We start from the raw sequence: 72089 nt of genomic DNA on the forward strand, positions 1-72089 counted from the left end.
GAATACGGCATAAACCTGTGCGATGTTGTTTACAGCGCTATGGATCTCAAGGAGAAACAGAGTGAGCCGAGTTTCACAATCTCGGTTTGCGGAATCCATGTTGATTTTTATACAGGAAATATTATTTCTCGAAAAATTTCATAATTGTTGAGCATAAAACATATTCCGTAAGCAGATTGGCGTCAACGATATACGGCTATAATTATGTGCATTTGTCCAACGACCCTTCCTGAAAACGGGAATGACCTGCGCTTTTTTTCAGTCACGAGGTACCATTCGTTGCCATAGTGATGTACGATAAACTGCTGCTGGAAGGGGAACAAGTTTTTTCTCATTATCTTTGTAGAATCTTATAGGTATCTCATTTGGTCTTGGTGCCTGTCCACCACTAAGCGGTTGTAGTTACTTTTCTGTTTCCCTATCGGCTATCTCAATATCTGTTATTTCAATTTTCGGACAATGATTGAAAGGAGGGACCGTGTTACCATCTTACACGGCAAAACAAATTCGTAAGACCGCATTCAGTATTTCGGACGTCTCTCTTTTATCTTCCGTTTCGGTGCCAGTATGGTTACTCAGTGAATGAATAGAATATTTCGAACCGCCTGCTGATTTTACGAAAGACCAAAATCTCTTTAAGGTTTTTCCTCAGTTCGGATGAAAATATGCTACTTCCAAAGTCATTGAACGCTTCTCTCCTCTATTCTCGTTGTCCTATGATAGACATTTGTAGACACTACAGACTCAACTCCTGGATAGCTCCCTCTATTTCATGGACAAAATCCAGTTTAAAAACTTAAAAAATAGTTATTATCCACTGTAGTTGCTTGAGTAGCAATAAAAAACATGTTCCTTAATGTTAACTCCTTAATGCCGAGTGTCGCGAATTCACATCATACCAGGGCTGTGCTAATAACTGGAAAGTTAACTGTTTTTGAATACCAGGGCCGGCAAATGCTAATTCTAAATTAAGCTACCAACGCTTCTGGCAAGTGCTGCATTCTCTTGATTGTTTCGGCTACCTCTAACGCATTACGATTTTTTATTTTTATCTAGGAATTCATTCAGGCATTAAGGGATTAATATATCCTGTAAACTGTAACTCGTTTCCCATCATTTCGATAAGAGTTGTTCAAATGATCTGTGGAACATGTAACTAAGTAAAGCGAGAAATGTAACGGCTTAAAAGATGAACGAGGAAGCGGTGTTGAAGGGCATTCTCGACCAGCCTATCCCTCATTAAATATTTTGTATTTGGTACTGCGTAGGGTACGTCGAAAATGAAGTGGTGGTTATTTTTGCATAAACGACATCCGTTGTCTTTCTCTAGGGTAACATTTTCCAATAACGCGGATAGTTTGTCGTACATCCTTACATATTATAAAAATGTATGTACGTATGTATGTATGTCTGTTCCACATATTTTCCCGACTCACTCGACCGATTTCAACTAAACTTGCTAAACGTATCACTTATTGTGTAGAAACAAACGCTATTGGTTTAAGAACCTATCAAATGTTTTGAAGTGAGGGTGAAAAAGAAGTGCACATATCCAGAATTTAACATTCGATATTTGAGAATGAGAGCCCTTAGTGATTTGCAACAAAGTTTACAAATAATTTCAAGCCTCTATGAAACTTTTTCTTGCAGACAACCCTCACAAAAGGATGGAAGGATAAAGTTTATCGCGCACTTCATTTTTGGTCTTCACACAGTAAAACTACTGCATGGAGCATGACGATTTAATTTATTATTTCTTTCGCGACACATTTTGCAGATAGTATTGACATACCACCGAATGTAACAGCCAAATTGTATAATTTTCGTGCCGCGCGGGATTAGCCGAGTGGTCTTGGGCGCTACAGTCATGGACTGTGCGGTTGGTCCCGGCGGAGTTTAGAGTCCTCCCTCGGGCATGGGTGTATGTGTTTGTCCTTAGGATAGTTTAGATTAAGTAGTGTGTAGTTTAGGGACTGATGACCTTAGCAGTTAAGGCCCATAAGATTTCACACACACACAATTTTCGTGCATATAGTTCAGGAGGTATGTTGTAACAGTTGTGATGCATGAACAACTGCTCCGTCGTGCGAGACGTTTAAATTAATTACTTCGTTTGTTGCTAATTCTATTCAAAACACTTCTTGAGACATTATCCACATATGCCGCTGAATGTACCTACAAAATTATATCACTATACGACACGTAATTCAGGAGCCGTGACGACAATTACTGTGATGCGTGAAAAACTGCCGCATTATGTATGACTTAATTTATTATTTCTTTACTACTAACTCTATTCACAACACATTTTGCAGACAGTAGCTGCTTGTACCAATGGCACTACTTGAAAAATTATGTCATTCTGAAGCCATAGTTCAGGAGATACTACGTCATAAACATTGAGCTGCTTGAAAATGAAATTAGAGGCAATATTTGCTAGGGATAGTGCTCGATTATCTGTACAAATGTATGTGAAATATATTCAGTACACCTGAAATATTTTTGACATGTGCGTACGACGGAACAGCTCCGGTAAAAAGTTCATCGTAGCTCAATGGGACGATTTCAGACAAATTTGGTACACATATTGGATACGAACTGGAAATGAATACTGTGGCAGTAAGAATCACCAGACTCCTATCGTCGTGGGCGTGACAATTTGGAGGGAGAAAAGGAAGTTGGACAGAGAAAGGGTAGAGGAGGAGATGGACGGAGAAGGATGAGGAGAGGGACTAAGAAGGGCAAAAGGGGATAGAGAATGACAAAGAAATGGAAGAGATGGACAAAGATATGGGGAAGAGGAGGTGAAATTAGAGGTCAGGACGAGATGGAGAGAGGGGAAAGCAGAGATGGTCAGTGGAAGACCAAATGGCCAGACAGGGTACGAGCAGATCGACGGAGAGAGGGGTAGGAGGAGATGAAAAGAAAGAGGCAGCAGAAGATGGGTAGTGTGTGGGAGGAGATAGACTAATAGCAGATTGGAACATATATATATCCAGGCAAGTCTGGGTGCAGTGAATGTAAACTTTTTTGGCATATACTGTTCATGGAAAGCTCTTGGGTTTCCAGCCGGATGGTACTATTATAAAACAGTAATGTTTCGACAAGAGACATACTCATCGTCTTCTAGCGCCCTTTAAGTCCGTTACCCACGCATTAACATCCAAGCGAACTGATGCGTCACTTGTACAGATGTAGACGTTGTTTCAGTAACGAAAGAAAACTTAATCTTTGCTCTATTTTTAGCACTAAAAAATCTAAGGAAAATATAACATGTTTCACTGTGTTTCAACTTAAGACCGTTTCCCTGAAACAAACGAAAGGTAAAATGCTTAGTAAAACCAATGAAATGAGAAAGAGAGAAGTGATTCCTTGTTAAGAAAAATAATGTTTCTACTCACTATGGTTTAGCACTCTGCAACAGACATAGTATTGATGAGCCAAACATTACGACCATCGACCACCGCTAGACGGCCGGCCGCGGTGGTCTAGCGGTTCTAGGCGCGCAGTCCGGAACCGCGCGACTGCTACGGTCGCAGGTTCGAATCCTGCCTCGGGCATGGATGTGTGTGATGTCCTTAGGTTAGTTAGGTTTAAGTAGTTCTAAGTTCTAGGGGACTGATGACCACAGTAGTTAAGTCCCATAGTGCTCAGAGCCATTTTTGAACCGCTACACGGATTGCCGCCTGGTAGCACTGTGTGCACACGAAGCGATTAGAAGCGATTAGAAAATTACACCCGATGCAAAAGTATGACACCCTGCGACATCACATTCGGGCTCGACGATCCTTCAAATAGCGAGACGTCGACACATGCCAAAAAAAAGGCCACAGCTCAGATTTCCATGTGACGTGTAAAGTGGGTTAATGATGTCACAATGGCGCCAAACTTCACCACAATTCAGCCAAAAGCCACCGTAGACGTGTCACACGATGAGATCGTCACAGCCCCTGTTACCCATATTTTACCCCATCTTTTCACACATCTGCGATGGATGTTAGGACCGCGAAGTGCAGCGCTGAAATCACAGGTTTTCTTTTCAGCGGCGGAGGGAAACATTCCAGTGTCATCGCCACTGAGAATAGGACCGGAAAGACCTCAGGGTGTGGCGTCTAGGGCGTCAATGAAACCACTCCTTTCCGCGGGGCTCTCATTCCCAAACATTTCGCGGTCGAAAACGACAGTTCGCAGCGCGATGAGCAACAGGAAGACATTCTTGACAAATTTTGACACGGCTGACATTCCCGAACATTCTCGCTTTTTCGTAGACCCTGTGAGGCTGCAATCCCCTTTAGACGTGGACTGCCCCTTTAGACTTAAGTACAATAGCAATTTTTGCACTCGTGTACAGGCTGGAACCACTAAGGACCGTTCAAAAGCATTCGACGATATTTGTACGTGCCCCGTGGCAGGAAAGGGTACTTATCCCTCCTATCTCAGCGCTCCTGCGGCGAGATTGTGGGTGGAGAGGGCGGCGCGACATTCACACATGCACGAATAAAACGGCAAAGAGACCTCGTAGTTCGGCAAAACCCTTGACGGCACACGCCCACATTCATTGGGACAGCGGGAGTTTCAAAAATGAACTTGTACACAAGAAGCAACCTGTAATGTAGTAGGAGGCGCTTGCAAGCAGCCAACTGGATTTGTAAGGGTGTTCGGGATTTACCTGCCTGTAGGCCCCGCGGACTGCTTTACAGATAGTTTCTGTATAAGATCATTTTTAAACTCACACAAGATGTTGCAAGTGGAGTTAACAATAAAGTGGTAATAAATTAAAACATCATGTCATATGCTGAGTTTTAATGCACGAACAGCGCAAGTGTAGTAAGCGACATATTTTTTTCTTTTCATCATTTTGTGGGCGCTGTAAGGCAGAAAAACTTTCCAAATAGTTCGAAATTCTGCCCAAAATTTATTGGAAGTCGCTAAATACTGACGAATATAGTATGGGTAATTTATGTGGCTCAAGACATACAAGAACATGCTGAAAAGTAACGCATCCAACTGCATATCAAGTACAGGGTGATTAAAAAGTCAGTATAAATTTGAAAACTTAATAAACCACGGAATTATGTAGATAGAGAGGTAAAAATTGACACACATACTTGGAATGAAATGAGGTTTATTAGAACAAAAAAAAAAAAAAGTTCATAAAATGTCCGACAGATGGCGCTGGACAGCAAAACGTCAGTGACTGCGCATGACAATCGTGTATAAAAGGAGCTGTAATGAGAGAGAGAATCAGATACGCCAGCAGTCGCAGCATGTTTACGTTGCCTGAAAAGGCGCTTTTAGTGGTTCAAAAATGGCTCTGAGCACTATGGGACTTAACATCTGAGGTCAACAGTCCCCTAGAACTTGGAACTACTTAAACCTAACTAACGTAAGGACAGCACACACATCCATGCCCGAGGCAGAATTCGAACCTGCGACCGTAGCGGTCGCGCGGTTCCAGACTGAAGCGCCTCGAACCTTCGGCCACACCGGCCGGCCGCTTTCAGTGAAGCTGTATTATCAGAATGGGAAATGTGCTAGTTCAGCGTTACGATCCTATCGCCATAGGAAGGGAATTCGGAGGGGTAAAGTTCCGTTGACAAATGCAGCTGTGGCGAGAATGATTTCGAAGTTCAAAGCCATGGGTTGTTTCGACGATAGACACCGTAGTGGCCGACCGAGCACAAGGCGTAATGCTGCTGAGACTCTTAAGGAAGAAATGGAGACTGTAGCGGGTTCGTCTTGAAAGGGTACAGTACCGCCCGACATTGAAAATAGGTACAACATACTTCATTATTTTTGTCAGAACAACACATCTTTTTTGTAAAATAACTCAATTTCAATTAATACAGCGAAGCCGGATACCAATGTGGGAAAGAATGACAATTTATTTATTTAATTGATCACATGTGCACTCCCACAAAGTAAATCCCTACATCCAGTTTCGTGAGATCTGTGAAATGAATGAATGTATGGTCGTCTGCTAACCGCAGATAGTGAATGTGAATATATGATCATCTTTGAGTCGATCCTTTGGCCACCTTTGGTGGGACCAAAGAGATGAAATTTACCAGAGCTTTGAGCGCCTGAAATGTGGCTGACCAATACGATAGCAAGGTGCTTCCCCCACCTCGACAGAGATGGGAGAGGACCTCGAGAACGGCCATGTTTCAGCACTCTGCCGCTGGATCTTGTGCTGTTAAGACCTGTTTTAGTTGTGCTTCGTAATGATGAAAGAGTGGAGACATGGTATGCATGTGGAATATTTAAGAGTAGTTTGAAATAATAATTTCTCTATTTCAGGAACTTTTGTGGGGAGAATTAAATGTCAGGCAGGTAATATTAAAGGGATAGTAGAAATCTTCGGAAGTGACCAACGGTCACAATGAAACCACGTGTAGCAATAAGTTGAAATATTTCAGAAATAGCGTGTGTACAATAAGTTGAAATATTTAAGAAATAGCGTGTGTACCATAAGTTGAAATATTTAAGAAATGGCGTGTGCAGGACTTGAAATTAGAGACGAGTACTTCCACGTGGTGAGTACTGTGTGAGTCTCAATCTGTGTATGAGACAAAGGATAAAGAGAAGTACTCGTCCATGGTATCACTTGAGGACTCGCGTGTGTGATGTTCTTAATATTACCTTGCGTAATATAATTCCGTGTGACGCTAGATTCAAACTCTGAGTCGGCCGTCTATCCAGCAACGCCACATGGCATGCATTGCACAGGAAGACGGGCATATATCTCCAGAGTTCATAGTAGGGAAGTAGAATTACGAAGTGGGGCAGTGTCGTGTGAAACTGGGATAAATATTAATTGAAGTGGGAAAGCTGAAAGTGATAATATTGTGACTACTCTCTGTGTAGTATTTCATGTTGTAGTGTGGTGTATGTCATGTAATTTGGGTATGTGTGGTTTGCATGGGAGAGTAGCGAGGTAGTTTCAAAAGATTAGTGGGTTATGCTTGTTCCTTCAGTACAGCTCGGTCTGGAGGAAAGTTTAGTGATGATGATTGTGAGAGTCGAAGTGTGAGGCATAATAAAAGAGCCACCATCCTATCCAGAAAGTGCACTGTAGCGTTAAAAATAATTACGAGACCATAATATAGAGATTCACCATTGTAAAGCCATGCCCACTGGGCGGAATTTCTCATGTGTTATTGTTGTAGGTTATAGAATTTGTGTGTTTAGGTTAGAGAATTTGTCGGAATAAATAAGATAGTGAAAAGAAAAAGATTGGCGGACTTTTCCTTCGAATTGTATGTTGTCATAATGTCCCGAATTTATAATGTGTGCGCCATTCATATTCAGTGCGTAGTGTACAGTCAGAGTTCTGTAAATTACTGGTAGTCAGATGCGTGTTTCCGTTGCGTATTAATCATATAGGAGGATAACTTGTAACTTAAGTGTGAGTACTAGAGTTCATGTTACGCGATAAATAAGAATGAATCCACTCGCTTGGCAGACCACTCATCTTGCAGGCCTGACTGCTTGATGCCACAGTATGAGTAAGGCATGTGGGTGCCTCTCAGTCTATGCACGGGAAAGTCAGCGCTCGTGCAGTCGGACGTCGCAACGGCATTCCATACACTACTGTTTGGTTGGCACTTACGCGTACCCTCCGATGCTATTCGTACAAAATCCATCGGCATCATGAACTGTTACCTGGCGATTTAGTGAAGCGGAGGGCATTTGCGGTGTGGGCGTTTCAAAAGATGGCGGAAGATGACGATTGGTTGAGTAACGTGTTGTGGACCGACGAAGCTCATTTCACGTTCCGACGGTCTGTCAACGCCCACAACTGCAGAATTTGGGCTACCGAAAATCCTAGAACTGTCGTAGAAACTCTATTGCACGACGAGAAAGTCACAGTATGGGTTGAATTTACCACATCTACCGTTTTCTTCGAGAAAATGCGTGATTCTGGTTTTGTAACTGCTACCGTGACGGGTGAGAGGTACGCCGATATGTTACAGAATCGCATCATCCCCAGCCTGGCTGATAAACACCTGCTGGAACGTACGATGTTTATGCAGGATGGCGCTCCACCCCATATTGCTAGACGTGTGAAAGATCTCTTGCGCGCGTCGTTTGGTGATGATCGTGTGCTCAGCCGCCACTTTCGCCATGCTTGGCCTCCCAGGTCCCCAGAACTCAGTCCGTGCGATTATTGGCTTTGGGGTTACCTGAAGTCACGAGTGTATCGTGATCGACCGACATCTCTAGGGATGCTGAAAGACAACATCCGACGCCAATGCCTCACCATAACTCCGGACATGCTTTACAGAGCTGTTCACAACATTCCTCGACTACAGCTATTATTGAGGAATGATTGTGGACATATTGAGCATTTACTGTAAAGTACATCATCTTTGCTTTGTCTTACTTTGTTATGCTAATTATTGCTATTCTGATCAGATGAAGCGCCATCTGTTGGACATACTTTTGTGTTTTTTTGGTTCTAATGAAACCCCATGTCATTCCAAGTATGTGTGTCAATTTGTACCTCTCTGTCTGCATTATTCCGTTATTTATTCAGTTTTCAAATTTATATTGACTTTTTGATCACCTGGTACATTACGCGGTCGACTTTTCCAGTATCGATGATGCAGGTTGCAAGCCTCTGTCGTTAAAGAGCTCCGAAATTTAGCGTGAAAAATGTGTAACGTAACTGTGACTGTGCGTGAGAAACAGTGTGCTGTATTCGACTTCCTAACTGCAGAAAACGTGCCTGCAATTGAAATCCCACATGGAACACCCTCTTCTTCAGCATGACCTCCCACACCACACAGCTGCGACGTCTGCAACGAACCGACGTCTTCAGTTCACTGTCATCGATCATCGCACTACAGTCCCTACGTACACCCATCCGATTTTCACCTGTTTCCAAAACTTAAAAACACCTTAAATAGTGGTGAAGCCGTGCAAGTAGAGGTGAGATTGTAGCTCCGTTAATAAAGTGAAACTTTCTACGATGACGGTATCAAAAAACTGGTCTGTCGTTGGTAGAAGTGTGTTCTTCACCGAGGTGACTATGTTGATAAATTTATATGTAGACAAGAAGAATAAAGATGCAGAATGTTCATCAAGGTTTTTTTTAAAAAAAAAAGAAAGTTTTAAAATTTTTCGCATGAAAAAATAAATCACGCCCGGGTATAGCTTATATACTTAACTTATAGTGCTAAACTTTTAATGTAAGATTATACCTCTTAACGAATAGATAGTAATTACATGACATAGTGTTAGTGGAATTTTTGTTGTCCCTGGAATCCATTAGACAGGCAACCAGCAAAAGGAGCTGCATCGCTGCTTTAGCCGTTTAGCGGTGTATAGATCGGACAGACAGTATTTTTATTATTTACGTCATAGTGTCTGCAGTAAATATGCTGTAGCGATATTTTATAGTGTCTGTTGGTAATCTGCATAATCAGAATTGATAGTGATTAGTTCTTTTTTTCTCATTCGGCAGATTATCTTGATGAATGTCATGTTCCTTAGATATTTACATCCATTGATATAACATCTGAATGAAATAAAATTAATAAATCATTACATGAAATTCATAGCAGTACTTACATCCATCAATGCAAAAAACTTTATCATTACCTGCCCTTTTAGTTTACTTTTACAGCTGTAAATGAAATTTATTCACTCCTATAGATGTAAATAAAAGATGTGTGTGCGATCTCATGTTCTATTCGGATGGAACTGCATTACAGACAATTGATTTGTATGTCGTTTCTCATTTCACACATCATCTGCATTATAACTAGTGCTACAGCGTGGCAATAACAGTCTTCTACAATGAATACTGCCATTAAATACTGATATACTGCTGATGTGTGGTGGCGTTCGTGGTATTGTGGGTATATGATCAGGCAAATTCAAACTCTGGCTCCCACTTTAGTTTAAATGTTACTTGTTCTGCAACGCTCCAAAACTTTAGCGTTGACCATATAATACAAGATACAAAAACATACACAGAAATCAAATATATCATTTGACGAAATTTTATGAAAAGCCTCAGCTTTACTCATGATCTGGCTTTGACTTAGAAAATAAACACCAATAATTACGTTAATGTCGTAACTAGTTACTTAATATCACATGAAAATAAAACATAGCTCCACCTCACACAGATTTAAATAAAATAGAAATTTATGATAGTCAATAGTGATGTTCTTACTAACATCCCTTCAGAATGCTGGGAATTGAGTGAACCAAGTACTTAAATTTGAAACATAAGTCAGCAACGATGACAAACCAATTTTTTCACGATCAGATAATCTAACATTTTTATATCAATTTATTTACAATAAGTTTATGAAGATTCCTAATCCTACAGACACCATAGTTGAGTTCCTCTACTTACACGTTCCTTTGATCTTTAGCTGCTTCCACACTTTAATTTCCGCGCATGGGAACTGCTCATCGTCACATGACACTTACTTCAGCAAGTCGCCGATAATCCTAATATTTTTCAAGACTTGAATACACTCTAAGAAACTACGCACTACGAAGGAATTTTCCGAAAGGGAAGGAAGTCGGTATATGTGGTGTACATGTACAAGCAAGCAAATGACCATGCTTTTAGAAAAACTGAATGATTTATTGGAGAGAAAGACCTTCGCAAACTGAGAAAGTCAGTAACGCGTTGGACCAACGCTGGCCCCTACGCAAGCAGTTATTCAGCTGGTCATTAACTGAAGAGTTGTTGGATGTCCTCCTGAGGGGCATCATGCCACATTCTGTCCGACTGGCCAGCGAGGTCGCCGGATCTCCCTCCAACTGGGAACGTTTGGAGCATTATGGGCAGAGCCCTCCAATCAGGTCTGGGTTTTGACGATCTAACGCACAAACTCGACATAATTTGGCACGATATCCCTCAGGATATGTTGAAAATTAGGTGGACTGATAAGGTAAGGAATGAGAAGGTTCTGCGCAAAATCGGAGAAGAGACAGAAGGGACAGGATGGTAGGACATCTGATAAGACATGAGAGAATGACTTCCATGCTACTTGAGGGAACTGTAGAGAGCAAAAACTGTAAAGGAAAACAGATATTGGTACACATCCAGCAATTAACTGAAGTTGTAGGTTGCAAGTGCTACTCTGAGATGAAGAGGTTCTCAGAGAAATTCGTGGCGGGCCGCATCAAATCAGTCAGAAGACTAATGACCCAAAACAAAATCATCATCATTTAAGACTGATTATGCATTTCAGCGTTCAGCCTGGAGCATAGTCCCCCTTATAAAATTCCTCCATGATCCCCTATTCAGTGCTTAAATTGGTGCCTCTTCTGATGTTAAGTCTATTACTTCAAAATCATTCTTAACCGAATCCAGGTACCTTCTCCTTGGTCTACCCCGACTCCTCCTACCCTCTACTGCTGAACCCACGCGTCTCTTGGGTAACCTTGCTTCTCCCATGCGTGTAACGTGACCCCACCATCTAAGCCTCTTCGCCCTGACTGCTACATCTATAGAGTTCATTCCCAGTTTTTCTTCGATTTCCTCATTGTGACATCCTCCTGCCGTTGTTCCCATCTACTATTACCTGCAATCATCCTAGCTACTTTCATATCCGTAACCTCAACCTTATTGATAAGGTAACCTGAATCATCCCAGCTTTCGTTTCCATATAACAAAGTTGGTCGAAAGATTGAACAGTGCACAGATAACATAGTTTTGGTATTGACTTCCTTCTTGCAGAAGAGAGTAGATCGTAGCTGAGCGCTCACTGCATTAGCTTTGCTACAGCTCGCTTCCAGTTCTTTCACTATGTTGCCATCCTGTGAGAATATGTATCCTAAGTACTTGAAACCGTCCACCTGTTTTAACTTTTTTCCTCCTATTTGACACTCAATTCGTTAATATCTCTTTCCAACTGACATTACTTTCGTTTTGGAGATGCTAATCTTCCTACCATAGTCCGTACATTTCTGATCTAGCTCTGAAATATTACTTTGCAAACTTTCAATCGAATCTGCCATCACAACTAAGTCATCTGCATATGCGAGACTGCTCATTTTGTGTTCACATATCTTAATCTCTCCCAGCCAGTCTATTGTTTTCAACATATGATCCATAAATAATATGAACAACAGTGGAGACAAGTTGCAGCCTTGTCTTACCCTGAAAATACTCTGAACCATCAACTCAATTTACCGTCAACTCTAACTGCTGCCTGACTTTCTATGTAAAGACTTTTAATTGCTTGCAAAAGTTTGCCTCCTATTCCATAATCTCGTAGAACAGACAATAACTTCCTCCTAGGAACCCGGTCATATGTCTTTTCTAGATCTATAAAGCATAGATACAAATCCCTGTTCCACTCGTAACACTTCTCCATTATTTGCCGTAAGCTAAAGATCTGGTCCTGACAATCTCTAAGAGGCCTAAACCCATGCTGATTTTCATCCAGTTTGTCCTCAACTAATACTCGCACTTTCCTTTCAACAATACCTGAGGAGATTTTACCCACAACGCTGATTAAAGAGATACCTCTGTAGTTGATACAATCTTTTCTGTTTCCAGGTTTAAAGATTGGTGTGACTACTGCTTTCGTCCAGTCTGATGGAACCTGTCCCGACTCCCACGCCATTTCAATTATCCTGTGTAGCCATTTAAGACCTGACATACCACTGTACTTGATGAGTTCCGACTTAATTTCATCCACCCCAGCGGCTTTATTGCACTGCAATCTATTGACCATTTTCTCCACTTCCTCAAATGTGATACTATTTCCATCATCATTCCTATCCCATTGTACATCGAAATCTGAAATATTACTGATCGTATTTTCACCTACATTGAGCAACTCTTCAAAATATTCCCTCCTTCTGCCCAAGGCAAAAACAGGATTCACCAGCAGTTTTCTTTACCTGTCCAAAGTACTTGTCATTTCCTTCGTACCTCCCTTTCGAAGACTGCTAATTACACTCCAGAATGGTTTTCCAGCAGCTTTACCCAAAGTCTCCAACCTGTTTCCAAAGTCTTCCCAAGATTTCTTCTTGGATGCTGCAATTATCTGTTTGGCTTTGTTTCTTTCTTCAACATAACTTTCTCTGCACAATTTTGGTAAACATTTTTGGAATGCAGTGATCAATAAATTGTTATATTTAGATTAAAGTTCAGTCTTGATCACGTTATGTCTGTTTTAATGAGTAACCGGTTTCGGTTTTTTCTATAAACCATCATCAGACCCATTGGTCCCTTGGGTTGGTAGGTGGAGCTCTCCTTGCTGCTGTGCAGTCAACTGCAGTCAGTTGACTGCACAGCAGCAAGGAGAGCTCCACCTACCAACCCAAGGGACCAATGGGTCTGATGATGGTTTTATAGAAAAAACCGAAACCGGTTACTCATTAAAACAGACATAACGTGATCAAGACTGAACTTTAATCTAAATATAATAACTTTCTCTGTCTACCTCCGTTCTAGTATGTAGCCATTTTTGATACGTCTTCTTTTCCCTTTTACAGGCTGCCTTGACTGTGTCATTCCACCAAGCTGTTTGCTTCATCCTACCTTTACACACTATTGTTCCACGACATTCTTTAGCTACTTCTAGTACTGTGTCCCTGTACCTTGTCCATTCTTTTTCCAATGACTGTATTGACTACATTCAACTAACTGGTATCTTTCTGAGATCACTGTTATGTACTTGTGCCTGATTTCCTTATCCCGAAGTTTCTCCACTCTTATCCTCCTGCATATGGACCTGACCTCCTGCACTTTCGGCCTCATAATACCAATTTCACTGCAGATTAAATAGTGATCAGTGTCATCAAAGAATCCCCTGAATACATGTGTGTCCCTCACAGCCTTCCTGAATTCCTGATCTGTTACTATATAATCAATGACAGATCTGGTTCCCCCGCCTTCCCAAGTATACCAGTGAATGTTCTTATGTTTAAAAAAGGAGTTTGTGATTACTAAGCCCCTACTGGCACAGAAAGCCAAGAGTTGTTTCCCGTTCCTGTTGGCCTCTCCAAATTTACCCATAACCTTTTCATACCCCTCTTGTTCGATTTCCAATCCTGGCATTAAAGTCACCCATGAGCAGAACACTGTCCTTGTCCTTTACTCTAACAACTATATCACTGAGTGCGACATAAAAACTGTCCATATTATCTTGATCTGTCCCTTCACAATGCGAATATAATGACACAATCCCAAAAGAAAAAAAAATCCCTTAGGAGGACATAAAGCAGTTCTGCATAAGGGCCAGGGGCGGACAAACCGGTTATTGACATGCTCAATTTGTGAAGCTCTTCTCCTGGATAAACCAACGAATTATTTCGAATTTGCAATCAATAATTAATCTCTGCATGAACGTCAGATCTACCGATTTCCGTCCCATTCGGATAATTCCTCCGTGGTGCTTCCCGGTTGTCGTGGTATTACTTTTTACTCTCTGATCATCAACACGTTATTAAGGAACAATGAAAATTTCAGAACCTATAAAGATACAACACACGGTCAGCTTATCTTTGCATGGACATTCCTAGACTGGTATCACGTTTTCAAACCCTTTCCTCCTCTCCCCCCCCCCTCTCCCCCTCTCGCCCTTTCAAAGGAACCGATCCACAATTTGTGGAGGAGAAGATAAGTGTTTAACGTCCCGTCGACAGCGAAGTCATTAAAGGCAGAGCACAAGCTCGGACGAGGAAAGGATGGGGAAAGGAAACCGGCCGTGCCCTTTCAAAGGAGCCATCCTGACATTTGCCTGAAACGATTTAGGGACATCACGGAAAACCTAAATCAGGATGGCCGAAGACGGGTTTGAGCCGTCGTGCTCCCGAATGCGAGTGCAGTGTGCTAACCACTGCGCCACCTCACTCAGTCCCACCATCTGCCTTAGGCGATTCGGAGAAACCACGAAATTGCGAAGTTTGGATATTCGTACGGGGATCTGAAAGCCATTTCGCCCTAACACTAGTTCAGTACCACAAACACTGATCTACCGCTCTCGTGAAAGCGTTTTTGGTATTGATAAACAACAAACAGATACCGCCATCGGTAGCAGGCGTATCTCCAGGGTTCAGTGAATGAGAAACAGAAACGTAAAAAACGCTGACGTTAACGGGAACAGAAGTATTCGATTGTGGACCCCTATTGACAGGTTTTCAGCTTGTTCTGACGAACGTTCCGCTTTTAACCGTGCCTCCGGCACCAGTCAAAACGAAGCGTTATTGAAAAAAGTTGCTTAACTGAATTGTTGATCAACCTCCGCATATGCCGGAAGCACACTTGGAACGGCTTCTGTGTTAATTAACAGATGTTAAAACAGGAAGCAGTGTGAATCTACAGCCTCCAGCGTGATACGTTTACCAATGAAAATTTTCGAATTCGCGTTTACGCAGCAACACATCTCCGACGCCGTTAAACATATATCAACCACCAAACGTAATTCGTTATAGTAGGATGCGATACTCCACTCTGTTTGGATAAGTTTAGCAACGAAAATTTTCGGGTTCGCGTTTTCGAAGTAACACATCTCCAACGCCGTTAAACATACAATCAAGACAAAATTTAATTTGCTATAGTAAGATGAGTTACTCCACTCTTACTTTTTCAATAATTTGAATGATTCTCGTGTTTTGTTAGCATTCTTAGGAACCTTCTAGTAGCACTGCTATATATAGCGATTAACGCAAAAGCAATGTATGGTTAATGGAAAGACCTGATGGAAATAAATACTACAGGTAATAAAGCCATATAAGCAGGGCAGAAGGTGAACTGGATGAGACCTCGGCCATACCTATAGTTAAGAATCATTCCGATATTAACACGACGTGAGTTGCAGGGAAACCTGGGAAAGCCCTACAATGGTCCTCCAAGTTTGTTTTTTTTTGTGACGGTGTTCGTAGCGACAAACAATTCGCTGTAGAAACGGCTTACGAAGTCACCGCCACACTTTTAATAGCGGGCCGACCGGTCCGCTGGAACAGTGAACAGAAAGATGAAAACCCAAACACTCTGATTAAATAAAAGTCGGTACTTATCTTTATTAACGAAGATACAGAAATACAGTAGTGAACTCCGTGTCTACAGAAATCTGTCTAGTTCGAGTCGGAGCGGCTAGGTCAGCGTCGGCTGACAACAACTCTGCTGCGATGAACACACAACTGACTAGCAAGTACACAATTCGGTGGCGAGTATACAACTGAGCGGCGAATACAGAACTGTCCTAGCGCTCGCGACTCCAGCGCTTAAGAAGCCAGAAGCCAGCGGTGGCGCGCGCAGACTTGCGGCGATTTCCTGTATCGCTGGCGCTGCTTATGCGGACGGCGTCCGGACTTTGATGCTGCCAACCTTTTGGCAGCGGGCTCGGGTGGCATTACTGGCTAGGATATAACACTCCTCCCCCCCAAATCGCCGCACCGTCGTTGAATAATGACGTGGCGAGCGTCGACGGCGGGGGAGGGGTCTGGCCGCAGGCGTAGCGGACGAGACCGGGGCGGAGACTGTTGTCGGTGGCAGTCCCCGGTCCGCACCCCAGCATTGACTGCGCGGGGCCTCGGGAAACACCGACTGAAAACCGAGGTCAGGGTGCACGCCTGTGACCACGGGCGCAGCTTCTGGGACTGGACGCGACGGGGCGTCGGGACCCACGAAGAGAGGCAGCGTCTCCTGACGCTGCGTCGACGGCTGCTGAGTGGGCGCCGGACAAGGCGTTGCGGTGTCAGACTCCTTGGGGGTGCCCATGGAAAGCGGCTGCAGGACAGGCTGCACAGCCACCGCTTGGGAAGACGGCCCGGCTGAGGGGTCGACGTCCATCAGCTCCGAAGGCGGTGGCGACTGAAGAGGGACCGCAGGCGCCGGAGCGACCACCTGGGGCGCTCCCGGATGAAGCTGCGCGGGAGGCATCAACGGGACGGGCTGTCGGCGTGGTAGCGGCGACGGATGCTGCTGCTGCCCCGGGGGCGGCAGCGAAGTCGGAAGGCGCGGCTGGAACCCGCCGCGGACCAAATCTGTGGACAAAGAACGAGCGGCAGAATCCGGGCGGCCAGCGCGGCGCAACTGGTTCTGATGCCTTGTGTGCACCCCAGTAGCACCTTGAACAGTATAAAAACCGCGACCCTGGACACTTATCACGGTACCACGTTCCCAACGACGGCGACCGTGATAAACTCTGAAAAAAACGGCGTCGTTGCGCTGAAAACGCATGCGATGCTCAGAAGCGGCGGGTCGATCCGGGGGGTGCAACAACCGTAGTAGGGTGCGATGACGACGGCCGTGGAGAAGCAGGCGAAGGGCCGTCGCGTGGCGTGGTCCGGTACGACGACAGGAACGTGATGAGGGCCTGCTGACGAGAGTGCGTAGCACGAAGGCGGTCCATATGATCCTTGAATGTGCGTACAAAACGTTCCGCTGCACCATTCGATTGAGGGTGGAACGGCGGAGTAAGAACATGGCGAATGCCATTGGCAGAACAAAAACTTTCAAATTCAGCAGAGGTAAATTGGGGACCATTGTCAGACACTAAAACTTCTGGAAGACCCTCAATACAAAAAATTGAAGTCAACGCCCGTATAGTTTGTGCAGACGTTGTAGACTGCATGGGCACAACAAACGGAAAATTACTAAATGCATCTATCACGATGAGCCAACGAGAATTCCAATATGGACCAGCGAAATCAATATGTACTCGCTGCCAGGGACCGGCAGGGCGTGCCCACTCAAAATAGCGTTGAGGCGGAGCAGCTTGGTGTTCGGCACACGTCGAACAATCTGTAGACATCTGCGTAATCTGCTTATCAATGCCGATCCATGTACAATGACGGCGGGCAAGCTGCTTGGTGCGGACCACTCCCCAATGACCTTGATGCAACAAGTCGAGGACCTTGGATTGGAGCACTTGGGGAACCACTACACGAAGCTGGTCATTCTCGGTGCGTAACAGCAAAACTCCGTGCGAAACAGACAACAGATGACGTTGCGGATAATAGCGACGAACCACAGGATCCGGTATGTCCTTTGCCTTGGACGGCCAACCACGTTGAACAAAACGTAATAGTAAACTCAGATGAGGATCCGTAGCTGTCTCACGTGCCACCTGACGATAATCAATCGGAAAATCCCGGAGGGATTGATGCTCATCGGCGTCAATCTGATGGCAAGAGTCGTCAGAGGAATCGAAGACATCATCCGCAGCAATCGGCAATCTAGAAAGCACGTCAGCGTTTGCATGCTGAGCTGTAGGGCGATACAGTATCTCATACTGGTATTGTGATAACAAAAGAGCCCAACGTTGTAGTCTCTGAGCTGTCCGCTGAGGAACTGGTTTAGACGGATGAAACAGTGACGTCAGGGGCTTGTGATCTGTTACTAAATAGAATGGTCTACCATAGAGGTAGTGATGGAATTTTGTGACACCGAACACAATAGCCAACGCTTCCTTGTCCAATTGGCTATAATTACACTGAGCTGTGTTCAGCAATTTAGATGCGAACGCAATAGGACGTTCGGTGTTACCGACTCGGTGAGACAACACAGCACCGAGGCCGAAAGAAGAGGCATCACAAGCTAACACCAGAGGCTTGTTAGGGTCGTAATGGACCAGACAACGATCATTCAATAAAGCCTCTTTAAGCTGCTGAAAGGCTGATTGGCAATCAGCTGACCACACAAACGGAACATTCTTACGGCGGAGACGATGCAACGGCGCAGCAATCTGTGATGCATTAGGTATAAACCTAATATAATATGTCAATTTGCCAAGAACTGCTTGCAATTCATGCAGATTGCGAGGGGCGGGCAAATCACGAATAGTTGCTAAATGTGACTGGGAGGGATGAATGCCTTGAGCATTAATAACATGTCCCAGATACTCCATCTCCGTAAGGAAAAATGAACATTTATCGATGTTGCAACGTAGGCCTGCCTGAGACAACACTTTAAACAAACACTCCAAATTACGGAAATGTTCAGCAGGCGTCCGACCGGACACAACAATATCGTCTAAATAGTTGCAACACGATGGCACATTAGCCAGAAGTTGTGACAAAAAACGCTGAAAAACAGCTGGAGCTGACGCATAACCAAAAGGCAAACGCAGAAAATGGAACAACCCCAACGACGTGTTTATGACAAAATACTGTTGTGATTGCTCGTCGAGGGGCAATTGCAAATATGCTTCACGGAGATCAATTTTGGAAAAGAAACGAGCTTCCCCTAACTTATCCATCAGCTCGTCCGGTCTAGGCAAAGGAAAAGAATCAATGACAGTCTGAGGACTAACTGTCGACTTAAAATCAGCACACAAACGTAACTTGCCAGACGGTTTCTTTATAATAACTAAGGGAGAAGCCCACTTGCTCGCTGAAACGGGTTGAATAACACCGTTGTTTTGCCAACGACGAAGTTCATCAGCTACAGGTGCCCGGAGGGCGTGAGGCACTGGACGAGCACGACAAAATCGAGGCTGAGCATTATCTTTTAACATAATATGAGCGGCAAAGTTCGCAGCACAACCTAGTTCGTCTTTAAATATGTCACTGTATCGTTTACACAAATCGGTTATGCTGTCTTGAGGAACAACAACAGAATTAAGTTGCAACACATTGTCTTGGATAGACAGGCCAAACAAGTCAAAACAGTCTAATCCGAAAATGTTTACACTGTCTGTAGCGCGGAGCACTGTGAATGAAACTGTTTTTGTATTGCCACGGAATGTGGCTGGCACGCTACATACACCTAACACAGGAATTTGTTCTCCACTATAAGTAGCCAAGGAATGTTTTGCCGCTGAAAGTTTACGGCGGCCGATAGCCGCATATGTAGCACTATTTATGAGAGTCACAGACGCACCAGTGTCTAATTGAAAATTGAAGGTCTTATCCTGGATGCGTAGCTTCACAAATAGTTTATTACACTGCCTCTGGATCGGTGCAGTGGAGGCGGAAGACACAAAATCAGCGCGTTTAGCGCGTGTTCGCTGCTTACGACAACTCGTGGGTTGGGCGGGTGGAACAACAACTCCCGCTTCACTTGCAGTCTGTACATTACTTTTTACAGCGTTTGAATTACGCTTGGGTCGCATAGCAGAGGGCTGGGTGGGTGGCTTATTGCGAACAAGTTTATTACCCACACGAACCGTGGAAGAGTCTTTAAACGCGACCTTCTGGGCGGGCTGGCTTTGAAGAACATGAATATCCATGGGCTGGGCAGCACTAGAATTGTTCTTGCGTTTACGCAAACAAACAGTCTGGATGTGTCCTTTCCTTTGACAAAAGTGACAAACCGCGTTTCTTAACGGGCAACGTTCACGAGGACGAACAAGAACACACTTAGGGCAAGACTTAACTCTATCATTTTGCACACGCGGCTGACGAATGTGTTTAACATGACGCGGCCGGCTAGTGTTTACAGTCTGACTCTGCCGGTGGGGCCGCGGGCGTGACATAACTTGCTTAGCACAGGCAATTTGAGAAATACATGGCTGATCTAACTCACACTCAGCACAGTCTCTAATGACGGGTCAGGCAACTTTAAGATAGCAGCACGAATACGAGAATCTGCAATGTTTTGAGTAATAGCGTCTCGTAGCATGACATCACTGTAGGAAGCTCCACACACACAATTAAATCGGCACTGACGGGTGAGGCCCCGTAAATCTGTTAACCACTGTTTATTAGATTGATGTGGCAGTTTCTTTAATCTGAAGAACTTGAATCTGGCTGCTGCCACATGAACTCGCGACTCGAAATACTCAGCAAGCTTGTTAACAACAACGTCATAGTCTAAAACTTCTGGCTGGGATTCCGGGAACAACTTACAAAGTAGTCGATAGACTTCCACGCCTGCAGTGAAAATTAAATGAAGCTGCCGCTCAGTACCTGTGATTTTGTAGACTGTCATGTGCGCCTGCAACTGCGCGAAATATTCTCGCCATTCTTCTCTTGATGCCTCAAAAGCACGGAAAGGTGGTGCTGCCTGTGCTTGTTCCTTTTGTGTTGGAGGATTAGCCGCTTGTTTGGCGATTGCTTCCACCAGACTTTGTATTTGCTGACTCTGTAACAAGATCAACTGTTGTAATTCGGCAGACATAGTGAACACAAATTAAACCAGCCCCCAAAATTTTATCGCTATAATTAGTATAACCAGAAACAAGTTGAACCAGCCCTGCACACGAGTTCGGAAGTCCTCGTCGCCAGTTTTGTGGCGGTGTTCGTAGCGACAAGCAATTCGCTGTAGAAACGGCTTACGAAGTCACCGCCACACTTTTAATAGCGGGCCGACCGGTCCGCTGGAACAGTGAACAGAAAGATGAAAACCCAAACACTCTGATTAAATAAAAGTCGGTACTTATCTTTATTAACGAAGATATAGAAATACAGTAGTGAACTCCGTGTCTACAGAAATCTGTTTAGTTCGAGCGGCTAGGTCAGCGTCGGCTGACGACAACAACTCTGCTGCGATGAACACACAAGTGACTAGCAAATACACAATTCGGTGGCGAGTATACAACTGAGCGGCGAATACAGAACTGTCCTAGCGCTCGCGACTCCAGCGTTTAAGAAGCCAGAAGCCAGCGGTGGCGCGCGCAGACTTGCGGCGATTTCCTGTATCGCTGGCGCTGCTTATGCGGACGGCGTCCGGACTTTGATGCTGCCAACCTTTTGGCAGCGGGCTCGGGTGGCATTACTGGCTAGGATATAACAGTTTTCATCAGGAAAATCGTGCTCCACGACTGTATTAATGAGATCCAACGTAGGAGGAAGAGCATCATCGGTCTTAAACTGTAATTTGTTTGTTGTAAATTGAGTTCAACTACTGTGTTGCTATCTTTCAGTGCATTTATATGCCATTCATGGTGACTCGTCGTAAATAAAATAAAGCATGGTGCCACTAACCATTACAGTAACGATCATTGTAACCTGGGGAGTGGTCCCAGCGTCTCACTGCTATGTAAAGGCATAGCGGTGCTACTCTTGGTTCATCGTGTGGAGAGCAATCGGTTGTGACTTCGGATGATCGAGGACATTCTGACGTCACAACGGTACGTCACGGACATCCTGTGTCTGCCTGTGTTACCTGTCGTACAACAACATCGTGGTGCCATTTTTCAATCAGACATTACTCGGCCGCACATAGGGCTTGTCTTTACGAACTGTCTGCGTTATGTTGAGCTACTCCAATTACCAGTAAAATCCGTAGATCCGTTCTCCATAGAACATATGTGGGATCAGTAGGGAAGACATCTTCGTCCCAGTGTCAGTGAGCTGGATATCAACGACCAGCTACAACCATTGTGAATCAACCGGCATCAGAAGAGGATAAAACAGCTTTATGATACTCTTCCCAACCGAATCAGTGCATTCACCCAGGACAGATTGGACCCAACAATATACCAATGGGTGGACTCATACTGCCAATTTCTTTATATATGAGACTCGCTTTGCAATCTCTGAAGTAACATTACATACACTGTCAAGGAGCGAAATTTTACTTCGTTTCCTCCTCCCGTTTTGGATACTTCACTTATTTTGTCATGCAATATATTTACCTCTGTGATTACGAGATTCGTAGACAAGCTGGTTGCATAGTGTCCGAAAACAGAAAATCTGTTAAACAGTAGCCATATTCGGCCACTGAGCCGAGCGGGATTAGCCGAGCGGCCGTGGCGCTGCAGTCATGGAATGTGCGGCTGGTCCCGGCGGAGGTTCGAATCCTCCCTCGGGCATGGGTGTGTGCGTTTGTCCTTAGGATAATTTAGCTTAAGTAGTGTGTAAGCTTAGGGACTGTTGACCTTAGCAGTTAAATGCCATAAGATTTCACACACATTTGAACATTCGGCCTGTAACACCTCCGTTTTTATCCCGACCTGATCTGACCGAATAGCAGCCCAATATTTATTATTAACATGACCGTGAACCTAAAGGGGCTGGTAATCGGAATTGACTGCTACGGAAGTTGTTATTTTCCAGTTCGTCCTGTTCAATACTACACTCCTGGAAATGGAAAAAAGAACACATTGACACCGGTGTGTCAGACCCACTATACTTGCTCCGGACACTGCGAGAGGGCTGTACAAGCAATGATCACACGCACGGCACAGCGGACACACCAGGAACCGCGGTGTTGGCCGTCGAATGGCGCTAGCTGCGCAGCATTTGTGCACCGCCGCCGTCAGTGTCAGCCAGTTTGCCGTGGCATACGGAGCTCCATCGCAGTCTTTAACACTGGTAGCATGCCGCGACAGCGTGGACGTGAACCGTATGTGCAGTTGACGGACTTTGAGAGAGGGCGTATAGTGGGCATGCGGGAGGCCGGATGGACGTACCGCCGAATTGCTCAACACGTGGGGCGTGAGGTCTCCACAGTACATCGATGTTGTCGCCAGTGGTCGGCGGAAGGTGCACGTGCCCGTCGACCTGGGACCGGACCACAGCGACGCACGGATGCACGCCAAGACCGTAGGATCCTACGCAGTGCCGTAGGGGACCGCACCGCCACTTCCCAGCAAATTAGGGACACTGTTGCTCCTGGGGTATCGGCGAGGACCATTCGCAACCGTCTCCATGAAGCTGGACTACGGTTCCGCACACCGTTAGGCCGTCTTCCGCTCACGCCCCAACATCGTGCAGCCCGCCTCCAGTGGTGTCGCGACAGGCGTGAATGGAGGGACGAATGGAGACGTGTCGTCTTCAGCGATGAGAGTCGCTTCTGCCTTGGTGCCAATGATGGTCGTATGCGTGTTTGGCGCCGTGCAGGTGAGCGCCACAATCAGGACTAAATACGACCAAGGCACACAGGGCCAACACCCGGCATCATGGTGTGGGGAGCAATCTCCTACACTGGCCGTACACCACTGGTGATCGTCGAGGGGACACTGAATAGTGCACGGTACATCCAAACCGTCATCGAACCCATCGTTCTACCATTCCTAGACCGGCAAGGGAACTTGCTGTTCCAACAGCACAATGCACGTCCGCATGTATCCCGTGCCACCCAACGTGCTCTAGAAGGTGTAAGTCAACTACCCTGGCCAGCAAGATCTCTGGATCTGTCCCCCATTGAGCATGTTTGGGACTGGATGAAGCGTCGTCTCACACGGTCTGCACGTCCAGCACGAACGCTGGTCCAACTGAGGCGCCAGGTGGAAATGGCATGGCAAGCCGTTCCACAGGACTACATCCAGCATCTCTACGATCGTCTCCATGGGAGAATAGCAGCCTGCATTGCTGCGAAAGGTGGATATACACTGTACTAGTGCCGACATTGTGCATGCTCTGTTGCCTGTGTCTATGTGCCTGTGGTTCTGTCAGTGTGATCATGTGATGTATCTGACCCCAGGAATGTGTCAATAAAGTTTCCCCTTCCTGGGACAATGAATTCACGGTGTTCTTATTTCAATTTCCAGGAGTGTATAATACTGAATGCAAGGTAATAAGGAACACCAACACAGTTTTACTAATTACGAACTTATATTCTTCTCAAAACACAAAAAGGAGACAGCCTCTGCCTTCGTCATACACATCTAATTACTAGTAATCTCAGCAAAGGCTTTCTTAATTTTCCATTATCGTCACACGCTAATCCATCCCTGCACCCGACACTGCAATCCAAGGTTAGGCCGGCGCGGTAGACCCGAAACTAAATATCGGCACTAGTAACGTCACTGATCACTTTCATAAAGATACTTCATCACTTTCCCTGTATTTATTTATTATTTAGGGGTCTAACCACGGCGATGGTGACACCCTTCTCGGTTAAAAACCCTGTATTCCAATAATGGCCTCCACACACACACCATTCCCGCCAACCACACTGGCGCATCTCTACACTCGCTCTCGCAACACGTCACAATCGATTGTTCGCCCTATCGACCTGTGCCGAGTGCAAAGCTATAGTAAGGGCCTACGGACACGTTACAGGCCACTGATGAAGGTAACAGTATGGACAGAGGAAGGGCTGTACGTAACCAGCGCGATAAAGATAGAGAAACTTACGCCCAACGCTGTGCTGTGGAGTAATTCCGCTGATTATACTGTTGACGTCGGTCGCGGCATGGGAAGGCTGGCGAGACAGTGGAGCTACTACCGCGTGGAAATGCGGAACTCGAGGACGTAAGGCAAGAGGCGGAGCCGCTGCATCAGGAAATGTAAATTTCCTGTAACTGCAACAAAGGCATGAGTGGCGGGGTGTCAGCTGAGAGTCGTGGAGAAGCGAGCGCGTGGTGGTGCTGCCGGGTCACACGGAGGAGGATTCTGGGTCGCCGCGCGCGCCGGAGCGGAAAATCCCAGCCCAAGTTGCCGGCCGCACTTGCCGCGCGCAAACAAGTCGTTACCAGCAAGGACTTCAAAGCGGCGCAGACGGACAGCCAGCACAGAGGGGCAAGTGGCGGGACTCTGGACTGCGCGCCTAGAAGCGGGCTCTGGTCAACAGCAGGCCCTCGTCTCAAGCTAGTCACAGTGGGAAAAGCTTGTCCTTACTTCAGGGGAACAGACCGTGAGCGAATTTCCTAGCGCTCACCGTACAAACTGAAACTTTTTGTTCAGATCAAACGCGTTTAAAGCATGAGAAAAATTTCATGTTTTCTTCAAAGCATATTACTTACAATATATATATGATCAAAAAGTCAGTATAAATTTGAAAACTTAATAAACCACGGAATAATGTAGATAGAGAGGTAAAAATTGACACACATGCTTGGAATGACATGGGGTTTTATTAGAACAAAAAAAAACAAAGTTCACAAAATGTCCGACAGAGGGCGCTGGACAGCAAAACTGCTACCGTGACTGGTGAGAGGTACGCCGATATGTTACAGAATGGCATCATCCCCAGCTTGGCTGATAAATACCTGCTGGAACGTGCGATGTTTATGCAGGATGGCGCTCCACCCCATATTGCTAGACGCGTGAAAGATCTCCTGCGCGCGTCGTTTGGTGATGATGATCTTGTGCTCAGCCGCCACTTTCCAGGTGCCCAGACCTCAGTCCTTGCGATTATTGGCTTTGGGGTTACCTGAAGTCGCAAGTGTATCGTGATCGACCGACATCTCTAGGGATGCTGAAAGACAACATCCGACGCCAATGCCTCACTATAAGTCCGGACATGCTTTATAGTGCTGTTCACAACATTATTCCTCGACTACAGCTATTGTTGAGGAATGAAGGTGGACATATTGAGCATTTCCTGTAAAGAACATCATCTTTGCTTTGTCTTACTTTGTTATGCTAATTACTGCTATTCTGATCAGATGAAGCGCCATCTGTCGGACATTGTATCTTTTTGGTTCTAATAAAATCCCATGTCATTCCCAGCATGTGTGTCAATTTGTATCTCTCTATCTACATTATTCCGTGATTTATTCAGTTTTCAAATTTATACTGACTTTTTGATCACCCGGTATATATATATATATATATATATATATATATATATATATATATATATATATATATATATATATATAGGGTGTCCCAGCTATCTTGTCCACCCAAAATATCTCTGGAACAATAACAGCTATTGGAAAACGACTTTCACCGATATCGATGTAGGACTGGGGCCCATTAATGTACATATTGGAAACATTCTAAAGCGAAAGCATATGTGTTTTTTAACACAAACTTATGTTTCTTTAAATGGACATCCTATTTTTTTTCTTCAGCAATCCACAGCATGACAAAGCACATACACAATGGCGTTGATTGCATCGCAATATTCCAATTACATCCCGAGATATTGAGACGCGAAGTTGACACTTGAAACACCCGACATGCGCTGCTAGCGCACGTCCTGAGGCTCAGGCGTAAACCCCATGCTGCCCGTAATCGCGAAATGATTGACATGTGTAATCACACCTCCATACTTATCAAGAGGTCCGAAACGAATAATATGGTCTGCTGCCATCAACTCTCATAAGCACAGAATTGTTTCCCTCATGCACGTTTTACGTATCTACGTACACAATATGAACCAGTATCGATCGGTGTACACCCGTCAGGTTGTCTTATTTATCCTGCACACCCAAAATAATGTTTATCTAATGCGTTATATGACCCATTGTGCCTGTCGCGCAGGGCCTGGCTTTACCTAGTCAAGTGTCCAACGTAGTTCCCACTACCGCCACAGTGACCACTTCGCCTTGTTTATGATTTGCGACCCATGCAAACTCCTGTACTCCACCACCCTCCGAGCATCCCATTTGTTGTTGCTTTGGCGTGCAATACACCGCTTGCCAGTGTAGTTGTGCATCAGAGTAATTAGCGACGGCGCGGAGGTAGTACACATTGTGAATAAACGTTGTGTTGTGGAACTTATACTGTACAGTATAATGTACACACATGAAGATATGGTAGAAATGCTGCTGATCTATGGAGAATGTACGTTGATGGGAAATACGTTATGAGAATGCTTGTTTGTTGATAGTACTGTTAGCGAACATTATGATTATTAAGTTAATATGTCTGTTTTCCACCCCACTCTTCATACCTGTACTGTACCCTGTTGTAGGTGGACGAAATGCTGTTCAGGCAGAACGACTGCACAGAAGACGATTCCCTGACAAGCCATCGCCTTCGTGCCGGATGTTTGGTCGTCTCACATCTCGTCAGGTGAAACGGGAAGCTTAAATCCAAGACCTCGACATCGTCCTAGAACGCGCACAGATGAACGTGCTGAAGTTGCTGTGCTCACTACCACAGCTGTGAATCCTCAAATCAGCATACGTCAAATTCAACGTGAAGTTGGTGTGTCGAAATCAAGTGCACAGCGTATTCTTAAACGTCATAAATTTCATCCGTACAATATTCATTTACACCAGGATCGTCATGGAAATGACTTACGCAATAGGGTAACATTTTGTCGGTGGGCTCAGCAAAAACTTCTGACTAATCCAAATTTTTTTGCAGATGTTCTCTTTACCGACGAGGCATCATTCTCTAACAAAGGAATTGTCAATATGAGGAGTATGCATTATTGGTCCGCAGACAATCCAAAATGGCTCCGTCAGGTAGAGCATCAACGTCCGTGGAAAGTTGATGTTTGGTGTGGGATTATTGGAGATACCATTATCGGACCTTTCTTTATAAATGGCATCCAAAATGGCAGACAATACTCCAGATTTATAAGACACAATCTTCCTGTTCCCTTGGACACCGTACCTCTGAACCGGAGAATGGTCATGTGGTATCAGCATGACGGATGCCCTGCACATAACGCCTTACGAGCACGACGACTTCTGAACCGTAAGTTCCCTGGTAGGTGGATTGGACGAGGTGGCCCAGTTAGGTGGCCTGCCCGATCTCCGGACCTTACACCGCTGGATTATTTTCTTTGGGGAGCAGTGAAGGATGCTGTTTACCAACACGAACCAACGACACCAGAGGACATGAAGCAACGCATTATTGATGCTTGTACGGCCATCAAAGAGGAAACAGGAGCGCGAAGTAGGACATCCTTCATCTGCAGAGTGGTCTTATGTATGCAAGCCAAAGGGTATCACTCTGAGCATGAGATGTGAACGCTATGTTTAGTATGTAGTGTTGGTATCACAGTGGAAGTTTCTACAAAGGGCCATTTTACCCAATGATGTTAAGAAACATTTGTTTGCAACAATTTGTCATTTAACGCATTAGATAAACATAACATTGATAATTATATGATAATAAAACTAATTGGTTAAACGTGTTTACATTCATCTTCAATGTCCTACCTGAACTTCCCAAATCAAAACATTTTTACCTAAACAACGGTAAAACTTTTAGTCCACTTATTATGTGATAATAAAACTAATTGGTTAAACGTGTTTACATTCATCTTCAATGTCCTACCTGAACTTCCCAAATCAAAACATTTTTACCTAAACAACGGTAAAACTTTTAGTCCACTTGCTCGCTTCACTAAAACCATCAGCATGAATTTTACTATTACGAGTGAATGATTAACTGTCACTGGCGCTAGATCTACAGTAAAATAAAGTTTTAACGTTGAACGGCATTACCTTTTTAGTAAAGGATTAACGATAAGCGAAGTTAACTTTGTGACTAACGCTGCGGTACACAGATATGTTACAGAACCGCATCACCCCTAGCCTATGGGATAAATACCTGCTGGAATGTACGACGTTAATGCAGGATGGCAGCAGACCGTATTATTCGTTAGGGACCTCTTGATAAGTATGGAAGTGTGATTACGCATGTCAATCACATCGCGATTACGGGCAGCATGGGGTTCACGCCTGAGCCTCAGGACGTGCGCTAGCAGCGCATGTCGGGTGTTTCAAGCGTCAACTTCGCGTCTCAATATCTCGGGATGTAATGGGAATATTGCGATGCAATCAACGCCATTGTGTATGTGCTTTGTCATGCTATGGATTGCTGAAGAAAAAATATAGGAGGCCCATTTAAAAAACATAAGTTTGTGTTAAAAAACACATATGCTTTCGTTTTAGAATGTTTCCAAATATGTACATTCATGGGCCCCAGCCCTACATCGATACCGGTGAAAGTCGTTTTCCAATAGCTGTTATTGTTCCAGAGTTATTTTGGGTGGACAAGACAGCTGGGACACCCTATATATATATATATATATATATATATAATGTCCATCCCTTGGGTGGAGGAGGTCTCTTTGACGACGACCGTTTACTTTAGTGACAAGTGAATAAAAACACCTACAGCCGACTTTATGCAATTTAAATTTCGTTGTACATTTTGCGTGGCTACTTTGGGGTCATTTATATGAGTACATTTCGAGTGAATTGCTGGTCAGGAAGCTGACGTCAACGTTGCTGCCACTAGCCTCATGTTACGTATTTGTTGTACAACTGTGTATGTTAAATGTCGCTTTCTATAACATGCAATTACTTTAGTCATATATGACACATTGATTATGTACCTTCTTCTATTTCGCGTAGATTGCATTACATTATCTTAAGTTCCCAGCATACAACTAGCGGCACTGCCAGTATTTTTTTGTTGTAATAGTGTATGTATGGCTAACATACGATTGCTGTCACTCGTTAACAGTTTACGTCTGATGGAAAAATTACAATTACTTACGTTTTAATTTGAGCATGGTGTGTGGCCTCCTCACTGGTCAATTAATAATGTGGCTTGACTCTGACACGACTTGAATGACTCGAAATTTTCTAATTGTTGACATGTAATGGCTTTTGGTTTTAATGTCATCGAAAGACCTAAGTGTGGACTAGTTACAACCCATTTATTCATGACTATATATTTAATATCTCAATTAGTTCTTCGTGATCAAATGGTTCAAATGGCTCTGAGCACTATGGGGCTTAACATCTGAGGTCATCGGAACTTAGCCGGCCGAAGTGGCCGTGCGGTTAAAGGCGCTGCAGTCTGGAACCGCAAGATCGCTACGGTCGCAGGTTCGAATCCTGCCTCGGGCATGGATGTTTGTGATGTCCTTAGGTTAGTTAGGTTTAACTAGTTCTAAGTTCTAGGGGACTAATGACCTCAGCAGTTGAGTCCCATAGTGCTCAGACCCATTTGAACCATTCATCGGAACTTAGAACTACTTAAACCTAACTAACCTAAGGACATCACACACAGCCAAGCTTGAGTTAGGATTCGAAGTTGCGACCGTAGCTGTCACGCGGTTCCGGAATGAAGAGTCTAGAACCGCTCGGTCACAGCGGCCGGCTCTTCGTGATCACTTAAGTTTAACACACAAGAGTACTTTTTGAGCGGTGTGCTACTGAGTAAGCTTTTCTGGTTTTTTCATGTATATACATATAGTTGTGTCATCCTTCATGATACCCTGCATCTTTGTGGGCTACTTAGTATCCCTGTGTGTGATTGTTTCATGGCAGTACACGATACATGATGCATTCGCGTATGAATGTTTGCATCATGAACAGTTTCCTTGTGGGCGTCTTTCATACGTTATATATATGTGGGTCCTAAATTCGGTTTATACCATGTCTTGGACATTCATTTTATAGATATGACATAGTGTATGCCCCTCATCTGTGTACAACTAAGCATTTTATACATTGACAACACACAGGTTATGTTCCATCCTTTTACTTATTTGCAAGCTATTGGTTCCTCCCATTCATCACCTTTTACAGTTATTTTGTCTCACAGTAAGTTATTTCAGGGTTGTGCAGATAATGTGTCCGACTATCCAATAAAAATCATGAATAGTATTTAAAGAAATTTTTAATAGATAGTATGATTTTACAATACATTGAGTGGAAATTCGTGATGGTATATTTTAGATATGTGACAATGGATGTATCTGTTCTTTCTGTCAAATGTTGGGTGTAAATTCATTTTTAGTGGCTTGCCATTGTTTTTCATTCTGTTTTAACCAGTTTCTACATAACTTCATTGATAAGTTGACAATGCTATCTGTAATGTTTCATACATACAGGCCTCAATATGACGCACTGAAGCGTTGAAACTGGTAGCCACAAAATAAAATAAAATCGTTATGACGGCAGTAGATGTTTTTATTGATTTGTCACGATATTACTTATGTCAGCAGCATTGTTAAAACAGAGGAAATTCACAGAAAAGCACGTGTCCTAAAGAATTACTATTTAAATAAAATAATATATAAGTATTTGTCATCCCATTTATTTGATTGCAATATTCCTAGTACACTTTATTGATATAATTAATTTCTGTTGCAAGTTTCATAGAAAAACACTGTCCAGTCACACTAATGTTATCACCTGTTGAAAGCACGAATTACCACCTCTCGCAGTGCAGACAGCTGCTGCTACGGTCGCACGTTCGAATCCTGTCTCGGTCATGGAGGTGTGTGCTGTCCTTAGGTTAGTTAGGTTTACGTAGTTCTAAGTCTAGGGGACTGATGACCTCAGATGTTAAGTTCCACAGTTCTCAGAGCCATTTGAACCATTTGTAGACCTCTGCGAGACAAAAAATGGTTTAAATGGCTCTGAGCACTATGGGACTGAACTACTGAGGTCATCAGTCCCCTAGAACTTAGAACTACTTAAACCTAATTAGCCTAAGGACATTACACACATTCATGCCCGTGGCAGGATTTGAACCTACGACCGTAGCAGTCGTGCGGTTGCAGACTGTAGCGCCTAGAACCGCTCGGCCACATCGACCGGCTGTGCGAGACATGCTGGAAGAGAGTCAGCGAGGTTCTGGAAGGAACCGACAGCGATATGCAGCCATGCCGACTTCACCTCAGAGCCATTTGAACCATTTTTTGTCTCGCAGAGGCCTGCAAATGGTTCAAATGGCTCTGAAAACCATGGGACTTAACATCTGAGGTCATCAGTCCCCTAGACTTAGAACTACGCAAACCTAACGAACCTAAGGACGTCACACACATCCATGACCGAGGCAGGAGTGGAACGTGCGACCGTAGCAGCAGCGGTCTGCACTGTGAGAGGTGGTAATTCAGGCTTTCGACAGGTTATAACATTAGTATGACTGCTGTGACCAGCTGTGCTAGGTTTCTCTGTTGAGGATGCACAGCGAGAAAAGCCAAATGGAGGTTCTCACAGAATTAGTATTAGGTTTCAATCCGAGTTGTTTGGTCTCCAGAGGAGTACAGTAAACTCGTGCTCTTGGAACCACGCACGTACACTGAGAGCTGTGTGCCACGTTGCATTGTCCTGTTGCATTTTAGATGCCATACTGCCGAGGGTCCGCAGCTCGTGGTCGTGCGGTAGCGTTCTCGCTTCCCACGCCCGGGTTCCCGGGTTCGATTCCCGGCGGGGTCAGGGATTTTCTCTGCCTCGTGATGACTGGGTGTTGTGTGACGTCATTAGGTTAGTTAGGTTTAAGTAGTTCTAAGTTCTAGGGGACTGATGACCATAGATGTTAAGTCCCATAGTGCTCAGAGCCATTTGAACCATTTTTACTGCCGAGGAAAAGGGAATTGGACGTGGTGGTGGACATCGTACTAAAGGACACTTGCATATTGGAATTGATCCGTTGTGCCTTCCAGAGTGACGAGATCACCCAGGGAATGCCACTAAAACACGCACCATTCCGTAAAGCTCCCTGCTCGTCCTGGACTCTTCCGACGATTGTCGCAAGGCTGTACACGCCAATAGCCATCTGTCTTGTGGAGCATAAAAAGTGATTCATGTCAAAAGGCCAACTGGCACCACTCAGTGGACGTCCGGTTGTCGTAATGGTATACAAATTTCAGCCTTAATCGCCGATGATCAGCAGTCAGCATGGGTCCATAAGCAAGGCTCGTGCTGTAGAGGCTCAAACGCAGCAACGTCCGCTCAACGGTAGTTGAGGAGACACTGTAAGTAACCTCTTGGTCCACCTGGCGGTTAGTTGCTCAACTGTTGCATATTCGCCCTTACTTATCTCCTAAGGCGTCTTCCACTGCTGTCAACTATCGCCCGTGGTGCACCACAAATGCCTCGACGCCAGTTTTTGATAGCGCCTTTTTGCAGTTTATAAATTTAGACGTTTCGGAAATGCTTCCACCAAGTAGTTCTGCTTCCGACTGCGCTGTTTCCGTGCTCCACCCCTCCTCCCGCTTAACACACCCTCTACTGTTGGCGCTGCCATCAGCTGCCACTCACGGGAGTGGTTTGGCGTCCGACGTAGACGGTGGTCACATCTCTGGAACGTGTAATGTACTAGTTTCAGAGAAAATTGTACCAACAGATAGAAAATTCCATTCTTTCGGGAAAATCAATTTTAAGCTTTTGATACAGTGTGTTAAACCCAGATTCAAAGTCAGAATCAGCTATGTCGATAAATGACATCACCGCAGTTTTCTGTGTCCTCGAACCTACGTTTGGAGGCCCTATTTCTGAATTCTGGTCGTTTTCGTCATTTCTAATGCATTTTCCCCATGCTCAGCTGGTCAGCTGGCAGAAATGTATTTTTCGTGTTCACGCCAGGTTCTATCGTAAAACAAAAACTCATAACAAATGTTTAGACAGGCAAAATATAAAATGACTCGAAACATAAACGTACTAAAAAATTTTCATTCTAATGAACATAAGATGATTCAATTACTTGAAAATATACGTGTACACAAGATCCAAAAACTTACTTAGGACTCAACAACATATGGTAGTGCGCGGCACATTTACAATAACGCTCTTACGTTACTCAACTGCCGCAGAGCAAGATTCTGATGTCCATTAACTATTTACTCAGTGATTAGATGGAAGAAAACTTTCTCGCTATTTTTAAGAACAACGCATGACATGGTGATCATTCGTTGGTCCTCTTAGCCTAGGCACCAGGCTACGCACGAAATAACTTACACGGCCTGTTAAGTCCATCTAAACACACAAAATAGTATTAATACATCACACTATTTCTTCTGGTAATGAACAAGCTAGTGTGAATCAGGTGATCAAGACTTATGGTTAACATCAACATAACCACTAACAAGAGAATAACAGAAAACTTGAAAGTTTAGTTGAAGCCAGTGCTTACAAAAAAAAAAATAAAATAAAAATAAAAATAAATTGAACTGAGCCACTTTTAAAGAGTGGATTAAAACTTTTCCAGAGCTATAAGCACATACTGATATTGGCTAAAAATTACTGTACACCAACTTTAAAGGGTGGGTTAAAATAGACAAAAATGTATCCTGAGGCGCCGTTAAAGATGGAGTAACAAAACTTTTCAAAACCTTAAACAAATATTCACGATGTTAAAGTCATACTGAACCATCATTTTAAGGGGAATTAAACCTTTCAAACATTAAATAAATGTCCAGGATTGGACAACAGTAAGGCCGGAATCTTCTCACTAAATTCCAATCACCAATTTTCTCCTCCGAATGTGAAAACATTTTATTGACACCGGGAGAAACGATCACCACGAAAAAATAAGCGAAATAAGAGCTCGTACGGAAAGATATAGGTGTTCGTTCTTTCCGCGAGCTATACGAGATTGGAATAATAGAGAATTGTGAAGGTGGTTCGATGAACCCTCTGCCAGGCACCTAAATGTGTTCTGCAGAGTATCCATGTAGATGTAGATGCTCCGCAAGCCGTTTCAGCAGATTTCCGTATTTATGTTCATTCAGACGTCATGCAGGCCTTTGTAATTTCACTCTCTGTGATTCTAGGACCAATTTATTGCCAATCTGCTCTGTGTATTTTTTAAATGACTTGTGTTAACCTACTGTCCAACGTTCCCTCTAAAAAATTTCCATGATTAATGTTATTATCGCTATGTAATGTGCCGAGCTTTCACGCATAATTCTTTTCGGTGTTACGGCGTAAAGTGAAGCGCCGGCACCCCAGTCGGAAACGAGAGAGCAGAGAAGGCTGTCAAGAAGGCGCGAGCCAATTGCACGCTGAACGACCTCTCCCCAGGACGACAAAGCGGCGGCAGCGGCGTCTATGCGAACATAAGGGCCGCGTCGAATGGTCGCGGCCCAATTCTAAAGCAGCTTCAAGATTAGGCTTTTCAGGACCAGCGATTTTGGAAATGTATATATTGAAAAACTTCGCTTGCGACACATCTGTTTAATGCAAAGTTAAAAATTGTCATGTACTTTTCGGAATAAAACTCATGAAAACGATTTGCTTTAATTGTTGTCTACCGATCCGAGAAGCAGGTTTCCTGGACACCCCATCTTTGACAACTAGGCAGGGTTCAACATTGAGGGGCTCGTGAGTAATCTAGTTCTCTTAATATTTTATATTTTTTTAAATTGTTTTATTTGAGAGAAAAGGCCGTTTCTGAATTTTAATATAATTTTCACTACGTTTTACAAGCTAGTGAGTTCTCTGATATCACTATTATCCATCCCTTTAAATTTTGTGTGTTATGACCTCCAGCTAACGGTAAGGTCTTAGCTAATTGTTGTTCTTATTCCTTCCTGGAAAAATTTACAGCTCCCTTTGAGTATTTCTCTTTTATACCTTACGTTTTTAGCGAGGCTTATTTTCTAGGATGTGTGACCTTATAGGAAAGATTCTATAAGTGCAATAACTTTCACTTGTAGTACAATTCAGTGAGATATTTACGTTCGGTGTTTCTCAACAGCGTTCCACGTCAGCGGCTTCTCGCCTTGCTTGCGGCCGCGTGGCCGGCTCTTGAGCATTTCCTATCATAGCCTGTTATTTGTCTGCAGTCACGTGTTCTGTCTGTCCGTGCTCAAGTGGAATATCTTACGTAATCTAACTTGCAATGTAAATGAAATTTTGCGTTCTGTCAAGAGGTCTTTGAATCATCCTGGCAGATTAAAACTGTGTGCCGGACCGAGACTCGAGCTCTGGGCCTTTGGCTTTCGCGGACAAGTTGGTAGAGCACTTGCCCGCGAAAGCCAAAGGTCCCGAGTTCGAGTCTCGGTCCGGCACGCAGTTTTAATCTGTCAGGAAATTTCATGACAGTATGCACTCCGCTGCAGAGTGGAAATCTCATTAAAGAGGTCTTTTATTAAATGTCTTTGCATAGGGAATTTTACCTTCAATGTTATTGTTCTGTTTAATGTATATTGTAACCTTGTTCTAAATTTAATTATAAATTATTTGGTTTAATTATTTTGGGTAAGTCGTAAAGGCGAATTGTTATGTCTTGTTAACTAATCAATATTTATCTTCAGGGGGGGGGGGGTGTCTGCCTAATGTATTTGAATTTGCTTGAAGAAATTTAACTAAAACCCAATTTAAATTATTTTCTTGTTCAAATGCATAAATTGAAAATAGCAAATTGACGTGGAATTTTCCTACCCGTTTTTCTTAAACGGGACCTGTTGCTAGATTTAAAAAAGGTTGTTGTCAAAACGATAAATGTTGCTCGTTGAAGGGGGTCGAGTCCTTCCATGTCATTTCCCTGATTCTGGTAAATCATGATTTCAATGGAAAGCTTTCTGATTGTCAGAACTACACCACTTGCCCTAATCTTAAAACTGTGCAGCTCACGCGTGCAACAGGTGCAGTTGTAAAACATTTCTCACTTTTGTGTATAGTAGCATAGGCTTGGGAGAGGTATTCACTTGCATTTTATTTGCTTAAACAGGCAGCACCAGTCTGCTCAAGATCTCGCACTCTTGCCACCAAGTCCCATAATGTCCCATAAACCTCATGGACGCTGCTTCTGGGTTTACAGAGTCCATACCACGATATTGTTGGCTTGCACGTCGGTCTGACGACTCAATGACGATCCGTCAGCATAGCTTGAATGATGTCATTTAGTACCTGTGCTGACATGTCTACACCTGCAGTTCGGAATACAACAGTCACCCACTGTACTCTAAGAGCAGTGGACCCCCAACCACAGGTGGCTACCTGATTTTACACTTAAAAATGTTAGAACCGGATAGCTTCCACCGTCTTAGCCATCTGGAATGCATCACTGTCAGATGTACTTCTAAGGCATTAACCACGCCGCTGTTTTAGAACTGAACAGCGCGAACTGTGGCAAACTTTATGGCCATGCACTAACAGCCAGCCAGCTAGCCAGACACTGCATGCTTGCAGTCAGCCGTGGCTATCAATCAGATCGCTCTCGCTAGGCTATAGGAGACTCTGGGAACCTATCGATACATATTTGTGAGAAGTGTTCATAATCGTAAGCAGTTGGTGTTAAGTGGTACTTGCATTTACTACCAATCTCGGACATATACAGTATAGGGCACACAGACAACACAACACTGAATTTAAGGCAAAATCAGTCAATTTTGCCATGAAATTGATGAATATTGTTCCTAAATCAATGAATCTGGCGTCAAATCTGCACCTGACATTTCCACTTTATCTGGGCTATGTATACCTTTCGTCATTCTTACTTCGTAACTACTACAAAAAATTTCTAGAAGTATACTACTACCAAGGTATGTTTTTAGCGAGCTTACAGGTTTTCACAAGACTTCTAACTCATGCTGATGAGTAATGGAAATCACAGACGTCCAACAGCGTCCAAGACGTGATGAGGTCAGACAAATTTGACAGCTATGTCGATGTGGCTACTTCAGCAAGATACATACAGATCAATACGCTCCTCAGTTGGAGATGGCATTTTATGTCTAATAACATTATGCAGAAGATACGTTAAACTCCAATATCCTTCCTATAAACTGACGTATCTAAGACCACATGCGTGCTTACAACGGCCACACTGCGTTCGGAAAAGCACAGCAACAAGTAAGGCTGAAACATTCTATATGAAGTTACACACGTATCAGGATGGAGACCAACCGAAACAAAGCAGCAGCAAAGAAAATGGATATAGACTCTATAACGTATACAAACAGTAAATCTGTATATTTTACGTCGAAATCGGTGAATTCCTTGTGAAATTCGTATAAAAGAAGTGCTCCGATTGAAATGGGTAGTTGTGTTGGTTTGCGTACGTGAGGTTTAGAAATTTGCTACTTCCATACGATTTCTAAATCGTTTTAGACGATGAAGTACAGACGTGCTTTATTCAAGAGGTGTGTTTGTGGGGTAAGTCGTTTGTTGACCCAAGTTGGGACTTGCACTGCACTCAACATGACGATTTACGATTACTGGTAGGTCAAACATGCTACAACGGTTTCTTCTAGGTTTCCAGGGGTGTCCGATATTTTGCGTTTTCACACACCTCCCATAAAATTTTAGTGTAGAGTTGACGTCCAGTAGAAACCCAGAGGCTTTCATATCAGTCGAGTTTGAATGAAGGCATGGGAGCACGTTGCCAGAGGTCTCCCAATCGTTCAGAGAACACTGGGCGTTACATGTTGTAGGTCACCGTGACTATAGTACCAAATGGGTCTGTCCCCGCAACTTAAGGCAGATGAAGGAGTAGGAAATCAAGGTATGTGTCAATCACCGAACAGTTACGGTGCACTGTAGTAACGGTACTCATTACAAAATGGCTTTGTAGGCAACCGAACTGACAGTGCTGTACCGCGTGGAGCCCCAATGTCCGTGGCATAAAGCAATATCGAAGGAAGATTAAATGTGAGAACAATCAGCTTAGCAGCCATGAGCAATATGCAAAGAAATTAAAAACAAAATTGGCTACCTTTCATATGAATATCAGTTCGACCTTGGAAAAGGCAAAGGAACTAAAGAACCAGGTCTGTCTTTGCATTTGAAAACGGAAGCATAACAGCTGCACAAGGTATATTGACCTTAAAAGAAGTTTGACAACAAAGTTCGGTGGAAAATCTTTGAAATTTTCAGGAAAATTGGTATAAGCTATAGAGGAAGACGGGTAAAACAGAACATACACAAAAAATAAGAATTATTAAGTGCTTAAGGCAGGGGTACAGTATTACTCCCCTACTGTTCAACCGGTACATCGTAAAACTAATAGTGGAAATAAATGGAAGGTTAAGGAGAGGGATCAATATTCAGGGATATCAGTGATAGGATTAACTAATGATATAGCTATCCAGGGTAAAAGCGAGGAATGAAATCACTGAAACAAAGGAAATCAGAAGTTATGAGCAGCAGAATTTTGATTAGCAATAAACTTAAGAATAAAACTAGTTGTTAAAAAAACTCATGAAAGACGCAGCAAACAGAACACAAAAAGCAGGCTAACTCAAACAGAGAGAGGTCTTTCAAAAAATGAAATAACAAACTCATTAGTATCAAACGTTGTCCTTAATTCGAGTAGCAAATTACAGTTGAACGTGCGCTTGGAATACAGACTTGTATGGAATCGGAGACTGCAGGAAAAGCAGAAGACAAGCGTTTCGCATGTTCTGATACCAAAAGATGTTCAAAATGAAGTGGACTGATAAGAAATGAGGAGGTCCTCCGCATAATCGGGGAGGAAAGAAATATGTCGAAGACACCGACTAGAAGAACGGAGAAGAAAATAGAAAACGTGTTAACGTATCAGATAATAACTCCCAAGGTACTAGAGGGCTCCGAAGAGGGCAAAAACTGCAGGAGAAGGCAGTGATAGGAACATATCCAACGAATAACTGAGGACGCTCTGTGTAATTGCTACTCTGAGAAGAAAAGGATGCCTTAAGGAAATAAGTTTCAAGTTATTCCGTGAAGGGCACTAGTTACGCACCGTAACTGCAGCGTCGTAGACATCTCTCTACATACACCGTCCCGTCACATTAACGTGACCGCTTGTCAAAACCTTCATCTCCACGTTTTGCAGCGCGGGCCGTTGCGAGACCTGCAGGAAGAGAGTCATTGAAATTCTGGAAGGTACCGACAGGGATAGCGCGGGCTGTTGCGAGACCTGCAGGAAGAGAGTCATTGAAATTCTTGAAGGTACCGACAGGGATGTGGAACCATGATGACTCCAGTACCGTAACCATTTGCGATAGAATTCTCCATTAAGGATCCATGACACGTGTAGCCCGATCAAGGCGGTCTCACAGATCCTCGATTAGGTTTAAATCCGGTGAGTTTGGCGGCCAGGGGGGTACAGTAACTTATCGTGGTCTTCTTCGAATCACATACGTACACTGCGAACTGTGTGACAGGTTGTATTGTCCTTCTGGTAAATGCCGTCGTGCCAAGGAAAAACAAACCATTTAGGGGTGGACGTGGTTCCCAAGTGAGCCGTGATTAAAAAAAAAATTGTTGTTTCAAGAGCGCGCCGCAGCGCGTTGTGTGAAGCAGTCGCCCTCCGTTTCTGGCGGTGGCGCCGCTATGGCAATCGCAGCTTTGGTGTCTCCCTCTGGAGGGAAAGCGGAAAGGTTGCCTGTTCACGTGCATTTAAGGGACGCTATCAGGTCTGCAGTTGGTCAGTCGGAGTGAGGCTAGGTCAGTCTCGCGTCACCAGTTGCTGGTCTGTCTCTCGTTCGCATTTGAGCGGCAGTTAGTGTCTGTCTGTCGTCGGAGTGCAAGTATGTCTGTCGTTTGGATCAAAGTTTAAGCCAGAAAATGAGTCTTGCCGCTCCGCCAGTAACAGAACTCAGCTAGTGGTCGCCCGGTCGGGGCTGAGTTCCTGCACATGAGTCTGCGTGTTAGGCCGCCGGTCTGCTCGAGTAGCTCGGGCAACGGTCATTGGCGGTTGGATCGGTCGGTTGGTCGGTCGCGCACTGGGACACGAGATGACTTGTCCGCCTTGAGCGTCGGCGCATGTGAGGTCTCCGCGTGAGTCCAGTGGGCCGCGCCGTATAGAAAGTGGTAGTGGCTTCGCGGTTGACGCGAGAGCAACAGGACTGAAATCACGACATCGGGCTGGCCGGGGCGAGCTGTGACGCCATGAGACGGGAGATCGGCGCGCCTTCCTGCGTCCGTTGAAGCGGCTGGCAGCGGAAGGTTCGGGAGAGCGTTGGAGGTGCTGCGCCAGGTATTCGCCAGAAATCGCAGTTTATTAGAAGTTAAGTGATTGGAGATATGTTGTTTCATTTACTTGTTAAATTCTACTTGTTTTCTTGGTGAGGTCACCAGCCGCTTTATTTTGGTGTCGTCCCACCGTTCTTCTCCGTTTGCCCACCTACGGGAAGGTGGTTATTTGTGAAAAGGGTGGTCCGTTTTTCCCTTGTGGAGTTGGAGAGGGTTCGAGAAATCTTGGGTTCGGGTTGTTCGGTAATCCCCCTGTCAATCTGCCATATGTTAATAGCTGCCTCTGTCATGTTTGTCGGATTCGGTGTTAATGAATTTATAGAATTAAGGTGGAAAGGCCGAATTCCTGAAATAAGTTTTTATCTTGCCTATAATCTTGCGAGGCGGTATATGTGTAATGTTGAGCATGTTGTACATTTTATGTAAGTTTGAATTTCATGGTTTTTTTTTTAAATAGTCATTTTTACAAAGTTGTCACCCCTTCACCGTAAGTCCTTTTAAAAACTTTCGGTGGCAAATAATTTCTTAGTGTGAGTGCTTGTACCATTTCCATCCATCTTATAGGGTGCATAGTTAATGTGTTTGTGTGAGTTGTTAAAATTTTTAGTTTAAAGTAGTCTGGTGTGTTGTAGAATTGCACCAGTGTAGTCTTTCAGAGGTTGTTGTGAGCGGTCGTGACTACGGCCGTGTTGAAAGTGAGCGGCAAGCTTCGCAGCCCGAACGCTCATACTGTCAATACTGTTCTTTCTGCCTCTAAATAAAATTGTAACTCGATATTTCGAGGGTGCTTTTCTGCTTGTAAATTTTAAATCTGTTTTTGAAAAGGCTTTTATGAATAAAATTCTCATTTGTTAAAGGTAATTTCATTTTCATCAGTTACTCCCTGGCAACTATTTCCACGCTCACCCAGTGTGATTAAATATGTTAATATTCTTGATGAATCGCTAGTAAATAAACTAAATTCTTTAAGAAAAGATTTTGAAAGTAAATTCACTGTTCATCAAGGATAGAGACATACTTGTCCTGATCCATTGCGTCCTCCAGAACGAGGAAATCATCCATGAACTGCCACGAAAACATTCCCCAGATCATAACGCTCCCTCCTCCGGTCTGGACCCTTCCGACGATTATTGCAAGGCCGTACACGTCAATGGCCATCTGAATCATCGAAAAGGCCGCCTGTCGCCATGCAGTGGGCGTCCAGTTGCAGTATTGCTTGCAAATTCAAGCCTTCTTCGTCGAAGAGCAGTAGTCAGCACGAATGCAACAGTGCACCTGCTCCGGAAGCCCTTTCGCTGCAACGTTCGCTTAACGACCGTTGAGAAGACACTGTCGGTAGCCCCTTGGTCAGTTGCTCAGCAATTGTACTTCTGCTCGCCCTTAAACATCTCTGCAGTCGTCCTTCACTCCTGTCATCTATGACCTCTGGTGCACCACAGTTGCCTCGATGCCACTTTTGGATAGCCATGCACGCTATACATATCGACGGGGGCGCGCGAATAGTTTACAGACTGAGTCGTTTCGCATATATTTCCACCCGTGGCCCGAAAGGCATTGATCATGCCCATCTGGAAACCAGATAAAGCGCTTCGTTTCCTCATTACTACTATGCATTGTTCTCCGCGTCCGTCTGACACGCTTTATATACAAGGGTCCTTTGAAAAGTCCGCGCAAAAATAAAAACTACTTACGTGTTTGGGGTAAAACTTTTTTACTTTTCGACATACTCTCCATTTAAATTTATACACTTCGTCCAACGCTGTTCTAATTTGTGATCCCTTCCAAATAATAGGAATTGTCAAAGTCTGCAAAATAGCTATTACTTGCTGCAATTACCTCCTAGTTTGAATAAAATCTTTGTCTCGCCAGCCATTTCTTCAGCTTGGGAAACAAATAGTAGTCCGAGGGAGGCAGGTCTGGAGAATAGGGGGGATGTGAAACGATCTGGAATCCTATTTCCATTAATTTTGCGACCACAAGTGCTGAGGTGTGTGCTGGTGCATTGTCGTGATGGAAAAGGACTTTTTTGCGGTTCAATCACCGGCGTTTTTCTTGCAGCTCGGTTTTCAAACGGTCCAATAACGATGAATAATATTCACCTGTAATAGTTTTACCTTTTCCAGATAGTTGATGAGGATTATCCCTTGCGAATCCCAAAAGACAGTCGCCATAACCTTTCCGGCAGAAGGAATGGTCTTCGCCTTTTTTGGTGCAGATTCTCCCTTGGTAACCCATTGTTTAGATTGTTGTTTGGTCTCAGGAGTATAGTAATGTATCCATGTTTCATCCACAGTGACGAAACGACGCTTTAAGTCCTGCGGATTCTTCCTGAACAGCTGCGAACCATCCTTGCAACACTTCACACGATTCCGTTTGTGGTCAAACGTGAGCAATCGCGGAACCCATCCTTCGGATAGCTTTCTCATGTCCAAATGTTTATGCAAAATATTATGTACTCGTCAATTCGAGATGCCCACAGCACTAGCAATCTCACGCACCTTAACTCTTCTGTCATCAATCACCATATCATGGATTTTATCAATGGTTTCTGAAGTCGTAACCTCCACAGGGCGTCCTGAACGTACAGCATCACTTGTGCCCATATGCCCACTCCGAAAATTTTGAAACCACTTATAAACTGTTCTAAACGAAGGTGCAGAGTCACCGTAATGTTTACCAAGCTTCTCTTTAGTCTCCTGAGGCGTTTTGCCTTTCATAAAGCAATGTTTAATCACCACACGAAAGTCTTTTTCGTCCATTTTTTGACAACCACTCGACTTCTTTGATTCACACGAATGTCAAACACAAATAAATTGACTGACATGGCTGAAACTTGGTGTGCGCTCTTTCCAAAGATGCTACTAACTAAACATGACCTCGATACGCGCCGGTGTTGCCATCTTTGCACGGACATTTAAAACGCCCCTCGTACAGTCCACTGCTAGTGCTTCCAATCGAGGTCTGCAATTGGTTATTGCACGACGACGTAGATCACAGGTGGTAGTCACATTAACGCGTGTGGACCGTGTATTTTCCAACGGTACAACTTCGAAGAACAGCGAGGCGTTTCTGTGCGTATGCAGATCGACTGGCGGTCACCTCATTACTAATTCAGTCTCTGTACATATCTGTAGTTAAGCAGTGCTCTTTGTTAGCTAGTCTGCTCTCGCAAATACGGAAGTGATCTCCGAAATGGTAACAAATAAAATAGGAATTCCTTCATTGGAAAAGAAAACACTGTTTGTTTCGACGAGTGAAGCGGGAGATATGAAACTCTACGGAAGTGATTTCTTATGGTTTAATATTTTCTTACAGAACATCAGATAGAAGCATTCAACAGCTGTAAAGGATTATTGTGCTATACGGTCACGTTTTATAGTGTTAATTGATTCTTCCATCGATGCTAGATAGAACTTCGTACACTTAAATGAATAGCACGACATTGTGGGTGTTATGCAGTAAATTGTAAAGAGGTTCGAGACCAAGTCGGGCATAAATTTGCCAATAGTCACTACATTGTGTGTTTAGCGTATCTCTGTGGTTCATTTCATGTCAATCCATATTTATTGATTTCATCCTAAGCGGTCTGTTCATTTCATGTCAGTGCTTTTAATTCATTCCTCAAGCGGTGACAATATTGCATGCTCTCTTCCTCAAGCGCCCACTACACAGTGGCTGAATTTTTTAAATATAAATGGACATCCACTGCAATATTTTACGCATTATGTTGTGAATACGTGTCAGATGATGAGAAGATAATCCTAAAAGCGTCGTGTCAGTTTTTGAATGAATTGTGACTGGCAGCGGTAAATACACATCAGTCAATCATAGACTATCCTTCGTTGTCACGGCAGAAAATAAATCACCGAATACGAGCATTATCAAATTACGCGCCGTCACTGTGGTGTTGACAGTTCGTCAATAAATATGGATACGAGTGTGTAACAATTGTTAATTTATCAGGAGGAGAGGGGTTTATTTTCTTGTCTAATCATCCAGATCTAAATTATCCTTGGCTTCCCTAACTCGTTTAAGACGAATACTGGGATGAATACCCTGAAAAGGCTACGACCAAGTTTATCCATCTCCCCTTTTCTACGTTGCAGGCGACGCCGACGACAATTGCTACACCTCGATTCTTTTTTCCTCTTCTTTTCAGTAAAATACTTCTAACACATTTTGCAGACATCACGCAAACGTATATAAGGACAGTTTTCTGATATCTGTTGTTATTACGTTTCTGATTAGTTTTACTGTGAATGACGGAATGTTACATTATAAGTTTTGAAGACATTAAGACAGTTTTGCAGACATTATAAGTGCACTTGGTTCCTTTTACGCACAAGCGTAATGCCGTCGTTTACAGATGTTTCATCTCGGAGTGTTTCCGGAAAATAGGAAACATTAAATGACTACTGGGCTTATCTGCACTGGACATATTCAGATATACGAGTTTGAAGATTTTCGAAGTGAACTACTCCTTTGCATGCATGCCCTTATCTGCTTAAACCATATCGCGAAATAAACAATTCCACAATTTCTTTTACATTGATAAATACTTTAGTCTTTGACCAGTGGCACATAGTTCTATCTGGTTTCGAGGAAAAGTACAGAACGGGCGTTATGCAGCATGTTATGTACGACCCTGTTTCTCTAATTCACAGTTGGCCGCCGGACGTAAATAACGCGTCAGCTGCTCTTAACGTGAATGTGTGTTCAGCCACAAAATCTCTCTTCCTTTTCCAGCGACATTTAAAGTGGTCTCGTATTTCTTCAGAAAAGCAACTTCGTTCCAATGTAGCCTCGATTAATAAAACAAACTTGCGGCTACAAGACATCTTAAGCACAATGTGCGTTGCCAGAACCTAAATTCTTTACGTGTCTTATCTGTCTTAATTAATCACAACAGACCTTAACACACGGACTACTGTTTCCCTAAGAACGTAGTAAGTTAACCACGGATAAACAATACGAGACTTCTTACTAATTAACTATGTCGCATTAACTTAATTTGAGTCCAAAGATGAGTGGGCATAGCTGTCACAATATGGTATTCAAGACACAGACGAATAAGGAGTCTACTATCGTGATGTAACTACAGGGTGAAACGTCCCTGTGGAGTCGTTTCATAAGACGCTTGACTCACTGGGTTCTGTGCATTCTGTTTTGTCCACCATCTGATTGATGTTTAATTTATTAACTCTCCCAGAAAGACTGAGCAATCAAACTAAGACTTATTGAATGATATTATGTTTGATTTTTTTTTTCTTTCCATAGGAAATCATGACCTGTATTTATTACGTTTTTCCCTTCACCCTATCCTATGTATACGTGAATGTGACTGAAGAGTGTTTTTACGAGTGGTTTCGGGTTTCTTTCGTGTGGGACGCTGAGTTGGTTGTCGTCTGCTAGGAGCAGGTGATGTTTGCTTCTCGTTTGGAGGATAGCACAGGATGACCAACTAAGGATCCCAGTATCTGGACAGAGAGGTTTACCGCTTTTAGTCTGAGGTTGGTTTGTCTGTCAGGTTGGTGGCGGAAGCCTAACCCTCTGGTAGCTTCACTTGCATCAGTAGTCACGCGAAGCTCGGTGAAGAAAGGACACTCTGTAGCTTGCGGTTGGTGAGTACAGGTCGTAGCTCCTAGAGAGGGTCTCTGCTGATAGGAAGTAGGTCGAATTACAACTTCCCTATGTTAAATTCATGGCATATTTAAGTACTTCTGCTTAATTGAAACGTGTATAGTTATGTATTTTCGGAATGTGGCATAATTATTTTGTTAAAAATCGGCGATGATGGTGGTTGAAATTAAAAGTGTGGAAGTTGCTTTGTTCCTTTCGGACAGTCGTGGGTATGTAGATGGAATGAGGGAATTATTGTGTTCCACTTCCCTTTTGTGTGTTTTTCCGTTTTAATTGCACGATTCTACAACTTTTTTGCGAGTTATTTAGTTAAACTTTTTTATTCAGGCACCAGTCACGTGTATTCATATGATGTGCATTAAATTCATTTAATGAAATAAATGTGCTACGTAAAAGATGAACTCTGCGTTCTTTATCTTCCTCATTGATGCCAGTTTTCAAATTAATTCTCTATTCCCGCATATTTTTTTTAAGTTAATCTGCTTGCTTGTGATGAACAAAAATGGGAGCAAAAATCATAGTGATCTGTGTACTGTCTCAAAATTAAGAAATTATCACATTTAATTAACTTCATTGATGTACGACACAGAACGCTGTACATCTTGTCAGTTTCTTTAAAAAAATTGCATTCATATACACTCCTGGAAATGGAAAAAAGAACACATTGACACCGGTGTGTCAGACCCACCATACTTGCTCCGGACACTGCGAGAGGGCTGTACAAGCAATGATCACACGCACGGCACAGTGGACACACCAGGAACCGCGGTGTTGGCCGTCGAATGGCGCTAGCTGCGCACCATTTGTGCACCGCCGCCGTCAGTGTCAGCCAGTTTGCCGTGGCATACGTAGCTCCATCGCAGTCTTTAACACTGGTAGCATGCCGCGACAGCGTGGACGTGAACCGTATGTGCAGTTGACGGACTTTGAGCGAGGGCGTATAGTGGACATGCGGGAGGCCGGGTGGACGTACCGCCGAATTGCTCAACACGTGGGGCGTGAGATCTCCACAGTACATCGATGTTGTCGCCAGTGGGCGGCGGAAGGTGCACGTGCCCGTCGACCAGGGACCGGACCGCAGCGACGCACGGATGCACGCCAAGACCGTAGGATCCTACGCAGTGCCGTAGGGGACCGCACCGCCACTTCCCAGCAAATTAGGGACACTGTTGCTCCTGGGGTATCGGCGAGGACCATTCGCAACCGTCTCCATGAAGCTGGGCTACGGTCCCGCACACCGTTAGGCCGTCTTCCGCTCACGCCCCAACATCGTGCAGCCCGCCTCCAGTGGTGTCGCGACAGGCGTGAATGGAGGGACGAATGGAGACGTGTCGTCTTCAGCGAAGAGAGTCGCTTCTGCCTTGGTGCCAATGATGGTCGTATGCGTGTTTGGCGCCGTGCAGGTGAGCGCCACAATCAGGACTGCATACGACCGAGGCACACAGGGCCAACACCCGGCATCATGGTATGGGGAGCGATCTCCTACACTGGCCGTACACCACTGGTGATCGTCGAGGGGACACTGAATAGTGCACGGTACATCCAAACCGTCATCGAACCCATCGTTCTACCATTCCTAGACCGGCAAGGGAACTTGCTGTTCCAACAGGACAATGCACGTCCGCATGTATCCCGTGCCACCCAACGTGCTCTAGAAGGTGTAAGTCAACTACCCTGGCCAGCAAGATCTCCGGATCTGTCCCCCAGTGAGCATGTTTGGGACTGGATGAAGCGTCGTCTCACGCGGTCTGCACGTCCAGCACGAACGCTGGTCCAACTGAGGCGCCAGGTGGAAATGGCATGGCAAGCCGTTCCACAGGACTACATCCAGCATCTCTACGATCGTCTCCATGGGAGAATAGCAGCCTGCATTGCTGCGAAAGGTGGATATACACTGTACTAGTGCCGACATTGTGCATGCTCTGTTGCCTGTGTCTATGTGCCTGTGGTTCTGTCAGTGTGATCATGTGATGTATCTGACCCCAGGAATGTGTCAATAAAGTTTCCCCTTCCTGGGACAATGAATTCACGGTGTTCTTATTTCAATTTCCAGGAGTGTAATAAAATTCCTAATTTAATTAAACTGATAATTTCCAGTTCGGTCTTTTCTTAATTGTTAGGAAGGACTTGGGCTGGTGGGGACCCTGTAATTTTTAAATTTATAATTGTCCTTGTGCGGTGGATTAACCAGAAATTGCACACAAGGGTTACATCTCCATTATTCATGGTACGTAACGTATGTCGAGACTTGGCTAGGATCCTTTTACAGTTTTACACACATACTTTACAAGCGATCTGCTACATATAAATGATGTATCTGTGACTTTCTACATATTGTTTTCGTCTGCACTGAACATCGTCCAATGCGTACAGTCGCCAAATGAGACATCAAGTTATTACGAACGCACATCCTACGTAGAGGGATTCCGTCAGTGCTTACTGTCAGCAGCGCCTGCCTTACCGTCTACCGGTCCAGATGTGAAAGAACTGTTTAGCCGTCTCATACCCACAGAAAATCAGGAAAAAGGAGTGCCTTTGTATGAAGGATGCATCAAATTCTGTTAGACGTCTCGAGAAAATGGCAACACGGTGAGTATGGAATATTATCCACATGTAACATCTGTAAAAATCTACGTATTGAGACTGAATAATCTCAGTATGTAAATGAAACACTGTCTCAGAAAATAGTCGGTTAATTAGTTTGCGGTAAACACACTTTTATTCCTGGATATTCTTTCTCAAGCTCTAATTCAATTACGTTTGTCTTGTAGATAGGAATAAATATTATCCGTCCTTTGCAAATGAATATTTATTTCCTATTTAACCGAATGTATCACACAACGAAATTTCTTTCAATAACTCCATTTTCCGGTTTGTTTAATCGATAAACAAGTTTAACCAAAGTTGTGGCTTCTTCAGTGTTTCATTTCTGTTATTTTTCCTGGTATTTGTACATAGAAATTTTGTGTAGGTGAGGAATAGACATCAGCTTTTGTTGTTGTTTATGTTACATGTGTCCTTTAACTTTTTTTCATTTTGTGTGCTCTGTAACTGCCAGCAAAAATCAGCCACAAGTCTATGTTAATACAGCGTGTTATGTGCAAGACAGGGATGTTAGGGAAACATCTGAATTGAATTTCTGTTCAGGGTATAACCTTTAAACTATGGATTCCGGTAAAATAGTGACATATGCCCATTCTTGGCGCTTGAAATTGCTGTTTTGCACCTGTTCTTAGCTGTACTTGGTCATTATTTGCCTGCTAAATGTGTTACTATTGTCGGCCGCTGTGGCCATGCGGTTTTAGGCGCTGTAGTCCGGAACCGCGCGACTGCTACGGTCGCAGGTTCGAATCCTGCCTCGGGCATCGATGTGTGTGAAGCCCTTAGGTTAGTTAGGTTTAAGTAGTTCTAGGTTCTAGGGGACTGATGACCTCAAATGTTAAGTCCCATAGTGCTCAGAGCCATTTGAACCATTTTTTGTGTTACTATTGTTGTTATGTTTAAAGTCACCTGTAACCTCCGTTAAATTTTGTTTGGAAACTATTTGCGTGGTTTTTTGTTTATAGTTGGTGCTGCAGATTTATAACAGCATCTACTTACGGTTCTCGTGCTCGTTGGTAAATTTTGGATGTTACTAAGCTGTGGCTTCGACGCACTTTTCCTGTACATTTATGTATCAGAGACTCTGTTGGCAGTAGTTTGAGAATCGTTTTGTGTTAGATAAGCAACCACAAAGTTGGAATTGGTTCAGACACGTCTTCATTGTGTCTGTCCAGCTGTAGAGGAGAAAGTGTGTATGTGTGTGTGTTTGTGTGTGCACGTGTGAGTTTATTGTTAAACTAACAGTTGCCGCACAACTCTGCCTGCATACTTGTTCTACACATATAATGAACATATCTCCTATTCCTCCTCCTGTCTGTGCCTACCTCTCCCTCCCTCTGTCCACCTCATCCTCCCACCTCTATCTGTCTATCTCCTCCTCCTCTATCTCTTCATTTCCCCCCTCTCTTTGTCCATCTTCTGATCACATCTTCCTCTCTCTGATCATATCCTCCTCCTGTCTCTTTTCATCTCTATCTTCACTGCCTGCGACCCCTCTATACCTTGATCCGGCATCATGCATCATGCATCTCCCACTGCTCTCCTCTCTCTGTCCATTTCCTCCTGCCCCTTGCTCTGTCAATCATCTCCTCTATCCATTTCATCTTGTCGCCAGTCATGCTGATAGTCATATGTAGACATGGCAATATAGTTTGATAAAGCAATCTGATACTACTCTCAAAACACACCTGTCATGAAGGGCAGGCTACACATCATAACCTGAAAATTATTTATTTTCCCTTGATGTACAGGCTGCCTTGCGAAGCAGATCGATGAAGCAGGCCGATACTACTACAACACAACATTGCTGTCATGCAGAGCATTCTACAGTTTGGGGCCCAAAAAACTGTTCAAGTTGATCTCATAGACTGCACTGTTCTCTCACATCATGTCTGTCATGTAGGGCAGCATATATGCCAGGGATTGGAAGACACTTTTTGTCCATAACTGTGCTCCTATTGGCGCTAGAAGGTTATAACATCCACAGTAGTGATTCTAATGAGGCCTGCTGTTTCTGGGCAAAAGCTGGTTGAAATCGATACAGGGCTTTGAGAGAAGATCCTGGGCATATATACATACACTAGCATGCTGTTGCTGATCGCTGCTCGAGCACTAATGACATTTTTGCGCTGTTGGATACCTTTTCGGATGTAGTAATTTTCCTCTGCCATTAATAAATGGCATAGATGATTATTGGGCTGGAGATCAGTTTCCAAGTCAGTGACATGCTCTGCAAATGTATATTGTGTATTGTTGCATTTCAGTGCTGTTAAATGTTCAGAGTAAGCTATTCACAAATTTCTGCTAGTCTGTCCCACGTGTACTAAAACACAATTTTGCAGGTTTACATGTTTCACTCACTCCTGGCATTCTTCAGTGGCGTCTTTGCTCCTTCCCCCTAGAACTTACGACCTAGCATGGGGTCTGCTTGTTGAGGGTTTGCCCAAACATTGTGGCCAGGTGCCTATCCTGACACTAAGATTGACAAAGCAGTCTAAAGGAGGGAGTGGTGTGGGACATCTGTCGGTCATGTAAACTTTGTTCTGTGTATGTATCATATCCTCTGTGGCACAATTTGAGGATTGGCTGAACATTTGTCCAGACGAGCTTGAGAAACGACCTAGTTAACCACGCTTTAGTTCACCGATGCACCAATCCGTTAATCTGGTACACGGATTCGATCTGGGGCCGGCAGCCTTGCTCTAGCAAGTTAGCACATTGTATGTTACGCTACACGAGCAGTTTTGGTGGCCTCCTTGCCATGGATCTATTATTTACCACACTTCCAAAAGTGCTACCCAACCACGATATTAACGCGTTTGGTCTCCTTTGTCCATTATGAAAAACATTTAGTGACGTTACATTAAACAAGAAAGCACGTCAGCAGTGGTTTCAGGTCAGTTATGAATAGACTATCACGAATTCCTTGAGAGTGGAGACAGAGGAATATGTTGTGTGAGTGGACATTTTCAGGCGTAAAAGAGCTTATATTCAAAGTTGTACAGTTTCGCCAGGAAGAAAAAAAGCAGTATCACAAAATGATGAATCTACAGACAGCAATATTTCAGGTGGAAAAAATGGTAGAGAAGTCAGAAATAACAGTGAAATGCTTTCAGAAATCCGAAGTAAAGGGGAAAAATTTTAAAGTTCTTGAAAACAAAGGCATTCTAGTAAAGTAGTTTCTCTAGATGACTTCGTAAAGCACTTATTCGAAGAAAATAATGGAATATTATGAGCAGAAGGAGGAAATCCCAAGCCAAGATAAATTTTCAGAGAGAAAAGGAAACATTTCAGAAATTTTTGAAAGAGAAAAAATTTCGCTTCACAAAATTTAAAAATAAGAGAATCAACGTAAAAGAATGTTCCAATAACTTTGCAAAGGGTTATTGTGATGATATGAATTGGGATAATTACCACAAATGGTTAAAAGAGAAACTGATTCCTAACATCCCAGATGGTAATATTGCTGGTCTTGATATCACACCATATCACAGTGTTCAGGCAAATAAAATCCCTACTACTGCAACTCGCAAAGAGGACATAACTGAATGGCTCATTCATAACAAAATTAGTCATGAACCGAGCTTAACAAGAAATGAGCTTTTACATCTAGTGTGCTGTAATAAAACAAAGCTTGATTTTTAAGCGTAAGAGATATTCTGAGGCTCCCACTACTCAATTGTGATTTGAAACCTGCAGAGTTATTCTGGGATGCAATGCAAAAAGCGCTGCAGAAAAAAGTTTATTCCATTAATTTAACTGCTCTCAAACAAATAAAAAAAGGGTCTTTATCCAAGGCTACCCAACATGATTGGGTAAAAGCCTCAAACATGCAAAGGAATTGAAAATGAATACCTGCGCAGAGGTAGGTTAATGGAAGATGTAGTAGAGAATGTAAACATTGCTGTTGACCTGGATGGAGAAGATATATATGTAGTACATTATCATGACAGTGATAGGGAAACTTAAACGGTGGATGAAATGAGAACGGATTCCAGTGACACAAGTAGAGCAGCTAAAGAACTTTGCGTCTAGCCCTTGTGTGATGGGCGATCCACTTCATAACTCTCATCATGAAAGTTAGTGTAGTTTTCATTGGTTAACTGTAGGTGTACCGTCTTTCGTTCCATCAGCAACCCCAATTACGCGCCGAGTCATGATCGTCTGACCGAAGACTCACATTCCAAGGTGCAATACTGTTGTGGTCAACTAAAATATAACGGCAAAGTAAATACATTCCGCTATTTTACAGCTGGAATTGAGGCGAAAATTTTCTCTCTCTTGGATCTCAAGGAAATCAGTGTTAGCAAACCACTAAAGCTTGCACACGACGTAACTTTTCTGCTCAAAGCTATGGGCGGTACAACTGTATGTTGACAGTAATGGATAGTACACTTGGCACACACATGATGTGAGGTTAAAAAAAACTGATGTAAAGGAGACATTGAGTAGGAAAATTCAGGTGCTACGAATTAAAACTTGGAATGAGTCGATGGGAGATTAATTTAACGAGTTTTCATAACAAGTAACAAAGACAGGGAAGATAGCCGAAGCAAAAAAAGTATCATAACTAGACTGCTGCATATGGAGAAAGTTCCTTCAGCTAAAGGTCCTCTATAAGTTTCGAAAAGAAGTTGACAAAGTAATTTCTGAAAGTGTACAAGTGTAGCACTGTACTGTGAGGAAAAAACACGTGGAGCTTTAGTGTACCACAGGGGAAGAAACTGAAGTAATTAAAATGTGGTGTTACTGATGAATGTTAAAATTATACAAAATTAACTATACCAGAACGAATAGGAGGAGGTATAGTAAATACATAGAGATGAGAAATACAGCTAAAAAATGGCGAGCAATATCACATTATATACAGTAGTGGCACTAATTCTGGACATTTTATTGAGATGTGTACTTATTTTAACATCACGAAATGTGCGTATGTTGTGGTATATTATATCAATGAATCATGCTCATATTTTTGCTAACGATATTTTTCTGAAAATGGAATATGTTATAATTTTAGAAAAATAAGTAGCTTCAACAGGCAACGATTTAAAAATTTCACTATTTTAAATGTTTATGCATCTGTTGCTACAGAAGAATGCTGAAGATTAGATGGGTAGATCACATAAGTAATGAGGAGGTATTGAATAGAATTGGGGAAAAGAGGAGCTTGTGGCACAACTTGACCAGAAGAAGGGATCGGTTGGTAGGACATATTCTGAGACATCGAGGGAACACCAGTATTGTAGGGCAGCGTGGAGGGTAAAAATCGTAGAGGGAGACCAAGAGATGAATACACTAAGCAGATTCAGAAGGATGTAGGCTGCAGTAGGTACTGGGAGATGAAGAAGCTGGCACAGGATAGAGTAGCATGGAGAGCGTTTAATGAAATTAAACAAAAATTAAAAAAATAACTAGTTACCTTTTTTGAATTTGTTTTTTGAATTTGTTTTTCTTTCATTCTGTACGTACGAACTTTGTTGTAGAACCCCTTATTTACGTGTGGTAATAAAAACTCATTTAGACAGAATTAAGTACATTTAAAATTACGTGAATTCATATTAACTGATTAAGAATATTTAGTTGAGAATTAAATCCTTTACATAATTCGGCCTTGGCACACATTTTCTAAATGCAGCGTTTTTTTTTTTTTTTTTGTTTTTTTTTAATACTTACTGAATTCTTTCCCGGCGTTAGCTATGGAACACAAGACTGTCTCTATTAGCAGAAAATGGTTAAATATTGCCAAGCCGACGTTTAATTATCATTGATAAAACACACTTCACTATACATTTAAGTTATTTGAAAGAACCAAAATTGTTAAATTTCAACGTTAACTATCCGCCTATTAATGCACAAATGTGAAACTAGTAATAAATTCCGTCAGTCTCAGGATCGCTGTAAAAGAAAAACATTTTCTTAATTCACTGCTAATTTTTATCTGCTCCCGATTTACGGGTTTGGTTAATTTTTCTTAGCGGAACAATTTTTTAAATGTGCCGCCGCTGCAAATCGTTCGGTCGCGGCACAGCCCAGCAACACCGCTAAAAATGCTGAAAATTCTTTAAAGAAATATTATAGATGACATGGGCAAGCTAATTTACATTAGTAATACACACTTTTGTTAAATTATAATGTATTTAGACCACAACAATAATTCAACTTACATTAGTTTGTAATTTATCCTCTAATGGCGGCTAAATCTAGATACAGACAAAAGAAGTCTACCCATTCATAAAATGCTACGTCACAGGTTCCTCTCACTTTCAGCTCTCCAGAAAGACGACAAAGAATACACACTACGTGGTGCTTTTTATACTACTGCTGACCATTAACATCTCTTTGTAATCTGACAACATTATTGTCCTCTGTGGCTGAATTTTACATTTTTGTTATCGCAGATATTGACACATTTCACAATTACATTATGAGTATAGAAATATTACAATCATAAATACATCGAGAATATTACTACAGAAAATATTACAATAATAACGAATGTCCTTTACACAAAATTAAATAATATTTTTTGTTAAATAATTACAGTATATACAAATTGCTTCATAGCGACGTATATAGTACAATCAAATTTTAGTTTATTAATAGTGTGAGTCTTGCCAGGGAACGTTACATTGCCCCGTGGCAGCATTTGGCAAAGAGTTTCTATACTTTGACATAATGGTGCCAGTAACGTTCTTTACAATTCTGTATTTTTTTATGGAATGGCTCTTTTAATTAGTCCCAGGGTTATATATGTTCATGGCTCCCCCATTTGGGCGAAGGCAGACAGGAAACCCGGGCAAAACTGTGCCGGAGCCCAGCCATCCCAGTTGGTTCATGATTAATCTTGTCTCTTTAACAGTGATTCTTTTGAATTGATTTAGCAGTTTGTCATCAACGGTTACATAATATCACAGTCACATACAGTTCAACGAAAGTTTTTTGTGTGTGATTAACAACTCGTTATTATTAATTTTGCGATATACTGCAAGGTCACTTGTCCTAGGATATATCACTTAGTTTTTTGAAATCATTTAGCACAACGTCACTTTTCATAATGTTCCCACTACCTACGTGTTACAAATCCATCTCCTACACTTGTTAGTGTTCATTTTCTCTTGTCAATTTACGGGTATACATAATAAATGTTCAATGTTCATCAAAAATCAAGTTCATTGATATGTTATGCAGTTTGTATAAATATTTTGGACTATGTCAATAATGCTGTAGTTGGTGAGCGGTGCGGAGTGATTGTTGAGCGGCGCTCGGCGCGGCGCGTCGGCTCCGTGTAGGTCACCTGCCCCGGTGTTGACAGCTACGGCGCGGAGAGGCGTGTGGCTGTCTGGTCTGCTACGGGCTGCTGCGGCCGCTGCATGGCTGAGGTAGCCGGATGCGCGTTGTGTATCAGCTCGCCCGTGTGACATCTTCTTGCAGTGCTCCAGCAAACATGCAACAAGTTCACAAACAGTGTACCATCCTTATGGGCATTTTTCCTGCTGTGGGGAAAAAAACGCACAGTTATTGGCAGTTATTATTCAGTAGGCCTTCACTAGTCTGGTTTGCACAATGTTTCGTTGTCACAGTAACACGTTTTATGGGCACACAATATTTTTTCACCACGTCATGACTTGTCATTAGTCACACGCAAGTTTTCACCTTAGGACAAAATGTACCTCTGTAGTCAATGCGCTTTTCTGGCGTCCCTTGACACACAAAGAGTTATAGTTTGACACTAGCTTGGTCCAACGTCTGTTATCGGCTCACTGTTCGTGTCGTGCTAGTTCCTTGTCCACTTGCACATTCGGCGATGATACAGTTTCTTATTGTTTGTTCAAAACAACCTCGTGACGTATTGCTGCAGGTTTAGCAGTCACTGTCTGTCTCTGCCACACAATACTGTACTTTTGTTTAAGTTTTTTCATTTACAATGTTCGTTGTGCAATTTTTGTAACAGCACATTCGTAACTTCTTTGTTCGCTCTTTACCAAGGTGTGTGATATTTGCGTACATGGTAACAAATATTAAAATTTCGTATTAGTTTGCCCAAAAATCATCTACATTTATGTTCGAGTAGATTTTATTTCTGCATTCCAGCCGGATTCAGGCATATTGTTCAATAACTCCTTTGAAATTATGTCTCACTTTACTTGCAAGGTCCTACGTAACTACAGTGTAGTCTCTGTAGGCTAAAATTGACTCGGACTGTATCAGGCTAGCTCTTTTTTACTGATTGGATCTGCACATGCTTCAATTGAAGCTTCTTTGTGCGTAACTTTGCGTTACTTAAATTTGCAATAAGTTTGCCTCCCATGGTGCCCTCGGGTCACTACTGGGTGCATTATTCTCTTTGATAACACTGGTTTGAAAATAAAGTTCTCAGGGTCTCATATTATTGATATTATTCTGGGTTCGAATCTGTCAATCTGACAGCTACACACACACACACACACACACACACACACACACACACACATATATATATATATATATATATATATATATATATATATATATATATATATATATATATACTCCTGGAAATTGAAATAAGAACACCGTGAATTCATTGTCCCAGGAAGGGGAAACTTTATTGACACATTCCTGGGGTCAGATACATCACATGATCACACTGACAGAACCACAGGCACATAGACACAGGCAACAGAGCATGCACAATGTCGGCACTAGTACAGTGTATATCCACCTTTCGCAGCAATGCAGGCTGCTATTCTCCCATGGAGACGATCGTAGAGATGCTGGATGTAGTCCTGTGGAGCGGCTTGCCATGCCATTTCCACCTGGCGCCTCAGTTGGACCAGCGTTCGTGCTGGACGTGCAGACCGCGTGAGACGACGCTTCATCCAGTCCCAAACATGCTCAATGGGGGACAGATCCGGAGATCTTGCTGGCCAGGGTAGTTGACTTACACCTTCTAGAGCACGTTGGGTGGCACGGGATACATGCGGACGTGCATTGTCCTGTTGGAACAGCAAGTTCCCTTGCCGGTCTAGGAATGGTAGAACGATGGGTTCGATGACAGTTTGGATGTACCGTGCACTATTCAGTGTCCCCTCGACGATCACCAGTGGTGTACGGCCAGTGTAGGAGATCGCTCCCCACACCATGATGCCGGGTGTTGGCCCTGTGTGCCTCGGTCGTATGCAGTCCTGATTGTGGCGCTCACCTGCACGGCGCCAAACACGCATACGATCATCATTGGCACGAAGGCAGAAGCGACTCTCATCCACTGGAGGCGGGCTGCACGATGTTGGGGCGTGAGCGGAAGACGGCCTAACGGTGTGCGGGACCGTAGCCCAGCTTCATGGAGACGGTTGCGAATGGCTCTCGCCGATACCCCAGGAGCAACAGTGTCCCTAATTTGCTGGGAAGTGGCGGTGCGGTCCCCTACGGCACTGCGTAGGATCCTACGGTCTTGGCGTGCATCCGTGCGTCGCTGCGGTCCGGTCCCAGGTCGACGGGCACGTGCACCTTCCGCCGACCACTGGCGACAACATCGATGTACTGTGGAGACCTCACGCCCCACGTGTTGACCAATTCGGCGGTACGTCCACCCGGCCTCCCGCATGCCCACTATACGCCCTCGCTCAAAGTCCGTCAACTGCACATACGGTTCACGTCCACGCTGTCGCGGCATGCTACCAGTGTTGAAGACTGCGATGAAGCTCCGTATGCCACGGCAAACTGGCTGACACTGACGGCGGCGGTGCACAAATGCTGCGCAGCTAGCGCCATTCGACGGCCAACACCGCGGTTCCTGGTGTGTCCGCTGTGCCGTGCGTGTGATCATTGCTTGTACAGCCCTCTCGCAGTGTCCGGAGCAAGTATGGTGGGTCTGACACACCGGTGTCAATGTGTTCTTTTTTCCATTTCCAGGAGTATATATATATATATATATATATATATATATATATATATATATATATATATAAATAGAAAAGATTGTACCAAGAAATATTTCAAGTTTGACACACATATAGAATATTATGCAGTACAAAAATAGCTCCTAGCACTATGGGACTTAACATCTGTGGTCATCAGTCCCCTAGAACTTAGAACTACTTAAACCTAACTAACCTAAGGACATTACACACATCCATGCCCGAGGCAGGATTCGAACCCGCGACCGGAGTGGTCACGCGGTTCCAGACTGAAGCGCCTTTAACCGCACGGCCACACCGGCCGGCTATGCAGTACACAAACTAATCACTACTAAAATGTTCCTCCTGACTGATCTGTCACAATTTAACACTACAAATAATTGCACTTATCAGGTTATCTGCGCAGACATTTAGAGCATGTTTAAGCTAACACTGATTAAAAGAAGACATAACACAAATATTCATAAATAAAAGAGAAAGTCAATCATATTCTTATAACTAAATACTTCTACGCTAGTACATTATCTCTACAGATCACACATCATTAATGTTCATTCATTTTCAAAAGAATGGTGTCCCTTTTTTTTTACACATCACACATAGGACTATTAGTCATTTACTGTAGGAATATTTTTACATCCTTACGTGGATACAGTCCCCGTACTCTCCCTGATTGGGGATCTGCTAAGAGATAGCTACTATTTCCTTCTTGGACTAAGGAATGGAGTATGAGGCTCGACAGTAGGTTTTGTGAGGCTTCATCTCGATGTTGTATTGATACCCCTTAACAATTCCTGGTTGTTCTGAAAATACATTTGCATAGTTAGATAATAACTGTACCAAATCCTGCTGTTGCATTGAGTTCAGATTTTCGGACTGTGATACTTTGTTCACAAGTGCGTCCACATTTGCTTTTAATTGATCACTCTGTACGTCTGGGTAATAGAGATTTTGTCCTAGAGAATGATTGTCTAAATGTAGTATCCACTGATTCCTACATTTTATATTAATAACATTACAATTAGGCATAGGTACCTCTTCAGATCCGAGCATGGACAATTCTGTCCTCCTACCCGCGTCCCTTTCTCTCAAAAAATCTACCCCCAAAATGCAGGCTACCTTTAAACCCTTTGCTACCAGGAACGAGCACGCTATGGCTTCTCCCCCTATATACATCTCTACCCGCACTTGGAGTTTAATTATTTGTCGCTGTGCACTGATGGCTCCAGTGACTTTGCAGTTGTTCACAGGAAAAGTCAGCATACGCTTTTCTTTCCCCAGTACTCTGAATAACTCCATACTCATGACACTGACAGTAGCACCTGTATCTACGATTGCTTGCACATCAATATTGTTAATTTTGATCTCTATTATCGCTTGTACTTTGTCTTTGTGCTCCTTTATGCACGTGGGTGGTTCAGTTATTAATTCATGTCCCATCTGTACCCCGTCATTATACCTGAGGATACAGATTCCCGATGTTTTGTTCTGTGTCGGGCTGCTCTCACTCCAAACCTCAGCCGGCGATGGAGAGCGTATCTCGGCTGAATCTAGTTTGTTGGATTATTACTGGTGGATGGGTGTGGCTGCTCTGTGTCGCTGACCTCCACTATGTGTAAGTTGTGTTGCGTCGGCCGCCACGGTTGCGCAATTGGCGCATTTTGTGGTGGCGGTCGGTTATTGTCATATCTTTCACTGTTTTGCCGGTCCGGACTGGGCCTCTGGTTCTGTGGCCAAGTTCGGTTTACATCGTTATAGGTATTAGTGTTCCACGGCCCCCTGGCATTTCTCCATCTACTATTGCTTGGTGGGCCTGTTTCATATCAGTCATCAGACCTCCTTTTCCGGTCATTATTCACCGGCGGACTATTGCCGTTCCGGTCTCTACCTCTATTCCCGTTTTGTACATAATCTTGTTTCCTATTGTTACCTCCGCCGTTTCCATTATTTGGTGGAGGCGTGTTATTTCGACCATTTCTGTAACCGTTTCCGTTATTTCTAGCCTGTTCAGAGGCTGCCTTAACATCATCCCGAATCAGGTCATTTGAGTCCAGAACAGACAAGAAATGTTCCATGTCGTTCTCCGGTACGTGTATAAGTTTTTCCTTTACGTGTATCGGCAAGTGTGATTTCAAAAGTCTGATCAAATCCCGGGATGAAATCTGCTCGTCCCAGTAACGGGTCTTATTAATGTATTTCTCAAAATATTTTCGCAAATTGCCTAATCGTGGAGAATACGGCTCTGGATTATATAGCTTTTTCCCTAATCTCTCCTGAATACATGTTGACCAATATTTGGCCAAGAATGCCTTTTCAAATTGCTCATATGTGTCGCAACTGTCAGCTGCTTCGGTTGCCCATAATGCAGCATCTCCTTGTATGTAAGACATAACGAACTGTATTTTCTGTGTATGACTCCAAACGCTAGGCAAAATGTTTCTAAATCCCTTGATAAACACTACAGGGTGAACACTGACATTCCGCTTTGGCAGCGGAATGTCATCCGTCGTCTTGCGGAGCTGGAGAGCTGCTTTTTAGGTCCTGCACTTCCGCATTGGAAGCAGTGCTTTTTGCCGATGACCTGATGTTATGGGGAAATTGCGAAAAGGAGGTGCAAGAGCAGTTAGATGTATGGGAGGCAACGGCAGCACAATATGGAATGCATTTCTCTGCAAAGAAAAGTGAAATAATTGTCACAACAAGGAAGAAGAATAGGCCAAATGTGGATATAACTTGTGGAGGGGAAAAACTACAAGTGGTAGAGTACCTGGGAAGCATGATTGAAAGTAAGGGGGGGAAACGCAATGGAAATAAATGAAAGGTGCAGAAAAGCAGGGCAGTTCTACAAATGCATTAGGGGGCTTATTTGGAGCAAGGAGGTGCCACAGAAATCCAAGGGAATTATATACCGAACCTACTTTGTCCCCATATTGGCATACGGAAGTGAGACATGGGTAATGCACAAAAGCGACAAAAGTAGAATACAGGCTAGTGAAATGAAGTTCCAGAGGAGCAGGTTGAGTGTAACAAGACGAGACAAATTGCGAAATGTGTATGTGAGGGAAAGACTAAAGGAGGAACCAGTACAGGACAGGATAGAAAAATCAAGACTGCAGTGGTATGGACACATGAAGAGAATGGATGAGGGAAGAATTCCAAAGAGGATGTTTGATCTGCAACTGGAGGGGAAGAGGCCCAGAGGAAGACCAAGAGATAGATGGGTGAAGGGAGTGAAGGAATGTGTGACGAGAAGAGGAGAGAACTGGACGAAGGTGGAAGAGGGGCAATGGTGCAAAGACAGAACACGATGGAGAGGCTTGTGTTCCCGACAGACCCAACCAGTGGCTGGAAACTGTCCAAGATGATGATGATGACTTCCGCATTGGAGCCCACGGCTTTAGCCTCAGTCGCGGCGTGCACCCTCTCGTCTATCTTTTTTATAAATTGGTTTTCAATATTGTGCACTTGTTCGGACGTTTTCTGATCAATTACTTGACTTGTGTCAATTTCTATTTGTTCCATCCTGTTAGCCAGTACACTAATTTCATCTACGATACTGGCGTTAGCAACTTGGATACTATCTACTCTTTTGCTCAGTTCTTGCACCGCTTTAGGTATGGTTTCATAGTTTTGTCTCAAACTAACAATCTCACTTTGCATAGCTTCCAAAGATTGCATTAACTGCAAGTCTCTCTCATGCAGGCGTCGATCACGCTCTGCTTGTTTAGCATCACGTTCTCTATCGCGTTCTGCTTGCATACGTGCAAATTCAGCTTGGAAATTGAGCATGCGCTCGAACATAACCCTTAATGACTGCACTTCTGACACCTCACCACTCTCTGGCCCGTGTCTAGTGCTTGTGGGTCGTACAGTATTTCTACCTTCAACTGAATCACTGGCTGGCAGTGGCAACATTTCTTGCCTTTCTGCCCCCAGATTCTCACGTTGTACTTCCTGAACTACGCCAGTAACATTACTTTGTGCCCCACTTTCTAACTCGGTATCACTGCTTGCTAACTGCTGTTCATTATCCATGATTATATCTTTCTGACTACGCAATCTAACCATAGTCAACAAAAGAAACAAAACTAAATATCCTAACACTCAAGTTTCACTGACATAATCACACAAGAAATGGTCATTTGTTGAAACACACTTATTATATACTACAATGACTAACTACTCAAATGTCCTGTTATTTTTAAAAAAGAACAATAACAACAAGCACACCACTAATGATCCGAGAACACTGCACTGAGGCTACTTTACTACGCACAGGACAAATACACTGTAGCTTTACCTTTTGGTGATCTATCTTGGGTGCAGCTGCCCCCTGGTATTGTGGTAGGTAATTAATTTTTCGATATAATGAGCTTTCTTCTTCAGCTTGCCTCTGGGTATATAGTGTTCTCATGCAAAAAGTCATATACAGGTATTACCACACAATATTGGTTAGGCAATACATACAATACATGGAAAAAAATATTAGTTGTTCTCCAACAAAGCTCGACTACAATAATTCCCTAGTTATCTCATGGGTATTTTGTGGCCACTGCATATTCGAGCCCCACGTTGGGCGCCAATTTAATGAAATTAAAAAAAATAAAAATTAAAAATAAATAGTTACCTTTTTTTAAATTTGTTTTTTGAATTTGTTTTTCTTTCTTTCTGTACGTACGAACTTTGTTGTAGAATCCCTTATTTACGTGTGGTAATAAAAATTCATTTAGACAGAATTAAGTGCATTTAAAATTACGTGAATTCATATTAACTGATTAAGAATATTTAGTTGAGAATTAAATCCTTTACGTAATTCGGCCTTGGCACACATTTTCTAAATGCAGTGTTTTTTTTTTTTAATATTTACTGAATTCTTTCCCGGCGTTAGCTATGGAACACAAGACTGTCTCTATTAGCAGAAAATGGTTAAATATTGCCAAGCCGACGTTTAATTATCATTGATAAAACACACTTCACTATACATTTAAGTTATTTGAAAGAACCAAAATTGTTAAATTTCAACGTTAACTATCCGCCTATTAATGCACAAATGTGAAACTAGTAATAAATTCCGTCAGTCTCAGGATCGCTGTAAAAGAAAAACATTTTCTTAATTCACTGCCAATTTTTATCTGCTCCCGATTTACGGGTTTGGTTAATTTTTCTTAGCGGAACAATTTTTTAAATGTGCCGCCGCTGCAAATCGTTCGGTCGCGGCACAACCCAGCAACACCGCTAAAAATGCTGAAAATTCTTTAAAGAAATATTATAGATGACATGGGCAAGCTAATTTACGTTAGTAATACACACTTTTGTTAAATTATAATGTATTTAGACCACAACAATAATTCAACTTACATTAGTTTGTAATTTATCCTCTAATGGCGGCTAAATCTAGATACAGACAAAAGAAGTCTACCCATTCATAAAATGCTACGTCACAGGTTCCTCTCACTTTCAGCTCTCCAGAAAGACGACAAAGAATACACACTACGTGGTGCTTTTTATACTACTGCTGACCATTAACATCTCTTTGTAATCTTACAACATTATTTTCCTCTGTGGCTGAATTTTACATTTTTGTTATCGCAGATATTGACACATTTCGCAATTACATTATGAGTATAGAAATATTACAATCATAAATACATCGAGAATATTACTACAGAAAATATTACAATAATAACGGATGTCCTTTACACAAAATTAAATAATATTTTTTGTTAAATAATTACAGTATATACAAATTGCTTCATAGCGACGTATATAGTACAATCAAATTTTAGTTTATTAATAGTGTGAGTGTTGCCAGGGAACGTTACAAGCTGCATCAAACCAGTCTCAGGACTGAAGACCACAACAACATGCATTTGTATGGACAGTGTATAATTTGTTCTGTTCCGACAAACCAGTGCGTATTATTATTCCACTATGCAGTGCTAAAAAGCGTTCTGATTATTGTAGTCACTGCAGTAGTCAGAATGCATTTTAAATTGAAGGAAACTAGATGGTGGAGCGGTAAGGAGCTAGACTTTAATAAAAGGAACGAAATACTTTTCAAAATTCATTTACAGTATTTAAAATCCGAAAGTGCGGAAATAGATTTGACTTTTGTCCACCGCGGGCAATAGGAAATAATGTGATGAAAATGAATTTCTTTAAAATGACACCAGCCAAAAGCAATTACAAAACTAACAGCTAAAATCCTAAAGTTAATAATTTTAAATAATGCAGTTAATAATGGCGAAATTACACATGGAATGCCACGAAAACAGCCGGCCGGGGTGGCCGAGCGGTTCTAGGCGTTTCAGTCTGGAACCGCGCGATCGCTACGGTCGCAGGTTCGAATCCTGCCTCGGGCATGGATGTGTGTGCTGTCCTTGGGTTAGTTAGGTTTAAGTAGTTCTAAGTTCTAGGGGACTGATGACCTCCAATGTTAAGTCCCATAGTGCTCAGAGCCATCTGAACCATTTTGAACCACGAAAACATTCCGCAGATCAAAACGATCTCTCCCTTGTGTGGACCCTTCCGTTGATTAATTCAGGGTGTTTGCTTCAAGTCAAATGGAGCATAACATGTGACTCATATGAAAAGGCCATCTGTCGCCACTCAGTGTACCTCCAATTGCGATATTGGCGTAGTAGCACTCACCTGAAGATGGCCAGAAGGCTCTGCGCCGAAATATCGTGGCAGGACGTTACTGATATCCGGCAGTTCTCCCGTGTTTTTATGGAACAATCAGTACGCCGGGAAAGCTTTAAACATCACACTGAAGAACATTGTTTGTTGTCTGCTGCCCTTTGTTTGCGACACATCTGTTTAATGCAAAGTTAAGAATTGTCATGTACTTTCCGTAATAAAATTCTTTAATACGATTTGCTTGAACTGTTGCCTTGCAATCCGAAAAGCAGGTTTCCTAGACACTCCATCTTTGACAAACAGTCAGGATTCAACACGTATCTACACAAGAAGCAGCACAAAATAAATAAAACCTTATCACTATTGATGTCGCAATTACACTAAACATGTACAGTAAGCGTTACCTGAGTCAATGGCTTTTGTCAGACGGACATGTAAATTCACTATTCAATTGGTAGTTTCTCACAGATATTCTTTTCTTTGGTTTAGATATTTAAAGGCTTTCTTCTTTTATTGTCAAATGTTTATCGTACAAAGCGGGGAAAACTGAAATGTTGTCTGGTCGCAATTTTTTTTTCTTTTTCCAGTACCTCTCGATTTCCTTGCAATGCTTTGGCCAACCTACAAGACAGGAAAGACTAAAATGTTATCTAGCCAAAGATTTCTGTTTCCAGTACCTCTCGGCTTCTTTGCAATATTTTGACAAACCTTCTGTTGCAGAATGTTATGATTTTTTTCTTTCCCTGAGTGTAGTAGTCATCAGTCGAAATTTGTAGCCGGGCATAATTGTCTTTAATGAGCCAAAGTACAAACCTTGGTCGAGCGAGCAAAGATCCCTGAAAAACTCTGGTTCCATCTTGCAGACAAGTAATTATTGTCCTTGCCGTTATCAATGACTGGAATCCATCGTCAGATTGATTTACGTGAAAGGATGTTTTATTCCTCTCTATAAGGGCAAAATCTGTATCTCGTGATAGGAAACCGTGTCCTTTGCGAGGAGTGTCTGGTGTACAGCAATGACATGTTTATGGGCGATCATGTTTTGGAAAAGTGTCCTATTATTTTGAAGAAAAGGTTCACTAACAATCGCATTGGTGTGCTGACTTAGCCTGACAATCCCGGCACCTGTGGCCGAGCGGTTCTAGGCGCTTCAGTCCGGAACCGCGTGACTGCTACGGTCGCAGGTTCAAATCCTGCCTCGGGCATGGATGTGTGTGATGTCCTTAGGTTAGTAAGGTTTAAGTACTTCCATGTTCTAGGGGACTGATGACCTCAGATGTTTAGTCCCATAGTGCTCAGAGCCATTTGAACCCACTAGTCCATCGCTTTCAAGTCGTTTATCTACACTCACCCTCACATTCCCACTTTCACTCACTCATTCAGCCCAACTCATTGTCGTTATCTCTTTCTATCTGTCACTATCTCTTGTTTCAAAGCCACAGTTTCCTTAGTTCTGTCCTACTACTATTTTCTGCTCACGCTGTCACTGTCTCCCTCTTACTCTCTCTTACCGCTACTATCTCATTAATTCCTTCCCTCTCCTGTTGTCTCTTTTCACTGTCACCATCTCTCCCTTCCTTGTCGTCATTCTTATAGACTATGTCGCTCGTTATCACTGGCTATGACCTAGTTCTACTATCTACTTCTGTTTATTCCTCTCCCACATCACACTGTCTCCTTCACCCTTTTCCTAGCACTGTTCTGTCGCTCTCAACTATGTTCCATTGCCATAGTGGCCCTCTGTTTCTCTCACACTAGTATTATCTCCTTCGTTCTTTATATATATATATAAATTTCTTGCTCTCACTTGGTAGGGGAAGCGTAAAGTGAGAATGATTTCAACTCTTCATAAAAGCGACATTATAGCGACTTATAAAATTGACATATGTAAAAAAAAAAAAAAAAATACTTTCACTGTAAGCACTATCGAGCCCGTTGACAGGAGGGACATGATGCTAAGTTCAATAGAGTGTCTCGGAAAAGTATTTGCTTAATTTCGAGGATCTGGCAAATGAACACGTATTTGTTATATAAAACTCATGAGGGAAGAAATATTTCAGTATCTGATTGTCAGCAGAAAAACATCAAGGACATCCTAGAGAATCACCACCGTGGTAGGTGAGCGGCCCATGGCAATAATCTCACACCTAACCGGGCGCCAGTTTATCTCGTTAATTCCAGGAACATCAAAGAAGAAGACCATCCAGAGAAGGTCTATTGTACGTGTAAAACATGACAAACGAACTGACGCTAGATAAGTTTGTATAAAATAAATTTCACCTTTATGTTTGAATTTTGTTTCGAAAGATAACAATCCTTATATATATATATATATATATATATATATATATATATATATATATATATATATATATTAGCACTCACGTTCGATCCCTGCCGACGAATCTTCGAAGATCTGAAGATACTTAGAAATTAAGTCGAGTATTGCATGAAATAAGGAACTATCATCCCTTTTGAAAAGGATTCTGCCAGTTAATTTTATTTTCTATTATTATTAATAAGACCTTCTGTTCTCAAAAGCCACGATATCAAATTTAGCCACGAAACAGATATTGTATTTTCTGCTGTTTTAATGATTTGTGGATATTATTATAGCTGTCACAAACTAAGTTTGTTGAGTATGCTCGTCCCACTTTTGAGTACTGCTTGAAACATTCCGAAGAATAAGAACTATACAGCGCACGTTGAATGTACCGTATACAGCGGATGCAGAAACGATTGCTACGCCGATTAAATTTTCATTCTGTGCTTTTACCGCTTGTGAATTTCGATAGCCTGTAAGGGGTCGAGGCTTCCTGTTTTTGGCACGCTACTGAAGAGTTGCTGCAAGCAGCCGGAAATTAGTATCTGGAAACGGTGGGTAGCAGTGGATTACTTCTTCCAGAATACGAAGCTCTTTGAGCGTACGTGGACTACGTGATCAGAAGGTGGTCTTACTTTTTGGTTTATCCATGTTGTATTGAATTGGTTGCCACGGACTGTAATGCAGATTTATGAAATAAGTTTTACTATTTGAACTTTTTAATAATATTTATTAGTACGAAGCATTTCGATAGCATGCTGGCATCATCAGTTACATTACGGTTACGTGCACACTAAACTTAAAGTACATGTAAGTGTAACGCACCAAATGTCAGCAAGCTGCCAAAAAGTATCGCGCTAATAAATATACGTAGTAAGTGACTAAATCAGTAAGAATACTTCACACATTATTACTGGCGTTAGTGTGCAATAAATAAGTAACAGTTACGAGCATTCTGTTGCTCTCAATTCCATGACGATGAATCTTACTGTATAGGTGTAACACTAGTAAGTGATTTTTCTGGAGTGTAAGGTGCAATTCATAGAGAAGTAGCATGGCGGCTGCGAGGTAGTCGTAGAGCGGGATGGAAGTAAACACCTACGCTGAAATGGAGCAATGAGACGCCGGACGACAGTGCTATAATTGTCGACCCTGAATTTTTGCTGTTGCGGCCAACAGCAAGCGAAGTGCGAAAGCCCTGGAACAAAGTAAGCAAACGTAAAGTTAACTTTTGTGAGTGGAAGGATAATTAGACAACTAAGTCAGCCACTTAATTGGCTTATATATCTAGGAGAAATGGCCCTATTGCTGGAAAATTACTACATGATTGTGTGAGTGAAGCAATGTTGTAACTGTAGCTCGCAATGAAATGAATACAATTAAAAAAAAACAGTAGGATCGTCTTATTGTAAGCATCATATAGTACATGGTCGAAGTTTGAATACCACACATTTCCTCCAGGTTAGGGAAATGTAGCAAATTGGTTGGCTATTTTTGCATTTCCCTTAAGTTGCTTATGGAGACACCATTTAGTTCAGAGGCAGTTCCTGACCAAATCCGACAAAAGCGTTTTCAGCTGTCATCAGCAGTATCTAAATAACTAATCACAGTACATTGTTCAAATTTTTACAATGTATTCTCTAGGCATTTATCTAGAAGTGACACCGTTCTTTTTCCAAAAATCTTTATTCGTTATCGAGGAACACTCCAAAAACATGGCTTTTGGGTACCAAAACCGAGCAACGGATTGTGAGACTACTAAGTGCAGCAAATGGCTGGAATTTTGACGATCTACATCTACACAGATACTCCGCAAGCTACCGTACGGAACGTGGCAGAGGGTACCCTGTAGCATTATTACTCTCTTCCTTTCGTTTTCCACTCGCAAATAGAGCGAGGGAAAAACGACGATCTATATGCCTCCGTAAGAGCCCTAATTATTCTGATCTTATTTTCTCGGTTCTTACGCGCAGCGTATCTTGTCAGCAGTAGAATCGTTCGGCAGTCAGGTTCAAATGCCGGTTCTCTAAATTTACTCGGTACTGTTTCTCGGAAAGAACATCGCCTTCCTTCCAGGGATTCCCATTTGAGTTACCAAAGATTCTTCATAACACTTAGGTGTTGTTCGAGCCTGCCGGTAACAAATCTAGCAGCCCGCCTCTGAACTGCTACGATGTCTTCCTTCAGACCTGGTTCTGGTCCCAAACACTCGAGCAGTACTCAAGAGTATGTCGCACTAGCGTCCTATAGGCAGTCTCCTTTACAGGAGAACCACTCTTTTCTAAAATTCTCCCAATAGACTCGAGCCGAATATCCGCCTTCCGTACCACAGTTCTCACATGCCCGTTCCATTTCATATCGCTTTCCAGCGTTACGCCCAGATATTAAAATGACTTGAGTGTGTCAAGAAGGACACTAGTAATACTGTATCCGAACATTACGGATTTGTTCTTCCTACTCGTCCTCATTAACCTACATTTTTCTACATTTAGAGCTAGCTGCCATTCATCGCACCAACTAGAAATTTTCCTAGTATCCCGATCTCGGATGATCTTGAAAATTTTCTTGATATTTTTATCGGTCTCCGAGATGAAGAGGTTCAAAGTTACCCTACCTGTACAAGTGAATTTTAACTATGTGAGGCGACAAAGTAGTTTGTTGTACTGAAAAACGTTCAAAATTTTTTTGCTCGTAAAATCCGATCTGAGATGTAAAATTAGTCTTCAGATATTTAAATTTCACGTAAGTAAACTATCAAAAGCTGTTTTCATATGTGTGAAATGCCCTGCTGTAGCAGGGAAAAGAAGTGGACCAGCGGAAAAATCCATAGAACACAAAAAAAGCGAATATGCTCCTGTTGAAAGGGCTCTGATTGAAAAGTGAGGAACAGCTGCCTCATTGTATCTTCCTCAGCACCTTCAAATATTTTCCCAAAACTTTTGGTTTCCGAACATATTCGCGCTTTTTATACTGAAAGAGAAGGAGACAGTGCTGGTGGGAAAGGCGACAAAATAATAAATACTGGAAGATAATAGTCAGTGGTTCTAGCGTAGAAAGAACGAAGGAGATAAAAGGAGTGAGGGAGGAAAAGAGGAAAATATTACAGTTCCACAAGCAATAGTCACAGACAGCAAAATAATGCCTGGTTAGTGTCTGTCAATATACCTATTGTGCTTTCACCAAGGTTTCGTTCTGATAAAGTAAAAACAATGCTTCCAGCTATTCCAGCATTTACACCAAAGTCATTCTTTTTTTTACGTCCTCGATGCACATACGTAAATAATAATGTCTAGAATGTATCCAATTTCACAATCACACAACACAAAAATTTCACGCAAAGTCTACTGCGTTTCGATAGAATGTACTATCTGTAGAAGACACGACCATGTTAGACAATTAAATTTTCGCCAACGCACAATGTTTTAAATACTTTTCTTAGATGATTCACTATTCACCTAAGTTTGTACATTTTTGTCATTATTATCATCAAAAAAGTATAACATTCCTAGTACCATAATTTTGGCGAACCCTGGAGTAGACAGTAACGAATCGTTGGTCCAAAAACTGTTTTTCATTTTTTCTCTCTTGAGCCATCAGAAAATTTACGGCACATAAACGGCAAGTTTCATCACCATCCGTGTTTTTCCAACGTCGCAAGCTTGATTTTTCAATCGCGTCTTTGCAAATGTGCTCATAATATAAATTACATTACTCAGCGATGTAGGTTTCAATTTCTTCGCTAATAAAACTTGGAAGCAATGGATAAACCGGACTGACTGTTATCGAAATTATACTCTTTGGCAGATCACAGTCTTTCCGTCGAAATCC

The sequence above is a fragment of the Schistocerca americana genome, chromosome 6 (assembly GCF_021461395.2).
Source record: "Schistocerca americana isolate TAMUIC-IGC-003095 chromosome 6, iqSchAmer2.1, whole genome shotgun sequence".
In the NCBI taxonomy this organism is placed as follows: Eukaryota; Metazoa; Arthropoda; class Insecta; order Orthoptera; family Acrididae; genus Schistocerca; species Schistocerca americana.